Here is a 60,948-nt window from a genome sequence, read left to right as displayed (position 1 = left end):
GGATTAATATGGATTAATCCTATATTTTAGCATAGCATAGCATAAGTATGGCATAGCTTAGAAAACAGGGGCTTCCTTTACACTTTACCTCAATCTTCTCTTAACTCTATTTACTTAATTGGTTATTTACTCTCTGTAATTAAAGCTGTTCTTGGGTAATTACCAGTGTAGAATAAAATCAGTTTCGCTCTATTATTTATTCATTAATTAAGGGATAAGGAAATATAATAAGTAGGTAAACTCTAAAGTTAAATATCAAGAAGTGAGTAATATCTTGTGGTACCTACTTATAAATATTCCGTGTGAAATATACTATTAAATATAACAGGATATTTCACATTATTAATCGAGTACGATTATTTTTGATTCAATTAGTTACTTCAAAGCATTTTATTTTAAGCTCTCGAATATAGTATAGGTCCATAATATGATTTTGTGATTAGTAAATCTTACTCACATAGATCTGTAGACATCAAGGTTACATGTCTTCCTTAATTCGTTATGTAGAAAAGTAAGGAGGCGTCTGTATGCCAACATCCGCTTAAGTAATTAAATTTCCTTACAACCCTCGTGAGTTTGAAATATCATCTCTTAAAAGGAATACACCGTAGTCGCACATTGTTACATTTATAGGATTACAATCTAGCAATATGTAAATAATATATTTACTATATAAAGTAAGTCAAATACCTGCTTTTATATGCCCAAGAAAGACTATCGTGAAAAGAAAATTTATCACTTATCGATTTCAGCGTCAGTCAGAGATCAGTCAATTTCGTCTTTTTTTATAAATTAGGGAATCGAACCTGTGGAAACTACTGTATTCAAGACGATTCACCACAGTAGTACGTCATTCTAACTAGCTGCCATGTTCAAAAACAAACTGGGGACAGATCGAAGTTCGTTTTACATTCAGTTTAACCGAAGTTCGGGAGTTTAGATCGAATTTCGTATCCAGCCTTTTGAACTTAAATCTATTTTGCTGAAGTTTGACAAAATTCGTTACGTTGAATGAATCCACTACCCGCAGACAGGTACATGTCGAATGTTCAGCTGAAGTTTTTATTCACTTACATTCACATTCAGCTCATGCCTACAAATTACTACTCACCGAAACTTAATTAAACAACAAGTAATCAATAAATTACTTTGCTACAGCTGGCCAGAAGATTGCTTCATCAAATAATGCATTTTATAGATCCCTAGAATGCGATCTAGTTGAACTAGAATGGCTGGGAACTAGACTAGTTCCCAGCCATTCTAGCATCCGTTTAAAAGCGTTCAGATGTCTAATTATTTTGATTAGAGGCTGCGAGATGGTCCCGGGGGCGGGCGGCGCGCCCTGCCGGCGCCCGCCGTTGCGACGCCCGCCTTGTCCTTACTTGCCGGGTAGCGGGAGAAGCCTAGAAGAATCGATTACTTACTTATTAATAAGACTTAAATAATTAAATTAATTTATTCAGTACATAGGCCCTTTCTAGAGCACTTATAAATATGGCACCAATTGAAAGATGTTCGTTTACGGTGATATTTCATAGAAAAAAATTGTTGAACTATAACAGTTTCAAATACGAGTTATTCACTTAATATAATTAAAAAGAACTTATGGCTGTGTTGAGCAATGCAAGATTTCCAGCATGAATAAGAACGGAAACATGCTCCGTAGTTGCTGAAGGGATCGTGAGAGTCCGACGATTCTGCCGTTGATCGAAGTAGACTATAAGATTAAATGAAAAAGGACTTTTTAAAATTACCAGTAAAGTACCAGTAAGACCACAGTAAAAGCTCTACTTAATAATTTATAATATGATTGTTTTAATGAATTTAATAATAATATTTGATGATTGGTTCATATGGATCCTGACCTCCAAAAGACCTCCGACATATTGGTTTATATGCAGATACAGATACTTCTATACTTATGGTCGTTTGATTTACTACCCGCCCGTTAACGTAATATCTCCTACTAATGGACAGAAATGTTATTGGAAGCCTGACGCGCCGTTAAGACACCGTCAAACAGTGTGTGAGGGGTTTTGATTACATTTACTTTTTAAGTTGACTTTTCCAGCAGGGAAGAAAATGGGAATCACCTGCTAAGTAGAAACGCCTATCACTTACGCCTTTAAAAGCCCTTGTTTAATGTAAACTTACGTACGATTAACTCTTGCTAAAAATCAATTAAAAAGTTGGATAGCTAATGATACATGAATGACTTTGGGTTATGATGACAAAAGCAGATGTCGCGATTTAAAATAAACATAAGAAACAAAGACAACGCTTCTTCCTTTTCGAATTTTTTATTTTTCGCTCTACAAAATCCTTATCAGTATTCAGTAGAACTTTACTTTCCATGCAAAAGACCGAGTACTGTTTAATATTTATTGCCATATGACTCGATAGTAGTGTGATTTCTATTCTGAACCGTGGAATGGAATTGGCACTGGATGTTTGATATTGCCTTTGGGTGTTAAGAGAAGGTAAGAGGTAGACTTAAAGTAAGTATAGACATTTTCTATTTGTCGATGACTAAGTACGTTTCTAAACTTCAGCCTACACGAGTTCGTATAATACAAAATAATACGCCTGCCGTTCTAATGTACCTAACCTGTACAAGTGTACAGGCAGAGTAATGGTGGCCTTAATTACGACACTTGTTTTACAGGATGTTGATTTTAATGGCTGCATTAATTTCGGAGATGAGTAATCTCATTAAATCGAGCAAATTTATGGGATCGAGATTATAATCGTAATGTCATGGCACCGGCTCCGGTCATTACTGCGAGGTTAGTTACGGCGACGACAAATTGAAATGCAACAACAACATTATAAAGAGTGANCTTCGAAATTCAAATCTCGGTATGCGCTCGACATGCAAAAGTCGGGGGTGTCGCGAATGTGCCACGGTAATAAACGGATGATGTGTTGTTTTGGAAACAGTAAGCGCTCTTTTTTATAAAAATAATTACAACTAACTATTTATACAGGGTGTTAGGTAAATAGGTTTATAAGCTAACACTAGCCCATGTTAACATATTATGCATATAAATGGTATGGTGAAGTCAGTGATATCATTTTAATTTGTTTAATTTTCATAGAAAATAAAATTTATAAAATCAGATTTGTATGCAAATTAAAATTATTAAAATGATGATTTCAATTTTCTGACTTCACTAAGTATACCATTTATATGCACATGTTAACATGGGCTAGTGTCGGCTTATAAACCCATTTACCTAACACCCTGTATAATAATCAAGAATTTAGGCGCATACATTTTACGGTCGCAAATTTATAAGATTTATTACTAAATCTTAACTCAAATATAATTTTTAATTAAATCTACTTACTAATCACAAAACAACATGCATTTTATCCTATTTCATTCAGTAAGTTATTTTGATTGTCAAAATAAAATAAAAAATTACAATCACAAAATACATTCACAAAACTAGATAAACATTCTAAGTAGGAAGATGTAATGAAAATAGGGTCTGCAGGTGGGCAGCCCTATCGCATGTTGTCATAATGGTGACGTACCGCGCGGCTGTTGACATTTATTTAAAAAAATGGCCGAGTTGGAATACTGTATAGATAGTATTACCGTGGTAAAAGCTCTACTTAATAATTTGTATGATAGTTTAATTTTATCATATTTGATGATTGGTTCATATGGATCCTGATCTCCAAAAGACCTCCGACATATTGTGTTATATGCAGATACAGATACTTCTATACTTATGTCGTTTCATTTACTACCCGCCCGTTAACGTAATATCTCCTACTAATGGACAGAAATGTTATTGGAAGCCTGACGCGCCGTTAAGACACCGTCAAACAGCGTGTGAGGGGTTTTGATTACGTTTACTTTTTAAGTCGACTTTCCCAGTTCCCATTTTCAAGAGCAGGGAAAAATGGAAGTCACATGCTAAGTAGAAACGCCTATCACTTACGTACGCCTTTTAATGTGAACTTACGTACGATTAACTCTTGCTAAAAATCAATTAAAAAGTTGGATTGTTAATAAATGAGCTTGGGTTATGATGACAAAAGCAGATGTCGCGATTTAAAATAAACATAAGAAACAAAGACAACGCTTATTCCTTTTCGATTTTCTTATTTTTCGCTCTACAAACTCCTTATCAGTATTCAGCAGAACTTTACTTTCCATGCAAAAGACCGAGTACTGTTTAATATTTATTGCCATATGACTCGATAGTAGTGTGATTTCTATTCTGAACCGTGGAATGGAATTGGCACTGGATGTTTGATATTGCCTTTGGGTGTTAAGAGAAGGTAAGAGGTAGACTTAAGTACGTATAGAAATTTTCTATTTGTCGAAGACTACGTTCCTAAACTTCAGGCTATACGAGTTCGTATAACACAAAATAATACACCTGCCGTTCTAATGTAACCTGTACAAGTGTACAGGCAGAGTGATGGTGGCCTTAATTACAACGCTTGTTTTACAGGATGTTGATTTTAATGGCTGCATTAATTTCGGAGATGAGTAATGACATAAAATCGAGCAAATTTATGGGATCGAGATTATAATCGTAATGTTATGGCACCGGCTCCAGTCATTACTGCGAGGTTAGTTACGGCGACGAAAAATTGAAATGCAACAACAACATTATAAAGAGTAAGATTATGAAATCCCAAGAGACTGTGTTAATCAAGAATAAGAATAACAAAGAGATTAACGCCCGTATTCACACACATTACTATGAGGTCTCTCAGTGCGCGTGGACGCACAGTGTCACATACGAACCAATCACAGAGCTCTATTTAACCAAGATGTAAGTAAAGTTTTAAAAATCCTTAGGGTATATTATAGGACTTTGCATGCATTACATAATACCTAATACCTACATGCTATTTTCAGGCTACTACTTGTCACAAAGCAACAAACTAGAGTTCAATGTTAAATAATTAAGTGCTCAATGCATAACTTTTCACTGAAAGGATTTTTGCGATTCAAATGACGCTCCCCTCATGAAAGTAGTTCATATTAATGAGCACACTCACCTGCATCAAAAACGCTCAGATTGGCATCAGCATCCTGCGTGGACTTTTACTGCACGTGCTACTGTTTTGCTGATGTATCAGATACGAGCAGGGCATAATATTACTAACCCATAAACAAAATATGCATGAGCACGAGTGGTAACATGACCTTAATTATTCGGAGATGAAACAAATATAATTTGGCGATAACATTTTTTATCGATGATGCAAGTCATGATAATCTCTTGTCGTGCATTTCTTGGTAGATAGATCTTGTTTTGAGTTAGAAGGTAGTAAAGTAACAACACTCCAAAATAGTGTACTTTATATTAGTAGGTGGTACTTACTGCTGAATGTGTTTTCAGCAGAATCGAACCAGCAACCAAAGTAAATCACTGTAACATACATGCTTATTTCTACAGATTAGTATTTTGTTATGTAGCAAAATTAACCAATGAATTAATATTTGCAACTTATTTTATTATTTTAGCACTAAATAATAAGCCATCGAAAACTATTGAAAAGGTGTTTTACATTTATTCAACTTGTTATAATTTTAATCTTGTACCTTGTCTTATTTTCTTATTTACTCGCATGTCACAAATAGGTAGACTCCTAAAGGGATGATATTGCCATTCTCGTTTACTTGATCACATACTTTTACGTTTCAAAGAGCTGGAGTGAAGTCTCGTGGAAAATGCCACATAATAGCGCTATTACTAACCCAGTAAAGTCTAAGGCTGAGTTGCACCACCTAACTTTAACGGTAACTATGACGATAACCGGTGCATTTTGTATGGAGTTTGATAGATTTTTGACGTTTGTCAAAGTCAAAGTAAGATCGTGCAACCCACCCTAAGTACTAAAGTAAAACTGGCTCCATCACATGTGTTTGCTTTCAAAAAGTGAGTAGGTACCTAAAGCGTTAAAATCTAGGCTTGAAAGCAAATAAAGTTAATTATATCATACAAACACCAGAGGTGGAATTGTGTAAAGCTATCGTTATCATTTGACAGTTCATAACGTACGATTATTCTGTCAAACACTTTGTTTAACTGACTTTATCGTACGTTATGAACTGTCAAATGATAACGATTGCTTTACACAATTCCACCTCAGATTAGCGTTGTAATAATACGTGGTTTTATGTTCGTAACGCACTACTATCCTGAAATTGTCTCAAATCATGATTTTNCGTTGTGGTAAAAAAAAAAAAAAGTCAAAGTAAGATCGTGCAACCCACCCTAAGTACTAAAGTAAAACTGGCTCCATCACATGTGTTGGAGCTTTAAAAAGTGAGTACTTACAGCGTTAAAATCTAGGCTTGAAAGCAAAGAAAGTAAATTATATCATACAAACACCAGATTACAGTTGTGGTTATGGGTTTGTAACGCACTACTATCCTGAAATTGTCTCAAATCATGATTTTTCAATCAGTAAATCCCATCCCAACCCCGTACTTATATTAACTTTATGGTAATTCTCGAAGTTTATGTTTTTGATATTGGTAGCTACTGAACATTAAAAATGCAGCAAAAATAAAAATTTGACGACAGTTCTCAAGAAGTCTATGAATGTTACAGACAAAATGAGATACGACGCGTCCGAAAGAGAATATTAAACTTTTGCCTTAAAAGTTTTCTGAGGAGTTCACGAGTTGAGTTTATTTTTTTATATTTTAAGTTCATATTGAGAAAATTACGGTAAGTAAGAGCTTTTTTGCTTTACTTTTTAATGTAAACAAAGACAGACTTTTCAATAAAACAATAAAAAGACACTATTTTGTTTCTTATTTTGTGTTAAAACGATAAACACTTCCGTGTTACTGCCTCGTTTTCATAATCCTCTTACCCAACAAGGCGTAAACTATCAACTTCGTATATTTAAATTAATCTGTTACCTAAACTAACAGATCTACTAAAGTTTGACCGTCCTATTAGTTACGCAAATATTTACAGAGATTACGGATGGGTTTGGACCAAATAGGAAATAGAGTACCCAGTTCCACACTTCGTGATTTAGAAGAGAAGTTTTGAATACGCAAAGTATGAGTGGCGATGTAACGTATTCGTAATCGCTATCATTTTCATTCGAAAGTTGAGTTGGAAAGTTCAACTCAGTTGCGGTGGCGATAAGGAAGCGTTTCGCCCGCATGTGTCGTAGTGAAAGCTCGCTAGCGTGGAGTTAGCTGGCGATCGGTCGCTCGACCTAGTTGGTGTTCGCTCGATGCCGCCCGAAGTCGCCGGCCGCGCCGCCCGCCCAGAAATAGACGCAGCACGTGCGTCGCACAGGGCACACGCGTCCACGCCACGGACGCCGCGGCCGCCCCGCACCCCGCGCCGCAACAAAACTCAAAGAAACCGCGTTGTGAACACAAGTGTTGTTAATTTAACTAAAAACTCCCAAACTATTTATAGCTTCTAATAGTGCATTCGCTTCGTAGTGGCCTTCCTATAAAGCTCCGTGTTTACCCAAAATATGTATTAGTAGTGATTTAACGTGGTAGCCTTAAAAGTAACAAAATAAAGTAACGATGTGCCTTAACGCGTAATAATTTCGCGGCACCCGGACGGGTGCGCGTGAGTCATCGAAATGCAATGCATCAGATTGATTCTTCTTCTGGTGTTTTGTGTGATTCCGGAGCCAGTACCGGCCTGGAAAGGTGACATGTAAGTATATAGACTATGTTTTCTATAATAGGTGCATGATTTCAGCTCATTGGCTTTCCGATTAGCAACAAATTCATAACAAACATTCGCCTTTAAAGATTATTCAAGAATGTATTTAAAACTGCTGAAATTTGGCACTTTCGTGGTTGTTTGTGTCTGATTCACCAAAAGCATTGTATGTAATTTAAACACCTCACCAGAGCTATTGGTAGCACATTTTGTTTTTCTAAATATAAACTCTGAATAGTAATTAGGAATTCGGCTCGTTGGATTCCGCAGAAGTTCAGCATAAGTACTTTTAATAATTGATTGCTGAAGGATTAAACATATGTATGATGTAAAACTAATTTCATTAAAACTATAGATCACAATTTTTTGGATATAATGTTTTTGGGCCTAAAACAATTTGCACGAACATAAAAGTTTTAAACTATTGTTTTAGAGCTTCGGAGTTAAGATTATGGTTTCTTAATGACAACTTAATATGTAGATAATCATAGATATATTGAAACAGTATATAATGGGTGATAAAATATATAGGCTGTAGCATCCCATCAAAGAAAAATCCTGCATATTTTTGGTGAAAAAATTATGCATAATGTCCTTGAGTATGGCTTTTATCTTTTATCAACGTAGTGGGTAGGTATTAAAGCGAAAGCACCACGCTATCGCAAGTTCGCAAGCCCACAAATTAGAATTTATGAAGGTCAACATCATTTATCTTTTAGGACCCAACTTTTTCCGGAGTTCTACCTACTTGACTTTACTCACTAATATTATTCTAAAAAACCCGGGAAAACATCTATCTAAAATAACGTTATTGTCAAAGAAAATTGAGGAAATAAAGATTTTGTACGAGTTATGTAGGTATAGATTTGTTATGATTTATTTACGTCGTTTGTTAGCTTACGGACAGCGAATGTCAACCCTTTATAATGTATTTTACCTGCCCGCCTTTGATTCAATCGTGGCTCGATTCGATCCACTTTGACTTTCATTCAATTTCGTTCGACTCTACCTTTGATTTCAAACTCAGTGCTATTACCACTGCATTAATAAATATTTTGATTCGATTTACTTGCTTTAGTCGGTTATGGGTAACGTAGAGTAGGAACATAGGTGGCATTTGGTAGGTAGGTATGAAGAATATTGTCAATTTAATAGATAAGTCTCGTCGAAACTCTCCGATACAAGGATGATGCATGAGCCACCCATCAGTCAATCTATTTTCATGGAGGTGACAGCTTTCGGATATCCTTTTACGTTCTTCCCGAGCTGAAACAGGTAAGTAATTGATAGACATATCTAATAGAACGGAAGTGAAATAGAGAGTGTTGAAGTTCAAAGATACATTTGAGAAGGTCTGCCAACCCGTATCGCTTGTCAACAAACAAAGAAAGGGAAAATTCACGAAAATAATACATGTTATACCTGCTCGTAGTTTCAAGTCAAGAAAATATTTTCCAAATTGGTTCTCCTTTGTAGGATAAACTTTAAGTGGCACTAAGCAGTTACGTTTTGGCAATGCGATATAAATTTAAAGTTAGCTTTTCTACATAATTCCGTTTCTACATTAACACAGGCGTTACTGACGTAACGCTTTTCCCTCGTTCTCAATATTTGATTATAAACTTTCTGCGTAGGCATTTTACGCGTAATTGGTGATTATGATTCCCATTACTGATTAGATTATCTATTAATCAAGATAACTAAGCGTTTATTAATTTCAGGTAGGTGGTACTGTTTGGCCTCATCAATTAAGTTTCGGCCTGATTAAGTACATTCTGTTCAATTAGTACTGAAACTATTGCTTAATTGTACCGATCCAAAATTTCGCTTACTTAATCAAATAAAGGCTATTTACGGTATCTACACACAATATAAAATACTTTTTCCTTCAAAGGGCTTGTTATTCTGTAATAACAGCCAAGTTAACAAAACAAGGAAATTAATTTCGTTGTTCCATTCCATTATAAGAGATATCATTTTACTTTGTAACGTTGTCATTATTTACGGTATACCCACGAACATTTTTACGTGAAACAGGCAACGGTCGTGACCAAATAACAAAGTGAATTCGACAGACGGCGTTTTTCATGGCCGTAGTGAACCGGCAAATATTTGCGGCCGATATTAACNCAAATCCGCATTAGACTCAATTTTGAAACAATTAAACTTAATGAAAACTCTTTGGTTTTATTTGTATTCGATTTTGAACTTGGAAAATTTTCGCTGGACACCCTTTACAACGTAACCTCACTTCAAAACTTCAAACGAGTGTGACAATACCGCATCCGTTCAAGTCTGATTGGAACCATGAGTGCATTAGATTCACTCCCGAAGATATCGGAACGATAAACGTCCCCATCTTATTCACGTATTTCTGATATTCGGTTTGGCCGAAGCTTCGGCTGGTTTTTGGCCGAAAACGAAAATATGGCCGAATGTCCATTTTTTGGCCGAAAATGGCCGAAAACGAAAACGAAAACGAATATTCGGTCGGTCACTAATATTAACGTAGGAATCTGCGGTTCTCCTTTGGGAGTCGTAATCAATATTCGGAAATGGGAACTTATACGGATATTTATAGAACAAATTGCTTATATCAATATGTAACAGTAGTTTGTTCTAATTTACTGAATGTGGTTGGATAGTTGTAGAACAGTTTGGGAGAGGTTTTGATGACTAAGTGCAGTTATTTCTGCTTCATACATCGCGAGTTTTATACCTATACAATTAGGAAGGAAAGTACACCTACTACACTTGTGTCGAAATTCAATTTATGGACCTTCGAACATTACATTTATAAATACATATGCCTAGATAAAATAATAAAAACAGGTGATTCATTTCATGTGCGGCCGCTGTAGTCTGCTCTATCAAGAACATCTGCAACGCAGCGCTCTTCAGCGAGGCGGCGCACATACTCCTGTGTGCTTACCATGAGTTTACGTTACGTGTGCTCGCTAGCGACTGCGTAAAAAAATGACATTAATTGTATGACATATTGTGCAGCGCCCCTAGCGGCTACTTTCAAGAAACAAAATCTCCATAGAGATTTTTGACGTTTTCGCTAGCGAGCACACCTAACGTAAACTCATGGTAGACACACTGCAATGCGTAACTGTCAGTATCGTGAAAATACACTGTTGCTGCTAAATCTACAGAAAAATATAAAATTAAACTACTATATGCATTATTTACGACAAAGCAGTTTCTTTGAAGTATAAGAGTATAAAGAAAGCATGATAAAATTGGATATAATCTAATTTTCAGGACGACGGTTTCGTATGTAATCGATTTTACTAATTCGTTTGATCTCATTAACATCAAAGTAATCATGCAAATGGCAGATTACCAATAAATGAACATTATGCGGTCGTTAGGGTGTTAATATCAATAAATAAATGTTCAATTTCATTAAATTGTATCTGTACTCAACTGTCAAAGTAAAAGCTGATCATAAACCATTCGGAACCTGCAATTTCCTCCAGGGCATCGTAATCGATTCCTGTAATTGGGGAGTATCGACGCCCACGGGACATTTGAACAACGTGTTAAAATCAGTAAAACGATCTTACGCCCATTATAAGTCACAAATCGACATCGCTTTGTTTCATCAAGTTTAGGAGGTTTTAGATGTTTGGAATTCGAAGAAAACATTTTCCACAAAGTTTTGTTCTTTAACTCCAAGGACTTATTGTTTACGTTTAAACTTCTACCTATTTAAGTTATTAAAGTGTTATTACAAATATTTTCTTTGTTGAGAGCTTAATTGGAAATTACGATTAAACTCGTGTTCCAAGACAAGACTAAGTAAAAGGATTAAATTGATATTTAAATCCTCTTTCTAATTACTAATTACTTAAGTCTTCTGGCTTGACAATAATCGTCTACGGTAACGATTTATTAAGGTTGATCCATCAGAAAACTCAAGTAAAACTAAAAAGCGGACAACCAACAGAGTAATTTATTAACGTAAGCATGTTCAACTCGTTCCAACTTCGAAATAAATGTTAGCAGCTAAACTACTCGCCACCGCTCTACGAGTCACACGAGAATGGTTTAAAAATGCACACCAAAAGCTTAAGGCTGGGTTGCACTATCTTATATTAACTGTGACTAATGTCAAAAATCTGTCAAACTCCATACAAAAAGCGCCGGTTATCGTTATAGTTAGGTGGTGCAACTCAGCCTTAACCAAGTTAAACCAACACAAGGTTGTTTCACAATCACAACTCTGAAACAAGTTGTGTGTTGTTTGAATTGAGTATATTTTCTACCATGTAATATGAAACGTTAAAATGCCTGACTAAAATTTTGATACCATTCACATTATCCACACATTTACTTTGATAAGATCACAGCCCCGAGCTATACCTGGAATATTATTAGGGGTACAAAACAAACTTGCTTTATACTGTGTAGTTTTGCCTGCGACTTTTTCGTTACGAAAGTACTAGGTAACTAAACCTTTTATAAATAGCATATTTGCCGAAGTATAACCTTATAAACTTTCATAATTTCGTCCAGTGGGTAGTTTTTGTGTAATGTAGCAACAAACATATTTCTTCTAAACTTTCACGTTCATAATAGTTTAATAGTAACATCAAAGGCTTAGTTTTATTAGTTTTAGAAAATGCACGAGTGAACTTGCAAAGGATGGCCCTTGTGTGTCGAGCATCATTCATAATGAGCTCACAATTTCTATACACGTTTGATGCTACAAAACACGTCACGGTGGGGAGCTCCTTTGTAGGCTTGATTGCTGACTGGCGTTTACGTAGACTTATACAGTGATTACGTAGAGTCGTAGACGTATACATGCTTCGTAGGGGTATTAATCTAGCCCTTTTTAAATCTGGCGAGTCTTGGAAAGTCGCTCTAGCGTGTAAACATCTTTCATGACATCGCGTGCCCTATGAGCATGTTACGCTGTCTAGAGCTGTCGTTTTGAAAGTTTGATTACTTTGGGTTTAGTACTTTAGTATTTATACTAGCTTTAAGCTAGACATACCATGCTATTCGCATATAAATTGAGATAAGTTGCATTCAGTGACGGCAAGTCCCATGACGTTAGCGTGTTTCTTGTCTGTAAAGTTAAATGCAGCTAGATCAAACATAACAGAGTCACGATTAATACAGTTTAACCGTTGCTAAAAATATTCTTCTCCCAGTGTAATATGCATTATGAAATGTAAGTCGCTTTTAAAACCACAATTGTCAAAAGATTATAAAGTATTAGAAGACCTACATTTTTCCAAACTTGTAAGGACTCTTACCTATTTATGTGAAATACATAGGTAGGTAACCAACATTCTGATGTTATTGAAAAGAATATTACCAAGCCATGCCGTTCCTAATGGCGCCAGTGTTCTGTAATATGTATGAAAGGATCGCACGAGGCTCCCTGGGGTGTGAACATCATATATGTTTCACGGCATTGTTCCGAGTACCTCGTCCCAGCTAAGAAATGATGGGACTGCCACAATAGCTATTGTCGACGATATCGTAGATAAAATTATTTATCATGACTATCGGCTCTACCCACGCTTTTTTGGAAGAAACATGCTACAAAAAGCTTTCAATTATATTGGAGTTATACTTAGAATGAAAGCAGGTGCCTAGGCCTACATGTAGGAGTTGTATGAATGTAGGAGTACCTACATCGTTCAAAGGTCGTCGCTAATATCAAACTTGGGGGCCATCCATAAAGTACGTCACACGAATTTCATGATTTTTTGAGCCCCCCTCCGTCCTTGTCACAGGTGGTCACATTTCTGAGATCCCCATCCTCCCTGTGTGACGTCACATGTTTTGCAATTTCACATCGAAAAATTATTAAATCAACAGCAGTTCCGAAATTAGTTTTATTTCCATTTTAACTAAGTACTTTTTTATGAAATCAACATTATATCGAATATTTGAAACAATTGAAATGTGATGTCACGAAACTTAGGACCCCTCCCACCCCTTGTCACACCATGTCACACTTTGTCGACCCCCTCCCCCCCTCTTTACGTGTGACGTACTTTATGGATGACCCCTTGAGTCTATAAAATAAAATTTTAGTGAATAGTAGAGTTAGTAAGTTTCCTACCTTACTTGGCATATTTGAACTTGTAAGTCAAAGGTTAAGGGTAAAATACATTTTTATGGCGATTATCACACTGCGCCGCGCTCCGACGCGGTACGCGGGACGACAGATTTAATCATTGTATGCAAATACCTCAGTTTGTATAGAAAACACGCGCGGCACAACACACTGACAACACGTCTGCGCGCGGGATTTTTTATATGAAATCACGCGGACCGCGGCGGAGCGCGGGGCAGTGTGATAATCGCCTATGTGCTAGGTAAAATAAGTCTTTCCTAGGAAAAGTAACTATACCAACTCTCTTTTTGTTTTAGACCTCGACCAAACAATCTGAAGAGAGACTTCGTAATCTTTATAAGGTCTGAGGTTTGCCCAAGAAAAAAATATTATGATGAAAAAGCCGAATATAATACCTAAATCGTTTTACGGAGTTTGGCCCCAGCTTACGTGACACGGCAAACATGATGAAAATATGAGACGTTTTAATCTTAAATCGGTATTAATACGCAGGGTGGGCTTGATAAAATAATCTTTTTGGCTTTAACAAAATCCCTAAAGCAAATAATAACAATAATATAATGAATCATTTATTTGCCAGAATACGGTTACAAACGGTTATAAAAACACCTATTCTACATACGATGTGCAAATATTACAAATTACACGGAGTGATCAAAAAATAAATAAAACGAAAAAGCAATCATAGGGTAGTGTTCCTATAATTCTATTTGTTCTGACGAGGAAGGAAGACATTTCTATTTGCATTTCTTCTTCGTCTCACTCCTAATATTATTATTGCTGTTCGTAAGAATATTTTGTCATTTCCGATATTTCATGTTCCTTTAGTTGCGAGCATTAGTGCCATTGCAATATAAAGTAGGTAGTTATAAATTCTAAACCACAAACATCGTTACACAATAAAACACAGTTTGTTGGGTAGTAGGCTTAATTTCACTCTATCGTACCGTCCTACGCTTTTGTGATCACCTCAAATAAATATTATTCAGCAAGCGTTACATTCCTCTAAAAGCCTGTCAGGTGTTGTCCCAAAATTACCTACACCAACAGAAATATAAGGGCAGATTTTTCACGTCGTCGCTAATATAGGGACCGTCCTGTGAAACGTACGAGTCAGGTCGCGCGTTCCCGGGCGAGAACTTCGTCCATATTTTATAGATTGCCACAGGTAGATACGCGCCGTAATATGAATGACGCCAAATTGGCGCTATAAACGCAAACGACTCAAATTGAATTGGCGACGAAAATAAATGTGGGTATATTAGATTTTGTAATTTGGTGGAAATCTAAATAAAAATACACACTTTTTTGGGGTAAGCATGGGTAAGTACCTACAGTTAGGTAGGTATACCTAAGTTCGTTCGTTTCAACCGAAAGACGTCCACTGCTGGACAAAGGCCTCACCCAAGGATTTCCACAAAGACTGGTCCTGCGCCGCTCCTGGATGCGAGCGCACCTAAGTAAATTCTATTAAAAACCTGAAGTCTTAAATAACTAAGTACTTTTATTGTGTAAGTAGTACAGCGCTGAAGAAAGAGTTTTGATTCATAATTCTAGGAAAAACAATACCTTAAGTTATTAAAGTTTCCTTGCCACATCTGTCGACATCTTGGCCCCGCAAACAGAAGTCGCAATTTTCTTGATAAGATTATTTGCATTAAAATATAATATTTTTTATTTTTAAGTAGAAAAGATATGAAGTGTGTGTTGGTTGACCACTTTCAACCATAATGCTTTTTACAGAATCGTTTACCATAAGGTAACTTACATGTCCGTTTCTTCTCTTATACAAAATAAAAACTCAATCACATTAGATAGCTTTATTCTATTTAATTTTTTAATCCGATTCAGAGTTTCTGAATTATTTCAAGGCTTTACCTATTATTTCTGAAAGCAGATTCACCAAATGTACCTACTCGTATAAATCACATTTATAGATTTTGTCTCAAAAAATCAATTTATCTATGTTGATCGACATCTAAGTTGATTTCATATTTATTTATAGTCGGTCCACTGAAAACTGAATTCGCATCAGCGATGTAAAATCAGATTGTAATACTCGTATACTTACATATATTATCATGAGTCTAAGATTTCAAAGTGAAGGGTATTAGCAGTAGACCTCTGAACAATAAAATTTGCTGTGAAAAGACAAATTAGAGAGTCGCTCTTGGCGAGTTCGTTGCTTTGTTAAGCAGAACTTGGCAAGCGTCCTATTTTTCCCGACGACAAAGAAAGCCGTTAACCAAACTGTGCCCCTATCGATGGATCTTATCTCTTTCATAAGAACGAAGGAGGATGTTTTTGCATATTATACCATCTTAATGAAAAAAGGGTCTTTATTTGAGCGACAATACCTTCTGTATTTTGAAGCTTACTATTTAAATTAAAAGGATTCCTGTTGATATTTTGAATTAATCTTATGATTACTTATTAATTAATTTACCAGCAAGTGTAGAGACTACCCGCTAAAACTTTTCACACGAACAGTATCGATCCAGGCGACCGTGCAAACTAACCACTACATAATTTTTCGTGCTTCGGAATAAAAGTGTCCAAGTCCATTATCATAAATTAGCGAGGAGCGTCGAAGTTTACCGACTGAGCTTTTGAGCACTGGCTTAAACTGTCCAGTGGAAACGAAAATATTATTTAAGCGTGATGTTAACTTAGCTGTAGCCCGTAGTTCACAGAGTTTAGGGCTTAAGTAAATATGAAGGTTTTTTACGTGACTTTTAATGTAAGCATAACATACTCACTCGTAGTCTTTGATCTGGGGTTAACACTACGGCTCAAGTCTAAAGTTTTCATACCATTCTTCAAAATTGTTTTCGAAACAATTACTGGGAGTGTTCTGTCTACGATATTTTCATTACTATTTTAAATACATTTTGAAAAAGCAATAAATTTTAATTATGTATTTTTCTTTCCAGAGTCAAAGCATGGGCGAGGACCCTGGGTAGAGAACTATGGCAACTCAGCGAAGCTCTAACAAAATCAGACAAAATTAGGAGTGTAAGTATAAACTCCTCTCTCTGCATCTTTTACAAAATACAATAGAAATATTAAGTAAATAAGAAAATTAGAACTGAAAGTTGCGGCGAAGCGACATCAACAAGTTAGATGGAGAAATTCCGCACTCATTTGCATTTGTTGAAATATTATTCGTTGCCAACCTTTGAACCTCTTTGCTTGTTACTTTGAACGTAATAAAAAAGAAAATTACTGGCTGGTTTTTTCCGTTTCTTTTTTATCACTGAAATCATATTTGACGTTCATTTGTTTTTGTGTGGCTGTTGGTCATTATTTACGCTATAGTTGGCAATTGTTTTAATAATGTTGTTAATTAAATATCAAATTAATACTAATGTTAATTTAAGATCGGTTAAGCAATGTTAATTTACTCGTTAAAAGCTTGGGTTCAATTAACTTACCCAAATTATGTTTAGACGATAGCTCTGTTTTAAGGTAAATTGATTTTCCTTGCCGCAATTTCTTCTCTTCTTAAGAAACACTCTTGAAACAACTTTACTCGTTAAAACAAGTAATGCTTTCAACAAACTTCCTAAAATAATGGAGGTGTTTATTTTTCAGAAATACACGTTAATGAACGCGAGCGTGAAGAAGAAAAATGGAAAACTCATATTAGAGTCCTCTCTGCGCTCGGTCAGCACAATGTTGACAAGAAAAATTAAAGCTGTTAAGGTAATTTTTTTTTCTAACTTACCGACTGCCCGGGGACGACAAAATTGCGGCGTTAAAGTAAATAGCAAAATGTTAAAAACTACGTCTACGACTACTTCGTAGTCTTTTATTCGTAGTACATCTGTAGTCGAGTTGCTACGAGTTTCTTAGTAATGGAAGCAATTGAAAAGATTTTTTTTGTGAATTGTTAAGTTACTTTACTTGGGATTTTAGACAGTGTTTGTTTAGGTACAGATTTGTATTCGATAAATTGAAGATGTTGGAAAGTGATCGAACTGAAAACTCGTCACATTATCTAAAATAACTGATCTAGGTAGACGAAAAAATATCATTGTATAATAGTTTTAAATGAGTTTCGTTATTAACTAACTTATCATTACTTTTATGGTTCTTTTGGAATAACTTAAGATATGCCACTGTCCATGAAACTAATATTTACTAAAGTCCTTGGTTCTAAATTATATTATGATTAGGCTAATTTCCCCTGGGAGAGCGTTGACGGAAGGGAAGTCGGGTCTTTAGCACAACTTCGGAAGCGAGTGAAAGTTATTACGGTTGGGATTTCATACATCTTGCTAGGAATATTATTATACAGTTTTTGATTAAAGTTTCAAAGGTTGCGACTAGTTTTTGTTTTGTTTTAGTTATTATATTTTGTACCTACTGAGTCTTTTTTGCATGTTGGAACTTCTATAAGGTGTGCATAGTAGTAGATGTTGTAGGGCTTCTTCAATGAGACTCGGTTTTGGTAAATACAATGCTAGTTTACTTTAGTAGATACTTGGTACAGAATAGACGTTAATTAAAGATACAAAATTAGATTAGGCTACCGGTTACAAGTGGGCGGGAGATAGACTACAATGTGGTAAGGTATACTTATAGACTTGGATCAACCTGATTTCCCGATAAGAAAGACAATTTCGTGCTTCGGTGGCTATGTTAGGCCATCGTCTGATAATCTGATTAAATCATGTCATACTTTTATGGTAGGTGATAAGTGATAATATCTGACTGATAAAGTCTATATAGCATTAATTAATTAAGTACAGACGACGGCACGTCAACGTTACCACTGTGGGTTTTTGTGCAATTGTAATAGGGGCGAGTTTGAAACAAAAATGGGTAGTAGCCTGATGTGCTGTCGTGTGTACATAATACTAATTCGATTTGAGATTCAACATTCGAATTCATTTTCGATTCTATAACCAACTTGGACCAAACAAGGCGATTACATCGAAACGAATCTATGACGATTGCTATATTCTCTAGCTAGAGTCTAGAGGCACAGGGTTGTCACAATCCATTTACCAGACATCTATTTTATTATAATCACGTCAATAACTGAATCATTTTTTCCAGTGCATTCATGCAACAGCGCAGAAGCTGGCCAAGGAGTTCAACTACACAATAACAGAAGACAAGGACTACAATGACTTCGATTACTGCTCTGCCAAGTACTCCCGCTTCCAGTACGAAGACCTCGCTGACGTCGCTGATGAAGATGATGATACCAACATCCCTAAGTTCGCCAAGAACAACTCCAACTACATGGAGGTCCAGCTGGAGAAAGACTCGCACTTTTATGACATAAGTGTTAATACTAATATAAGCTGTGTACATGTACCCACAAATATTTACTATAAAGGTATTTTAGTGTTTCTACTTAAAGTTTAGCAACGACTTTTTGAGAAATAGAGTTATAATTTGAGCTTATTTGTTTCAGAGAGAGACGCTTTAAATGCAATTTTATGGTCAAAAGGCCTCAACGAAATATTTATAAATAATTACAAATCAGACCCGTCCTTAGCTTGGCAGTACTTCGGTAGCTCGCACGGCATACTACGCTTTTATCCCGGCATGCCCTGGAACAACAGGAAGGTTGTGGACACGTACGATTGCAGAGTGCAGTCGTGGTACATTGAAGCAGCTACATGCTCCAAAGACGTTATAATTCTTTTCGATGTATCAGGGTCCATGACCGGATTCAAAAACTACGTGGCGAGAAGAACGCTCCGTTCACTTCTAGACACGTTATCCAATAACGACTACGTAAACGTTTACACTTTCAAAAACAACACAAAAGAAGTAGTCACTTGTTTCGTCGGCCTAGTGCAAGCCACTCCAGAAAACTTAAAGACAATCACGGACACTTTAGAGCCAAAAGACAACGGCAAGGTCCATAAAGTGCCTTTGGAAGGCAACGCCAACCTGACTGCGGCTTACATAAAAGCATTTACCACTCTCAAGGCGGTAAGTTTTCTATAAAAATATTTTTCTTTATTCTCAGTATTAAAAGGCCACAGCAGGAAAATTACTCGAAACGTTACGGTACTAAAGACCGTTTAACTAAGCGATAAAGTTTTCTTGGAAAAACCTTTTGGTCTCTAGGCTTTATGTATCGCGTTTATTCGTTATAAGACCTTCATTTTCGATGTAAAAAACGTAAACGTACCTAACGGAAAAACGTTAAGTAAATACATAGCCTGTTCCTCNCAGTACCTCTAGTAGGAAAAACTTTCGAGTTCGTTTCGTTGCGTATTCAAAGTGTCATCGAAAAATTTTGTATGAAAAATTAAACAGCGCCCCCTAGGGCGGCTATAATATAGGGGGCGCTGTTTAATTTTTCATACAAAATTTTTCGATGACACTTTGAATACGCAACGAAACGAACTCGAAAGTTTTTCCTACCTAGAGGTACTGTTGTTACAAAATATTTTCTTTCGAATTGCCAACGAGGCCTGTCATACGCAGCCAGCCACAATGTTGGCACCACAGCCTAGTCAGCCGCACTCGTTTCTGGATATGACAATCTAATAATTACTTATTTACGAAGTGAATGTTATCAATTTAATTCAGCGGGTCACAAAATATTCCAGTAAAGTTATGTGTATTACAAGTTTCATGGCTGTTAGGTCCCGTGAGATGTAATAAAACAAACTTCGTTAGGAGCTTTTGACCTGATTCCGTTGAGGGTAAAAGCATGCTCGATCTGCTTTAGTGCTTAATTTTAACTTTAGTATACAAATCTGCTGTTATTTTGTGTCGTATTGATAAAGATATTTAAATACACTGGATTTGAGCATGTATCGAATAAAGCAAATGGCGCCTTAACACCTTTTTACATAGGAAAACTTAACGTTTATGTTATCAGTTATGTTAATTATTATTACCAAGTATGTACAGTAAAATTTGTATTCGGCAAAAAAGTTACTCATACATTTATCACTGAAAATGAAATTCCCATTTCAGTGTGAGTACGTATGAGTATGAGTGTGTGTACTGAATGTCAAATACAACCTAAAATATAAAACACAAAAATAGTACAAGTTTACTAAAAGTAAAGCACATAATAATTACACTATTAACACAGCTATTACTTACTAGCTAATTGGTGACAAAAAATTTAGCTTTAACATGAAATCAAGCTGGCTGATTCAATTTCTCTAACACAACTATCTTTCACTAGAGAAGGTCCAACTGCAGCGTGAGCAGCACCCAGGGCTGCAACCAGCTGGTCATGGTCATCACGGACTATGTGCCCGGGAACCTCACGGAGGTGTTCGATGAATACAACCGGGAGAAGGTGGGCAACGTCACCTACATCCCGGTCAGGGTGTTCACGTACCTCATTGGAAAAGAGGTCACTAATGTCCGGGAGATACAGTGGATGGCTTGCTTGAATAGAGGTAAGAATTTAAAAATGTGCCTATCTAAATAATAATACCTAATACATAAGTATGTTTTACAGGGGTAGACAATAAATATATCGCTTACAGAGATAAAAGCCTTCAGTAGCAAAATATGTTTTTTTGTGTGGTAACAATCAAATAAAGAAAAAGTAGATAATGACGGAAAAACGTACCTAACTAGGCAAAAGTCAAGGTTTATTACGAAGCTTAATTATCACGGCAGTATGATNCGGATTGCAATCTCTAAATGTATACCATGATTTATAATTTATGGAGTCGGTGTTGGAAGATTTGAATATTTTATAGTTTCCTTGAGCTGTCACTTGACAGCCTGGCACACTTTTACTATGGTGGATCAAAGTATTTTGGTTTGACTATAGAGCGTGAGAACACGCACACAGTCACAATTATTTTAGTGTGAATAAAAATAGCATCGAAATTACCTAAACTTGACATGCCACGCTAGACGTAAACGCTCTTAAGTATAAGCGGAGGATCCTTGATAAATCCCGCAAACTGCTACATTGATTTTATTCGCTCACAAGTTTAACTGTGAGTGGGTAGGGTGGGTAGTAAGCTTTGAATATTTAGTGGAACAAAATTTACTTTGTCATTTGAATCTATTCACGAAGCAAAAGGGATGGGAATAATACAAAACAATATTATAACAAGGGGTTTCTTGGAATGAAGGTTAAAAGTAATGTTGGTTGTGTTTGTCACAGTCGATAAATCGAAATAGATACGTTTGATCGTATTTAATTAAGTAACTTGGTTTGGTATGAATATTGAATAGTCACCAGCACATCAACCGACTTCAAAATAATCCAATTAATTTTGAACTTTCGACTAAAAACATGTCAATCAATTGGTAATTGGCGGCCGTACTAAATTGAAACATACATGGTTGACGGCACATCAAAGTAAACATTAACGTCTTATAAGTATGTTGTTATAGGAACTATGTTTCAATTTATAGAATGTAGGTATCTGATACCTACCTGATTGATGTAATTTTGTCACCCTATAGGTTACTTCGTCCACATTCATTCTGTAGAAGAGGTGCAGCAGCAAGTATTGAAGTACATCAACGTGATCGCTCGCCCCATGATCCTCGCGAAAGACGAACCGCCGCCCACCTGGACCCACGCCAATATCGATTACACGGTAAAATATACGATGAATACATTATATTATGGTTTTAAAGATTACAATCTCGTTAAGCACATAGTTATCTAACATCAGATCGGAGGCAACTTCTTTGAATTATCTAACATTAACGACATTGTAAATGTAGATTTTTCTTTGTCATAGCCGTCCCTTTTCGCTTCATTTGTATTCTACTTCTTTTCTGTATAGGATGAATTTTTACTAATCCAAAATAGGTGATTCAAGGGTGACAAACTTTGCACAAGAAACTATGTAGGTGCCAAGGTTGCCTACCTCGCTTTAGTTAGTGCAAATTATTTAATACCATGAAAGCGGGCGACGAAGTTATCGGCTGAAGTTAGAAGATAACAACAAGTTTCTTGTCCAAAGTTGTCTGTTATCATGACGACAAATAAATCTTTCAGTGTTTTACATAAACGTAATAAATAATAATTTTAATGTCGTGGCCGAAGATATTAATTAACGTCGCAGCATTTTTAATGAGCGGATGAAATAAGGTCACTGCCTTACCCTCTAGTCAAAATTACAAGACTCTACTCTTTTAAGTTTAATATCTGAAATTCTTGATTAATGGAGAGAGCCCAACTTCGGCCATTAATCGCTCAGAATCCACATTTAAAATGTTCAAAGAAAGTTGAAGTATAACAAGAAATGAGCACCGTCCTTGTTTAGAAGCCTCCCACTTTACCTTTATGTTTTCGCTTTTCTGTCGTAAAAGCAGTCATTAGGCCTTCATTATCATTTGAAAAGTGTTGTTAAAAGATACACTTTGCTATTTGCAAGTTAAATATGATATTACTTTGCAAACTATGGGCTTTAATGTTAAATTATAACTAGGTAGGTATATACAGGGTGTTAGGTAAATGGGTATGTGAGCCGACACTAGCCCATGTTAACATGGTCATATAAATGGTATGGTGAAGTCAGAAAATTGATATCTTCATTTTAATTATTTTATTTTTCATACAAATCGGATTTCATATAATTTATTTTGTATGAAAATTAAAAAATAAAATAAAATGATGATATCAAATTTCTGACTTCACCATACCATTTAATATGCCATTATTAACATGGGCTAGTGTCGGCTCATATACCCATTTACCTAACACCCTGTATAATTTGTAAAACCTTCTAGATGCTAGAGCCTCGTTATTTTAATGGTAGCTTCAGTAGGCCTTACTCGACCTCATTTCCGATATAGAGCTCAGAAATATCTGATAATGGCGTACTATGCCTTTTGAGCTTCATGGATGTTTCCGAAACAAATAGAAAGAAAGAAAGAAAGAAAAGCATTTATTTGGTTCCGACTTAAAAAAATATAACACACAGAATCAGATAACAAAAAACAAGTATAAGTTAGAACCAAAATTGGCCACCGCTCAGCATGTGTCATGCTCTGGTGTGGTAAATAAAACCAGAACACGACGCTGTTATTCTGCGGTGAACTAACTGTGAAATAACTGCATTAAAACACTTATCCGTGAAATAAATTATTAAGTAAGTTTGATGAAGTTATTTTACATGGTGTGTGATCTTTTCAGTCATAATAATGGCATATGATGTACATTTTTAAACTTTTTCTCACGATCTAATATTATATTATTTCTCATTTCACAGAGAACATCACTCTGGGGAGTTAGCAGAGACGTGAAAAAGGTAAAAGAAATGTGTTATTCGGAATCGAATAACATTTCACATTCACCGCTTTCGGGTGAAAAATGATTGTTTCATTCATCTTTCAGCCTGATGAGGACAAGTTGGTGACGTCAGTGGCCATCCCGGCCTTCGATCACAAGTACAATGAGGAGCACAACGACGCGATGCTGCTCGGTGTGGCCGGTACTGACGTGCCTATCGACAGCATAGCCAAGCTAGCACAACCACATCAGGTATGTGGAACATTGTTTTTTGTTGTGGATTAAGTATGTTTTTAATGAAACTGTCATTGACAGTACTAATGTTCAAAAGGGAATAAAATTGGAAACATTTAAAATAAAGTTTGGAGTAAATATTTGTTTTACTTTGCACTTTTCTTGCACAAAATTAAACACTAATAATGCGACGGTTTATCCTATTGTTAGTCTCATTGTCATTAAGTATTAGGTCATTTAGTTTTCACTGCAGAGGGATAACCATTTTTAATTTAGCAGAGGAAAAAAGAGGATTTGGTCTACACGTTCCACTATTAGTATACCGAATTCAAAAATACAACTAAGTGAAACCGACAAAAAGTAACAGATGTTTTTTCCAAGCATTTCCAGACAGCGGATTGCTAAGCAAGAAACCCATGTCCATTAATCTTAACCTAATCTCGTTTCAGCTCGGTGTAAATGGATACTCATTTATCGTGAGCAACAACGGATATCTGCTTCTGCACCCCTTGCTCATAACAACGGTAAGTAAGGAGATAATACCCGACAATATTGACATGGATATCCCATTCTATTCAGTACTAAAAGTATATGATTAGGTACACGATTCGTTCTAATCTTCGTAAGGAAGAATGATACGAGCTCTTTATTTGTACTGTCGTAGCCACTACTAAATTTCCCAATTTTGTGGTTACAGCATTAGTTTCAGATTACCTATTGCTTTTTATGCAAAGGTTGTAAAGTAATAAATGTGGCAATTTACTAGATTATTTACCAAAGATATTGTTAGGTATTAATGGTTGAGGATTACTTTTTAATGGTTGAGGATACTTTTTATGTTAGTTCTATGTTATTAAATGATATCTAATAAATCAATTATTATTCATCAGATCAACAACACCTTGCAAGCTAACTACAACAGCGTGGATTTCGTGGAGGTGGAGCAAGTGGACGACGGAAATGGCCCGCGAGTCCTCGGCGAGGAGATTCAGTCGCTGAGGGAGATGCTGGTCAATGGAGAAGACGGCAACATGAGAGACGTCAAGGTTCTCTACCACTATGATAGCATGAGGTAGGTAACTTTTACAATTCTACTAGAAGTCGAACCTTTACTTCGAACTTCTCTTATGTTCTTCTGAAGTTCTGATTAATTTCGTTGTGGGTCCAATGACAGTAACTTTCCCCCGGGACAAACTTGACCTTTACTGGCTGGGTTTTTATTGGCGGTCAAGCTGTAGCTGTAGCTACCAATCCTGGCTATACAGGAGTTGCAGCGGTGGAAACAAGAGGTGGGAATACTCCCGTAATTCTTCTACCATAGAGGCCTTTTTTTCGCCATTTTGAGGTTCAATAAGAACGCAGCGCGAGTTGCTCTCGCCTACTAACATGATTTGGAATTGTATGTGTAAAAGATTTTAGACTATTTGCTATTCAATGTGGGTGGTAAATGTTTTATGGAGTCTTTGTTTAGTGACTCAAAAAAATCAAGCTACACTGTAAAACAGAACTCTTCATATCACTCTTCTCACTCACTCTTCATATTAACACATTTATTAATTTGACCAGTTTTAATATTATTTACAAAATGACAGATTTAAGGAAAAGGTCCTTTGTCCAGCAGTGGACGTCATTTGGCTGAAACGAACGAACGAACGAAGGAAAAGGTATGAAAATTATTAATACTTATTTGATTAATTATTAAAATTATTATTATTCAAATTCCAGGAGAATAGCGCGAGTCCAGCACGACTATTTCTTCAACAAGTTAGAGGGTACGCCGTTCGCGATGGGCATTTCGCTGCCCAAAGGCTATGGAGACACTGAGCTCTTGCTCAAAGACAACCCTTTGGAGGCCAAACAGGGAAAGGAACTTACTGGCATCAACGTTACTGATTACTTTAGGTTCAGTTACAGGGTCCACCCTGATTGGTAAGTTTCAAAATAATAGTGTTAGTTTTATTTATCATTTTGATTATAGGTCAGTCAGTACCTGAGGTGAGGGGGAGGGGTGACACTAACATAATATTATGACTTGACAGACCATATAAATCTGAAGGAGATCTGAAGTCTCGCTGATGTTTGACGATACAAAAACACCCTCCCATGCCGCTCCCATTATTGAGAGATTTTTAAGCCCTTAAATTGATCGTGTGTTAAAGTATCATACATATTGCAGGGTTTACTGCAAATACCACTACCTCGAGGGTCACGAGTCAGATAATGCGGAGGAGGAGATCTGGTCGTTTTTGGTCCGTCTCTCGAACAACGAAGTCGACATCACTAAGAAGCAATACATTGATGAGGACGACAAACGAAATTTTACTCTAGAGAGTAAGATTCCTTTTATTTACAATGCTTAGTATTCTCATACTTTTATTATAGACTTTCAAATGCATAAAATTATCCATACGTCCAAATCTGGACCACTTTTAAAATGACTTATTGCCGAATAATGACTGAGTTTCTTGCGCTGCTTCTCAGCACTGGCCCATTTATTGTCCCGAAGTTGCGAAGCAGTGGTAGGGTAATTCTGGGACGTGTAAAAGTGCTGTTTCAAAGCCTACTTGTAAAAATGAAATGACTACTTATGAGTTTTTATAATTTGTAGCTCATTGTGGCAACGCTACGACTCAGTTGCAAAAAGACGATTACTATTGTAATGAGGATCTGGTGAAGCAACTGGTGTTTGACGCGAAACTGACCACGCCATTCTTCAAAGAGTGGAACGCTTCTGACGAGGAGGTGGAACTGACGGCCAAGTACAACGTCAGCGTGAGGTTCATAGCAACCTCCAGTGGCTTGACCAGGTGGCATTACATCTTCGACGAAGACAAGAACGAAGTGGTCGACGATGAAGGGAACAGATGGAAGAATTCTAAAGAAGAGTATGTAAACCATAATACAGTAATGTTTATATTATTTCCAGTCAACCTCATTGTTGAACTCAAAATTAAGCTTTTTCTTAGATACTTTAAACTTTAAAGAATTCATGACATGTCTAGTCATTCATGTTGGCAATAATTACTGTTGGAAAGTAAGAGGATAAATATTAAAGAAACAAGTATACTTTAGGGATTGTTAAAGGTTACCTAATTTTCCCATTTCAGAGTTTTCGGTGACAAATATTACAACGCTATCGAAGAGACGTGGTACAAGGCAGCAGTTCTTCAGCACATGATCAACAGAGAGTCCATAGTGATTTCCACACCGCTGCCAATCTTAGACGAAATAGTCCAGAAAGGAATGGAATTTGACAAGAATGGGGACATAGTCATGACTGCCAGCTACGCCATATTTTACAAAGATGGAGATTCTGAAACACCCGCTTCTGTCGTTGGTTTTGAGTTCTCATTTTTGAGTTTCCAAAAGAGATTTTTGGAAATTACTGGAAGAACGTCGGATGAGGTGAGCTAATGAAACATTTTCATAATGCGTTCTAAATTTAATAAGTAATTTAGGTACTTACTTATTTTATACCTACTTATTTTTATCTGCTCCATGTGAAATTCCATTGGAAGTAAAAATATTCAATTTTGACCTTTGTTTCTTTTTTCTTATTTATTTATGCCGTACGTCACATGATATTAGGGGCCCGGCATTTCATATCAAGTTTCATTTATTTATTGGTAGAGTACCTAACTATCTTATGCATGTTCAGATGTTCATGTTAACAAATTAAACTCCAGGAAAAATCATAGTTCCTAGTTAATTCTAGTCAGTAATTAGACAAATTAGTAATCTAAATTGTTGAACATTTCAGCAATTCCACTGTAACAACCCTGACTACGACTGCTACGTGATCGACAGTTCGGGCTATGTAGTCATGTCCCGCGACAAAGAAGACATCGGCACATTCTTCGGCGCCCTTGTACATAAAGAACTGGGGACTTCAAACGCGCATTATGTGCTCGCTTCATTCCTGAAGAAGAATGTATACGACCACGTCGAAGTGTTCAACTACCAAGCCTTGTGTCCGTATAAGGAGCTGCAGGCGCAAGGAAATAGCGCTTGGCAGTTTTTGACGGTTTGTATTTGACGAGATAAGAACCAAGAAATGTTAAATTCTCTCTTTATTATAACTTTGATATCTCAGAGAATTTACACAATCCTCTCTAATCAGAATCTCTGGGTACTAGACAACGGATAAAAACATTTATCTACTTTTTTAAATCTTATAGGTCAGACAGATTTTGTATTTTACGATCATTTACTTTCATATTATCAGAATTTGTTTTGTGAGCATATTAACAGACTATTTTTATTGTATTTTATGTTCCCAGCCTTTCAATATAGCCACCAGTTTCTTCCGTTGGCTCTTCGCAGAGATGGTCATTATCTTAACAGACTTCCCCAATTGGAATTGGAATGTTTATGGGAACGTCCTGTTTGAAGGTTAGTGCTAACAGGAATAGATGACGGTGACACATACTTTCAAAGAAATGGAAAATAATCTAGTCTTAAAACTTTAGTATAGAGCATATACTTAATTATTTAGTCTAAACATTACCTACACTGTATAAAGCTGTAATAATGTCGTTTAAGAAGCAAATAACTAGCTTTTGATATCGCTTTGCAACATCTAATCAAAGCCTAGGTATTATAGATAAAGTAGGTACCTATACGCAGTTGGTTTTACCTCTGTCAAATTTATCTGATATCACAAAATAATCAACCGAAGTGAAACCTGACTGCATAAAACATTTCTAGATACAGTGTGTATGTTTATGGGCGTTTAGTTGTAAATGAGTAATAGATAAATGTTGACTGTTAACTAATACTATGAGATAGAAATAACGTGTAGGTAAAGTGAATGAGCCTGTATTAACATCATGCAGCGCTCTTCGCATGACACGCTCTCAGTCGCAGCAACTGTTCTGTAAACAACTAATATTTCCGCTTACGTAGCAATGCCAACAACCGCATGCTTTCCGCTCGCAGATTATGATCTAAACCTGGGAATCACAGACGAGCCGACCACGACCACCACGCCGCCGCCTCCGCCTGAGGCAGAGAATAAAGACGGGAATGAAGATGAGAGGAAGCCTTTCTCTTGCGACCACCGTATCAGCTTATACATCTTGAACCAGTTGATGTTCTTGGATCCAATGGGGGAGATTAAAATGATATCGGAGGACGAGCCGGGCGACTGCCACCCGCGGTACTGGGCCACGTATATGCCGGAGACGAATCTATTGCTGGTGGTGATCGAGAATTCGTACGTGAAGTTCAAGGACGACTGCAATCTGCCGCCCAACACCACGCCGCAGCCGACCAGCAACTCCACGACCAGCCGCGAGCCCTGCCACAAGCTCGACTTGGCCGGGCTCACGAGAAGGCGCCTTGAGGGTTGCTTCACTTACCATGATGGGGTAATTTTTTATTCTTACTATTTTTTTAAATATTTTATTAATCAGAGAGTTGTCATCATATTATCTGAACAGGTGAAACCAATTTTCTGAGCCATAGGGATAGCCATGAGTGATAGGGAGAATTATACTCTGAATTTTTAGTTTTATACTTTAATCTAAAGTAAGTATATTTAAACGATTGTCATTCTTCTAATGCTAGTCTAACCTGTGGTCTAACTCAAAGTTAAGTCAACTAATACCAATGTAAGTGGAAAGCTCAAGAAAATGGTGGAAAAATATATTATAATCCAATTCACTGACATATGGTTATTAGATACTAAATAGTCTGAAACTACCGCAAATATCGATATTAAATAGTGTTTTATTTCCATAGGAAAGAAACATAACAGCATGCGGCATCGGCAGCATCGCCCGCGCCGACCTGCCAGTGTTCACCGCGTCGGTGCTGATCGCCACGTTCCTGTACCGACTGCTGGCCTAGGTAGACGGCCTACAGAATTTGTACCTTTGTTACTTTCGCAATAAAACTTGTTGCACCTTTCGTCTGTTTATTTATGTGTTTCGTCTATTATTTCCTAACTTATCCTACTTAAAACCTAATCAATTAAAGTTAGAAACACTAGACTTCAAAACTTGGTGACCTTCAAGATATTTGGAAAAGTTAACTTATCTTCGCGTTTAGGACTACTGCACTACCGAATAAAACTTCACTATCAATCGCTGTACTATAGTAGGCATTCAACATGAAAACGCAGCCACTTCTTTTACCTACAAAGAGTACGTGACGTGACACGCTGACCTACTCATAGGGGATACAAATCGATGCGATCTGCAGGTATCGCGGCTCCACAAGTTTAATCTAGTTACCGCACCAATACTCGGAGTAGGGAAAATCAGTCGGTCCGCGCAAGAGGCACAGAGCGCATGCCCGGCCCGCGCTCCCACGCGCCTGCGTACTCCAGACCTTACAATCCACGTAAAACACTCGATGGTAATCCTAAAACTAGGACGGGACATGTGTCGTAGTGCATGAATGCCACTCAAAGCGTTAGGATAGGGGCCAAATTAGATTTAAGTGTTTCTGATGTGCAAGGTCGTATCGTCGGTGTTCCTGCTGCTTCTCGTGTCCCTCGAAAGTCGGGACTGCATCGCCAGTGCACACAATGATCCCAGAATATTGCTTAGCTCGTAAGTATATTGTGACTCCGATAACGCAAATATCGAGTACAATTTATCAGACTATCGCATAGATTTAAGCACAGTATTCAATTAAGAACAATACAATATCCTTTTATGTTATCAATTTCATTGACATAACGAAAATTGGGTACCAGGAGTAACCATTGTGATATCAATACAACTTTGAATAGTAATGTATTTGGACATTTGACTTCTTGTTTGGAAAAATGGAACTAATCAAATTAATACTACTGTTTCTGAAATGCCAATTTGTTTGTAGGTAATGTTTATGAAAGCTTATTATCATAATTCAAAGATTGACATACCTAAACTCAACTAATGAGTGAATTCTATCATTGCACTAAGTTCGTTTTTATTTACTTAGTTGCTGTTATCAAATTAATTACATGTCGTCATCAGAAACTAACAATCTTTCAGAATTACAATTTTTAAGGTGAAAATCTATATACTTAACTACTTACTCGTACCTATTTAAAAAGTTAGAAAGTATCTTACTTATTCAATATTTTTATGGACATTCTGAGTATTGCTTATCACAGCAAAGTTTTGAAAATAATGCTTTTTACAGCGTGCAAGCATGGGCGGTCAAGCTTGGCACAGAATTATACCATTTCGGCGAGTTTATTACAAGAAAAAAGGAAGTGCAAGATGTAAGTTAACATCCAAAACAGTTTTATAATATTTATTGAACTTGCATTATTTTAATGTTGATAATTTTATTTTTATGGCTTTAGAGTTTCAAATCGGCTCAAATTGAGTCTCGAGATGGTGAAAAGCTAGTTCAAAGTATGTCTGATGATATACGCGCGATGATGGAACTCAAGATAAGCGCTGTCAAAAGAATAGTAGAAGCAGCAGAGAATATGGCCTTTGATAAACAAAATGAACCAGTACCTGAAGATTTCCAATTTTTCAACAGCAAAGAAATGGATGATCCATACGACGAACACGCGATCACGACCACACAAGAGCCAGAATTCGTTTTTGAAAATTGGGTCGTGAGGCCACCGACTAAGAACGCTCATATGCATAACAATCCGCACTTTTCCGATATCCCTGTAAATATTAACTTCAGCAGTGTCCATATTCCAACAAATGTTTATGCTTGGGGTAAGAAACATAGAATAAAATTAATTGTTAACTAATTGACATAATAGGCTAATAGGCCTAAAAAGTGTAGACTAATATACAATATTTTGTGTTTTATAGCACCAGAAGTCATAAAAGGAATTCATTGGTCAGAAGGATTAGACACACATTTTATAAACAACTACCAAAGTGATCCGACGCTATCATGGCAATACTTCGGCAGTTCTACTGGGTTTATGCGACACTACCCAGGTAAGAACAGACAAGTGCTCGTAATTTGTTTGCTAATTAGGAGCGTATTTCGTAATTATTTTATCAAATAATTTCAATTTCAGCGTTAAAATGGAGAGCAGATCCTGTCGATATTTATGACTGCCGAACAAGAGCTTGGTATATGGAAGCCGCAGCAAGCCCTAAGGATGTAGTAATTCTAGTAGATAGGAGTGGTTCTATGACTGGCCAACGGCGTGACATAGCTAAACATGTCGTTACTAATATTTTGGATACTCTTGGCAACAATGATTTTGTAAACGTGCTGACGTTTGCTAATACTGTGGAGGAAATAGTACCTTGCTTTGAAGACTCCCTTGTTCAGGTTGGTTAATAATAATTAGCAATATTTATCTTAAAATAAAATTTATCACGGATTTTTAAGTTTTAATGAATAATAAACTTTTAGGCGACCTTGGGAAATCTTCGCGAGTTGAAGTTAGGTCTTGACAACTTCGAAACGACGGAGATAGCAAACTTTTCAGCAGCTTTGACTCGTGCGTTTGAGCTTTTGGAAATGTATAGAAATAATAGCGGCGGAGCCAACTGCAACCAAGTAAGCTAAAATACAGTTAGATATTATCAAATTATTTGTCAAATCATCGGACAATATACCTACAATGGGATGAAATTGTTTTAGGCAATCATGCTGGTTACGGACGGCGTCCCATATAATTACAAGGAACTGTTCGAGAAGTACAACTGGAAGTACGATACTCCTGTGAGGGTGTTCACGTACCTGATAGGGCGTGAGGTAAAGGTAGTACCATTCCAGGTATTACTGTGTGTCGTAGTCATTGTGCGACCTGCATAATGCCTTCCCTTCGAACTTACCTACCAGTACACCTTGAATGTGGTACTCTTCTTGTCTATTGTCTATTTCTCTATTTTTGTCAAAGCCAACGTGCATGTAAGTGGTAAAGTCTCGGATTAAACTCTTTCTTCCATCTTCATAACGCTTCCGCTTATAGTGTTTAGTTTTTTGTAGATAGTTTGGAATGTTTTGATTAGTGTTGGTTGTAGTGGTAGTATTGTGTCGTCCTAATTAATTGTTATGATATATAGATCTGTAAATAGGTTTTTATATTATTTCAATTTATTTTTCAATATCAATTACAAGATATAGTAGGCCACTAATGAAGGCGCTGTAATTGTTATTATTTAGATTTTGATTTCTGAAATAGCCTTTTCTTCACGAGGCAATCGATGAACATCATAGTCACGATTAAGGAATAGGCGTCTCACATCACAAGCACACGTTCACTGGCAGATATTTGTGGGTTTGGAGAAGTAATTTGTGTGAGATGGCTGTAGGTGGCCGACGTGAGAGAAGTGAAGTGGATGGCGTGCGCGAATCGCGGCTACTACGTGCACCTGAGCACGCTAGCTGAGGTGCGGGAGCGCGTGCTAGAGCACGTCAATGTGCTGGCACGCCCGCTCGTGCTGCAGAGAGAGAAGCATCCTGTGGTCTGGACCCCAGTTTATGCTAACGTAACGGTACGTTTTAAGAATCTGGAACCCACGTTAAAGTTTACAAAACAGTAACATACACCTCACTATACTATCTACTTTTTTTCCAGGACCCAAAAGTTGCTGACTATTTATGGGATCAGCGAGAACGAGCTGAACAGAAGGAGCGTTTCATGAGTCAACGGCGGGATAAGAATCTTTTCAACTCAGCACAAGAACAAGATAGGCGATGGAGAATTACCCAGGTTTGAAAGATCTGTGCAATTATTTAGCAGGCATATCTGCTAAGAATTTTGCAGAACTTATTTTCAAATGCTTTTGGAAAATTTGCAGATGAAACAGGGTCAGTATAGCGAACTTGGAAATTCCCAGTATCAATTGATGACCTCAGTTTCGATGCCAGTTTACGATCTTCGTCACAACGAGGTGTGTATTATGCCAGTCACGTAATTTAATAAATGTATATGTGTTGATATACTTATAAGTCCCCCAAATAAATGAAAGATAATTCGGGTTGTTTGAGAAGGAGAATGTTGTGAGAAACCTACTCTTCTAGTTTTGTTTATTGGTGTTCGTCTAAATTTATTGTCCGTTTATATTTCATTTTCCTCTTCTCAGCTAACTCGATTAACTATCTATGTAAAGTCTTTTCTAAATTCTAAATTTCTGATTGTGCATGCCCAAAAACAAACCTATTGTTTATTTCAAGAAGATTATGTTCACAGATTGGTTTTACATTTTCTACTAATTGGACGTAAGCCCTGTCTCTTCTTATTTACTTTGAACTGAATCTATCATCTATTTCTTCTTAAATTTTTAAAATATCTTTTTAATAATACTCCGTTTTGTTTGATGGTTTCCCCTCAGAACATCACAGAGAATGTACTGATAAATGAAGCTTACTGGGTATCAGTTACAAAAGAGGTACTACACTTAGAAAGTTTTGATGATTTAATGTAAAGTTTTGCAAGATACAAGAGAGTTTTTATGATTTAGTTTTTTGGATTTCAGTAACGGTAAAGTCTTATTTGGCCCCGTTAGCGATGCATCTGTCCTCGACAGACGAGGACTGCGCCCGCGCGGCCTCGGTCGCCAGACTGCCATGTGTTGTTCAACCCTTATGGCTTACTGTAGTATTGTAGTTTTCTACTAGATCGTAGGCGTAGACCACTAGGGTGTTATGATAAACTTTTCTATCAATTATCAAATTAATTTTTCTATGCAAGAGTTATGATCTATATTCCACTACACACACTATCTAATAAAATAAATTATTTTGCCTGAATTTAGTGATGTCTTCGTAGAGACATTTTGAATTGACTTGTACAACGAGAAGTAAATGTAAATATTTTTGATGAGTATCGTGCCGCCCGACATATGACTCGTATGGGGCTTTTGTTACTTGAGCATTTGTTCAGTTTAAAGTTTTATCTTCTTCAGAATGACAAAACTTTTGATATTACTAAACATTTTAGTGTAAATAAAGTTTTCTCTTCCGAAGAGAGAACATTATGATTTCTAGTGCAGTTACTACAATGCATTTATCTATATGTTATTACGTTTTATTGCATTCGTACGTCCACAACCAATCGCAGTCCGTAGAGGAGAACGGCCAGAAGGAGGTAGGCCCATGCTCTCATAGATTACTACAACTCGGAGATGGATGTGTGGCGAAGGACGATCTGGGGGCTTTTATTGGCAGAGTGGCACTTCGATCAACACTACATTTGCCGTAACTACTTGATACTAACACAATCAGTACTTTCATACCTCTAACAGCCAATAACAGTCAGCATGATGAATTTGCTTTTGACTCTGAACCAAAGATTTTTTTGCTATCAAATACTTGTTGACAAAATTATATGGGGAAAGTGGGGATACAACTGCATTGTATTATCAGTCATTAAACTTGTTTCTTGTTTGCCCTTGTACTCACTAACTGCAAATGTCGACAGATTCTTGCAAGGATCCAAAGGCTACTAAAGGCCTCTATCTACAACAGTAACGGTAGTGGGTTAATAGAATATAAAGAGTAGAGTTTTAATTTCATATGATTAAATTATGTAATATTTTGAGTAGATTTTGCTAGAACCTGTAATTATGAATACAATAAATTAGAAACCTCTTAAAACGTAGTTCTATATGAAATATAGAACTTCGCCTAACGGGGCGTAGATGCTAAATATAAATTGTTGCTAGAGAACTAAGCAAGAGTTACATAATTATTGTAGCGTTTTAAGATGGCTATTACAGTGCCAAATAACATGATCGAGTAGTTAGAATGATTTTGACTGTTTATGGATAATAAACTTGTATATTAAGTCATGTATTTTAAATTGTCATGAAAAATGTTTGGTACATTTTTTTTAGATTAGCATTAATATCAACGTAGAAAATAGTTTTAATCAAAAATAATAATGCAATAAGGAAGAAATGATTTTATTAACTTAAGTTACATGAATTATGTACGTTTGTAGAGTTTTGGATAAGATGTTTTAATGATTTTTAAATATTTCAGATGCGTATAGCTAGACTATTAGGTGTGGCGGGAACTGATGTCCCATTATCAGAAATACAAGCTCTCATGACTCCTTACAAGGTAACACTACTTTCTGAGGACTTAGTGTGAGTTTTTATCAAACGTGCTCACTAGTGAGCGCGTCAAAAAATGACTTTTAATGTATGCTAGGGGCCTAGCGGGAAACGTTCAAAAACTAAAATAATCACACATTTTTTAAACGCGCTCACTGGTGAGCGCGTTTGATGTAAACTCACACTCAGCCCACTGCACTGGTCTATCTACATAACATTTGATGTAAGTTTTACCCAATTATTATTATTTCCAGATTGGTGTCAACGGTTATGCTTTTATAGTAACGAATAACGGATACATACTGATTCATCCTGATTTACGGCCTGTGGTAAATAAATATTTTATTTCGGACGTAACTAAGTATTTTGTTTGTTTGTTTCTCAATTTTTGATGTAATCTATGTATTCTTTACAGTTTCAACAAATATTGAAACCCAGTTATAACAGCGTTGATATGATCGAAGTAGAACTTTTTGATGACGACAGAGGGCCAAGGAATTTCAGCAAAGAATTGACTGCGGTAACTATTATTATCACACATAATATTAAAAACTGTCTGTTAGTCAACCATATTATGTATTCGGTTTCAGAAGACATTTGTGAATTAAAATTAACCCAAATATTTCAGCTCCGAAAAGAAGTGATCGATCAGAAAACGGGTAAAAAAATGATGAATACAAAGTACCACATGGACGACATGGTAAGTAGAGTGATATAAGAGTAGAAGAAAGTATTCAGAAAATTATGTGAAAATCCGAAAGATAAAGACTTCGACAATACTAAAATGAAACGAGTTTGCATATTATGGCGAGTTCGTGTCCGAGAATCAACTCAAAGATTTAAAATACCTAAATACAAGCCTTGATGTAATTTACAGACGACGACATATTTAAGCATCTTACTCAATATACATAGTTGCAATAGGACTCAATAGGTGCCTATTTACATAAAAAATGTATAACCTAAATGTATCAACCATGGTCGACAGAAAAGGGTGTCCCGTGGTAAGAAGCACTACTACTGGACTGGCATCAGCGACTCACCCTTCACTCTGGTGGTGGCCATCCCAGAGAACTACGGCCGGCACCGCATCACACCGCCGCCTACAGATGACATCCACCGCCTCTCGCTCACATCCAAGAACATTTCGGCGAGGCAGTACTTGTCCGACAAGTGGAGCGTTCACCCTGAATGGTAAGAGAAAAAAACTGAACAGAGCTAACAGTTTATTGAAAAAAAAAAAAAAAAAAAGTTATTAATGTGTTACTGGCTGGATACAAACGCTAGAGTCCGGTAAAAAGTTGCTTAAAGCAAGGTTGATTCTGCTAGAGATCATATCAACGCGGGTGATGATATCGATAACATAAATAGTTACTTACATAAACTCCTGGTATCGTCAACACACTAACATATTGCGCAAAATGAAGCTTATATTGTAAACTTGTCTCTTACAATTTCCAGGCTATACTGCNCACCCTTCACTCTGGTGGTGGCAATCCCAGAGAACTACGGCCGGCACCGCATCACGCCGCCGCCTACTGACGACATCCACCGCCTCTCGCTCACATCCAAGAACATTTCGGCGCGGCAGTACTTGTCCGACAAGTGGAGCGTTCACCCTGAATGGTAAGATGAAAAAACTTAAAAGCTAGCAGAGCGTATTAAAAATAAACTAGTTAAACAACGAATTTAATGTGTTACTGACTGGATAAAAACTTTGGAATCCGATCTAAAGTTGCCATAAGCAGGATTGATTGTGCTACAGATCAAATTCAAATTTAATTATTTATTGCTATCCCACACGTTAAATAGGATGTTCAAAATTATGTAGGACAGTATAGACCCTGTCAATCAACGTGGGTAATGCTACTGACAACCTAAACTCCTGGTATCGTACTATTGGTCAACACACTAACAATAAAATATTTAACAAAATGAAGCTATGTTGTAAACTTGTCTCTTACAATTTCCAGGCTATACTGTCGCCACTACGAGCGTAACTTCGCGACCGCAGAAGATGAGCTGCTGTATTTCCTCGAACGCGTGGCCAAGCCGGGCTGGAGGTGGCCGGCCAAGCCGCGCCCACCGGAGCACCACAAGAACAAACCCGGACACGAGCGACATAACAACGGTAAATAGACTTTATGGGCATGCAAATAAAGTATTAAGTTCGCAACTTCGCCTCTGCGGAAGACGAGCTGCTGTATTTCCTCGAGCGCGTAGCCAAGCCAGCTAAGCCGCGCCTGCCGGAGCACCACAAGAACAAACCCGGATGTGAGCGACATAACAACGGTTTGAGAATTTGTTCATGTGTGCATAGAAAAATATTCTGGTTCCAAATAGAATTGAAGAATGGTTACACTAAACTCTTCAAACAGTCTACGTGCGATAAGGCGTTCTTCGTCACATAGAGAAATATTGGGGGCTTGTAATAACTTATGTATTACTGAACTTCAGATTTAACACTGAAATAAAAACGTTGATGTTAGCTACAAAAAAATTCACCTAATGGACATCAAACCCTTTGATTTTACAGGCACTCCGGACGCCAATGAACGCAATAAGGTATCGAACAGCACACCCAGGAATGAATACTACTGTGAGTGTTATTTTCATGCAAAGGACTATATCCAGTAACATATTATTATAATTTTTCAACAGGCAGATAATATTTTATGATGATTTTATGATTATTTTCTTTTTAATTTTTCCAGGTGACCACGGTTTGATGCAGGCTTTAGTTTACGATGCCAGGAACACGGCCTGGTTCAACAAGACGATAGAGAGCTCTGCGTCTGATGACAAAGCGTAATTTCTTACTTGCTTGCTATCATAAACGATAATTAATACTAATACATAATATGAATTAGATTTTGACATTAGGACATTTGAAGGTAAAAAAGCATTGAGCACACAAGGTTAATAATATCTCCTCCAAGTAACATTAAATTTTGTAAAAGGATAGTGCCAGGGTCTGGACCAAGTGTTGCCCAGAATCAACCCATAGTGCATTTTGTTCCTCAGGCCTATACTAATGTGTAAACCGAAGTGCACTGAAATCTATCCCTGGAGTTAAGAGAAAAAAAGAGTTTTGTTTTGAATTATTTACATACAAAATATCATCGATGTATACGTACTACGCATTAGATTTCGCGATTGTGGCATTAAATAACACTCGCTATGTCGAACTGAAACCATATTGCACCCGTACACGTTGCTTTAGTGCGATTTAGACATTCTTTATAAACGATCTAGCGCTGTTTTAATTGTTTGGTAAGCTGAAAAAATTCATTATTTCCAAAATTAAGCAAGAAGTTTTAGTTTTCTATACTTGTAAAAAATCAATTTATTGGTGTATTACAATCGATTATTGAAGTTATTGTAAGCTAAAACTTCTATGGGAACAATTAATTTTTGTCAAGTAACCAAACTACTGCAACAGCGCTTGATCGCTTATAAAGAATGTTGAAGTCGTACTAAAGTAAGGTGTACGGATGCAGTATGGTTAAGTTCAACATAGCGAGTGTTATTTAATGCCAAAATGGTGAAATCTTATGCGTAGTACGTATACATCGATGATATTTTGTATGTAAATAATTCAAAACAAAACTATTTTTTTCTCTTAACTCCAGGGATAGATTTCAGTGCGCTTCGGTTTACACATTAGTATTGGCCTGAGGAACAAAATGCACTATCGTTTCATTCTGGGCAGCACTTGGTCCAACTTCCTCCATGTATCCATGTATGGATGCCAATTTGGCACTGTCCTTTCAAATATTATTTGCCTTAAATTCATACAATATTTTTACATCTATTTCGAGTTATGATAAAAAGTCGATTGATAGTGAATCGTAATGGATAGGTATTATAATGTTAATTAATGCATGTAAAATATTGGTAACCTTTGCACAAGTCACTTACTTTGCACCGTTTTATGTTACGTTCCACCTGGATAGCCCATTGACTAAAGTGATCGGATTATTGCCGAGGTAAAGTACTACGACGACCACTACGTTGTTGCATGATTGTTATTAACTAATTATTGAAAAAAACTATGTTAAATGTTAAAAATATTTAAAAGAAAAATGTAAGGTACCTATATACCACCGATTAAACGATTGGTACTCGAATTTGGCCATTGAGTTAAATGAGCTTTAAAATCAGAACTTTTATTTCTATCTTCTATTACTACTTATAATAAAACATGAAATCTAGCTACGTTATTACGATTATACGATAGGGTGTTTCTCGACCTAACTAATACTTACAAGCGTCCGGGATGGTATGTATTACAATTATTTAAGAGCTGCTTTTGGATAAGTAAGTATAAACGTAGTGCGATAACATTTTAAATATTAAGAGAGGTGATGTCGTGATTTGTACTAGGAACATTTACAACGTTTAATGTGGCTCTCGCTACCATGATTACCTCCTGAAAACCCACAACGAACTTGACATACGCATTTGTTAACTTTTTTTTTGAAACATTGATGAGATAAATTAAATATTGGGTCTAAGCTCGCGTGAACTATTCTTAATGTTGGTCAGTGGTACTGACCGAAATCCTTTTAGTCTAAGACACCAAAACATTAAACTAATAATGGTAATTGTTGTCTTAGGGCGGAGTTCATTCAGCGGTTCGGACACATCGTCGCGTTCCTGTCGACCCACAGCGGACTGACCCGGTGGCAAACACATCCAGCCAAGGACCAAGATGACAAGTAAGTACCTATTGCACATTCGAACTCCTTATTTGTGAAATCGTAACATTCTGAATATGTAGCTACTGAGGATATAATGTGGTATGTAGGTACTATGTACCTACTTGTAAAAATAATCAGACCAAAACATGTTGTGACAATGTATGGTTAACTTTGACAGGCCTGAATTCGGAAAACAGTTCCCGCGTTCTATCGACGAAGTGTGGTATCGTCGCGCCGTGGAGCAACACTACATAGACCCATTGAGCTACGTGTACAGTGTAGTTATGAACACGGATAAATTCCCCTTGAACGTGAGCCAGGCCATGATCACGGCATCACACGCGGTCTTCCATGGAGACACGCATAGGAAGGCTCCCGCAGCTGTCGTGGGCTTTCAGTTCAAGCATGAGAGACTGAGCGAGTGGTTCGAGAATATTACTTCTTCAGTAAGTACTCTCTTCTTCTGTCAGTAACATAATAACTGTTTTCTTTTAATTTATTGCACAATGATAGACCACGGACTTACGTTTCTTTCAGTGCGAACACAACAAGGAATGTGTAACATGTTTAAGTGAAGGTTGGGACTGCTTCTTAGTGGACAATAACGGTTGGATAGTAGTCAGCGAAGATGCTAAACAAACTGGACAGTTCTTCGGGAAAGTAAGTTTAATTCTCAATAACATTCGTAAACGGAAAGACTAAGAGCTATGGTGATTTGAAGTTTTCCTCAATGGTTTATTGTAACTCCTTGATGTATCAATGTCATCTATCGTTACTTTTATTCCACAGATTCGTCCAGATATCATGTCCAAGTTGATAGAAGAGGAAGTGTACAAGGCCGTGCATATCGTGGACTACCAAGCAGTTTGTTTCAGAGAGAGAAAAACTACTAATTTCGCATCAGTTTTAACAACGGTTATATTTTTAACACGCTATTGTAATTTTTATTCTGTCTAGCCAATTTATTCTGATTGGTAATCAATCCAGAATGATGATGTGAGGCCCCATTTCCGCCGTGGGCGGCATTCTATTTTTTGCATCTTGTTTATTGGCGATCGTAGTTCAATAGTAGCGTTCACATGGCCGTAAAAAAACCAAATCCTGGATCTCACAGTCTAGGAAAAATAGGATTCGTTTGATCATTCATGATTGAATATTTCAATCAGATATTCACTCGAGCGTTACGCAAATTCGGAATGGCGGAGCATGCAGCGGGGCGTTCAACGGCATTAATTAAGCGTTCAATAATTGACCAATCAGAAACGGCTCTCAAAGGAAAGTGTCATTACAGGAATGATCGGTGAATTTAATAATTATAATGTGTAAATTGTGTAAATGCTTTATCGAAGAAACACATAGGTATAATAACCCACAACATACATAGAAACTGGTAACAACGCCTGAAGATCCGAAATGTGTAAATGTAGCTAAGCATACAGTATTTGCTGAATGAATTGAGTTTAAGGCAATAAGGGGTCATCTACATCGCGATATAAACAGGATGCAAACTATTGCGCAGCATTTGTAAAATCTTTGTAGAATTTCTGAGTTTGGGGAATGGTCCCTGATTTGTTTGATTCTTACAGCCACTAGAAAATATGCGGATGGTAATGGCATGGATCCTAGCGAGTGCCATCTGGCTCTACAACTCCATCGCCGTGACCGTCGCCCAAGCTTCAGGTTACCCTGCTCTGGACTACGGTAAGAAATTAAACAAGAGGACATGGAATTGTAGCTTGTGTAGCTAACTACAACTGATGAAAGAAATGAAAGTGTAATTTCTGTTAATACTTAGATAACTTGGCTGAATGTTTTGAATGGAATATAAGCCTTATGCGATGTCAGCATGATTTGTGAAATCGCATGACGACAATCTTCTCTTAAACTTGACTCGAAATTATTATCAAAATTACACATTTTAACACACGTTAAGAAAAATCAACCGATTCGAGCAAACAACAAAATACCAAAAATTGTTTATCACTGAACACTTCAGTAAGCAGTAGATAGAACTAAGGAACCCACAAAGCAATAAATGGAATAATGCAGCTGCTCCACACAGTAAAAAGCACCGAAACGAAATTAGTAGTTCACCAAAATTCAACAATGGAGTCTACAATTGGTCGTAGAATTTAAAACTAGTAGTAATGACTCCATCTTGTTTTCAGAGTATGTTACACCCACTGGTGAGTCATAGAATGAGCACAGTAGTCTCTTTCGTAGACACTTCAGCAATTTTTACACTAAATTTGTAGTTTAGGTATGTGCATGGTTTATTGAGCATTGACTTCTAGGATTAGAACGGGGTACACTATCAATCATCATATGGAAGAAGGGAGATTCATGGATACCATACGACTAGGTATATTAGATTTCGCTTTATACTTACTTTAATAGAAAATGTAAAAAAGGATGAAAGATCTCTTGAGACTTTCTTGAATTGACATGTCAAGAATGCAGTCCAGTTTCTTCTTCCTCTAATTAATATTTGTTTTGTACTTAGTTACGTTAATGTTTAAGTAGATTCAGCTTATGGGACGAAATAAGTAATCAAACTATATTGATGCGAAACTTTAATGCCACGAGGTAATTAATAAATAAGACCTTTTAATTATGCATCGCGGAAAAACTGTAATAAACAACAACCAAATGAAGAAGTACATACTAAATACTGCATGAACCTTTAGTTATCTCTAAAATTACAACAAACATATTTTTATTCAAATTTCATCACATTTATAACATGCCTTTATGCAGGCATGTTATAAATGTGATGAAATGTTTTTCAGCAGTGTAAATGGGCTTTAGATTTTTTCTCTTAATTTTATCTAACCTAACTAAACAATAGCCATATAAACGATAGTTTTGTATAGTCTTTGTAAGTAGCTATTGATTTTGTTATGTACTTAAACGAAGGTTTCAATGCATTCTTTTATTTTTTCTGAAACGCGTCAGTAGGTTATGAAATTCTTAAAATTACTTAGTACTACCACTTTAGGTCCACCGTACATCATCATTAGCCTCCGATTCTCCAGTAGTGGACATTACCATGGAACGGCATTAATGGTTTGTAAGAATATTTATAAATAGAGGTAGGAAGATAGGATGAAGAACGCGTTTCAGATTCAGCTTGGTCTAGTTGCATGTCTTTCCCACTATAGTATAAGGCGCAACATTTTTATAATTCTCAGTCATGCATGAGTTCTCGCGGTTTTTATCTAAACTTTTATTTCCAAAACAGCTTACCAGAGCTACGAAAACGATGAAGAAATGTACGAATACTCTTCGAGGCCGCCTTCAAAAGGGCAAGAGAGGGATTTTGAGAAACTTGTTCTGATAAATAGGACAAGACCTACTCCGTGCGACCGAGAAATGTATCTTTACCAGCTTGAGTACAGCAATTTGGATGACAAACTCAACCAGCCAGTGGCCAACTGTGAGAGGCCTTATTATGTGCAGTTAGTTAATTATACGAATATGCTGATGATAGTGGTGGACTCGGTCTGCCCGAAAAGGAGAGGGGCCGATCATGTCGATCGATCCGACGGAGGTGCAATACAATGAGTCGCTGCCGTGTTTGAAACACATGCACCCTCTGTATAGAAAGCAACCGACATCTTGCATCAGGAATCATACCGAAGTGAGTATGTTTACATCAATCTAAACTAACACAAATTAACATATGTATTTATGTACCTACTGTAGATCAATTAGACACTTTTGAATTAGAGATTTTGGGTTCAATTTCTATGTGGAAAACTAACAATAGGTATAACGTTGTGTATTCGTCCCTAGTTCGATTAAGACATTGTATACGGAAATGTTATTTCTTGATTGAAATCCGTCCGGTATTTTTTGTTTATTTCTGTCTATGAATTTCGAAAAATCAAAACGGTTGTGAAATAATGTTCGTTTATTTTCAGGAAAGTAATATTGATATGTGCGGGCGATGCAGTTTGCTTCAGCGCAATACGGTTTGGCTCTCGCTGATCTTCATGCTTCGTTATTTTTAAATCGTGAATACAGAGAAACATTTTAATTTACCATCATCAAAGAATTTAATATTTTACAGATTTATTAAACTATGAAATGTTGTTTAATTTTTATTGTTGCATAGCTAGTACAGTTTATTAAGCTGTTACATGACATGAAACATCTAGTCTTTATTACTTAGAAATGATAAATATTTTTTAGAATAAACTAGAAATTATACATGTCATTCCTACATATCGTAAAAATAATAAATTACCTTATTAAAACAATGTTATTTTGTTGATAAAATAATTTATTATAGGATGCTCCAAAGGTGCCACAAGTAGAAGGCATTTCATTTTCATATCAGATGTCACATTATTCTAAATTTTAAAGAATTTTATTTGAGCTAAATGTGAGAATGAAGATTTAAAAAAAATATTAAAAAAGTTAAGCATTTTTATAAGAATTGGCTTTTGCATTGTAATTTGAACAATAAAATTATCTCAACTTTGTTAACTTAAATATTTAATTAAAAGGTGTAAAATTGATTTTATTACATTTAATCCGTCCTAGAGTTCTTCAATGTTTAATTTGGAATCAAACTATACAAGCTCAGGGCAAGCAGTAAGATAACTTTAAACAAAGTAATTTAAACAATAAATTGTATCATTTATTTACAGAGTTCTTTATTTATGAATGTGTGTTGAATGGAAATTATCTACTTGTAAATTATATTAGAATTTAGTATTTTGAATCTCTTGTCTTTATGTGGAAACTAGAAGTATCAGATTATATTTGTTTTAAATATTCAAATGTGATTCATTAATTTGGTACAAAATAAACTACATATTGTACATAACATGGTTTTATTAAATAAATATACTAATGAATAATATTTACAAATGAATTATAACAACTTACATTAATTAACCGCTGCCTTCATATTTTTTGGTGAATTCCTGGATCTCTTCAATGAGGGCCTGATACCGCTGCTGCTTGAGCAGACTTTCTTGGAGCTGTTCAAGCTGTTCTCCGCCCTCCATAAAAGTCTTAAGGCTGTGTAGGGTGCTGCCTCCATCTCGGTGTTCTGTTACCCTGTCCTGGGGGTAGTTGTATGTTCTAATTTTTTCATTTCTGTTGCCTGACCCAACCTGAAACAAAAGAAATGAAAATTCATAGTATTGCCTTAAGCACTAATGCACTATCACCAGTAGTGTAATTTTACAAAAATGTGTTAGAGAAATTGTCCTGTATTAATAATGATTATTGTAAGTGAATATTAATGAGTGAATAAAGAATTTTAAAAATCTATCTAAAAAGATAACATACCTGTGACTTCCTCTGTTGCTGAGTTTTTGATGTTTGCTCCTCCACCTGTTTCTGAAGAAGGACAGTTCTTAGTTTCTGCATTGCTATTTCTTTGTTTTTGATTTGTGACCGGCCTTCTTGGCATTCCACCACTGTGCCTGTCGGGACATGTATGAGTCGAACTGCACTGTCTGTAGTGTTCACATGCTGACCACCTGCACCACTTGCTCGTTTCGTTTCTATCGTTATATCTCTCTCCGGAATGTTCAACTCAATTTCAGTAGGCTGAGGAAGAACTGCAACAGATACTGTGCTCGTGTGAATTCGTCCACCCTTTTCAGTAGCTGGGATTCTTTGAACGCGATGCACTCCTGCCTCCATCGACATTAACTCTGGCACCCCATAACCACTTATCAACATCGACGCTTTTCTAATCCCTCCTATATCTGATTTTTCAAAAGACGCGATATCCACTTCCCAATCTTTGTAGTTGGCATAAGATTCATACAGCTCAAAGAGTTCTCGAGCAAATAACATCGCTTCTTGACCGCCGGCACCGGCAGTGACCTCTAATAGGATACCTCCTTCTGAAAGATTAGGCTCTAGCAAAACCGACTGTAATTCGCTGTCTATTTCCTTTATGCGTTTGAGATATATCTGCGCCTCCTCCTTAATCATTTTCCTTACTTCCTCGTCCTCATTTTCCTTTTTATTAAGCTCCTTTAGAGATTCTATGCTGTCATACAAAGTGATTCTTTGATCAAGAACATTGACGATTGGTTTAATCTCATAGAGCCTCTGATTTTCCTCTGCTGACCGTCGAGATTTGGTGTGAAGTTCATCGTGTTCAAGCATTAAATGTTTCAAGTACTTCTGGACAGCAGGATCTGATAAATTCACGGCATTTTGAGAATAACATTTACGAAGTAAAGAAAACTTTTCAACATTACACAATGGTCTATTGAATAAGTATCTCAAAAGCGACATGATGGTTTTTCAATTTTAAGTTCACTGTACTATTATTAACTGTTTAAAACGAAATAATTCCAATTAAATTGATTTCAAAATAACCTGAATCCTTTCGTTTGAGGTTGAGGTTCACAGATATGGATATCTGTGTTGAGGTTACTTTCTGGTAAACGTCAATAAACTGTCATTACTGTCATCTGTCAACACAGTTTTTTATTCTACTAAAAACCGTTTCGCTTATTCATTGCTACTAGACAGAACTTAAAATTATATTTAAATAAAAAAATTAAAGGCATGATAAGAGAAAATAAATGTATTATTGAATTAGATGACAGTATGCTTAAATGTTTTATTTTAAGTTAAAATTGTTAAATATTGTCTGTAACTTTTATTCCAAGTAGCACAAAATAAAGACAATCTTAAAAAGCGCCATCTACATTTTCGATCCAAGTTTAACTAGAGACAAGAAGTTCATAAATAAAACATAGATGTCATTGTAAACCCTTTTGTTTGGTCCAAGTTGTTTGTTACCCTAGCAATCCAGCATGAGATGAGACGATGATGAAATAAAATAAAAACAAAAAACAGTCACCAAAATTAACGAAAATATTAAAACAAATGAATAAAAAAAATATAGGCCCGTCAGCATTTTTTTTCAAAAGTTGATAAAAAGTCATACTTACTTAGGTACTTATTTATTACCTCACCTAACCAGCCTGTATTTACTTAGGATAAAAAAGGGTTAATGAACAACTTAAATTAGACATAGGGAAGAAAAAGAAACGAAAAAGGGGAACAAGCTCTGAATGAAGCAGAGATCTAAAACAGAATAATTATTATTTAGAGTATTATATCGGAACTTGGAACTAATTTTTCTGGTGTTACGAAGTCACGGTAATTTGGGTAGCCCAAGTGATGCTCTACCTCTGGGGTGCGATGGTGAGGGACATCCTCGTGGTGCACCCTGGGCAACGTCCGCGTGGTCTGTTCACGCGGGCGGATAACTTCTCACCTGCGCGGCAGGTCTTGTCAACTCGGCAGGCCTGTCGGGCAACCCGTAACCCACAATTGAGTGGGCCAGGGGCCGTCGAGGCATTTGCCTGGGCCACGATGCAGGGGACATCTTTAAAAACCCCCACAGGTGGGGGTTGGCGGGGCGTTTGCCCGGGCCCCATTCTTTGGAGGGCCGCTCTCGGTACTTCTCTGATCAGCAGAGCTGACTGAGCAGCGGCATGGAGCAGACCGTAACCCGCTACGGCGGGCCGGGGGGGTCCTGTTGTACCAGGGCCGCGAGGAAAAAACCTCTTTAAAAAACTTTCATAGCGCTCGTGAGCGCTATGAAACCGCTGGAAAGGGGTTTCTTTGTTCAACAATCACGTCGAAACTAATAGACGCAGACTAATAAATTTACATTCGTTTTGTAGAATAGCTCAAATACTAAATACAATGCAAAAAAAACATACTTTAATGACCTGGTTTTTCTTGTGTTGGAAAATGACTGAAAAAGAAGTGAAAAAAGTCATGTATTTTTCTAATTAAATCCATTCTTACTCCCTTAAAATGTATAGAAACTTGTACCTGTTTTCTACTTCTACTAATAGATAATTTTATTGGCTATCGCATGATATAAAATATTAGCTTATTAATGTTAAGCTAATCACGCTTTTACTTGTTTTTGAAGGAAGAGGTGAAAACTAAAAATTAAAAACTTAAATCCATGTAATTTTTCGAGAAATGGGTCAGGCCCCAAATTTGAAGTATTTTCATCGATAAAATTGTCCATAGATTACACCCGTAAAGTTTGATCACTTCATGCCCGGACACACTGTATAGATTTACCTATGGAAAGCATTGGTTTTAGGCTTGACTTGTAAGGGTATTATCAAGAGATGAGTGCCATGTGGCTCATCGGTGGTGCTAAATTTTTATGGAAGCTGGAATCATTGAATTTTCGGATAGATCCAGTTTATTCTGTACCTATTATTGATACCGTTTCATAGAGCACGTGAAGCACTTTCAGGACCAGTAACCACTTTTTCGATATCTTGTGTAGTCTACCTAAAGAGTAGCGGAGAGTTGTAGCCGGCTCTACAACCGATACCGACCGAAGTGAACAACGCCTCAACGTGACCACGACCGCTCTACCAAGAGCGAAACGAATAAGAAGAAGAAGAGGTTAGTCTAGAAACAATCGAGTGAGATCACTAATCATTTCCACCCTATATAACATCACCCTACAGCCAATAGGGGCGTAAAAGGTACGTAGGTACATAAAACGTATGTAGGTCTAGGTACTTACTTAGGGTCTTCAATTTGTGAACTAAGAATGAAAGAGCACTAGACTTGAAAATAATAATGACACCTAAATACCCATCTACTTAAAGTTGCCACTTCCTAAAATTCAAGACAACAGGCTTTCGCTAATTACAGGCGCAGCTTCAAACAAAAGCTGCGAATCAATTTGCAGCGCTTAGCGGAATGGCATACCAAACATTTCCTTTAGACGACGTTTACCACATCGACCGCAACGACGCGCCTATTGATAGAATTGTTAGTTCCACAATGAGAGCTTCCTCCTGTAACCACAGGACCGTCACTCGGCTGTTCCACATTCTTGCAGGTATGGAGTTATTAGTGCTAATGACGTCGGACAGACGGACAGGCTATTGTGTCGCCACCGACCGCACCGCTTCCTTTCCTTCTGTGGCGTGTCTACGTCATAGGCGGTAGCGGTTCATATGTAAACGCATGTAAGAACTCCGCAAGTTTCTTTATTGACTTGCAAAACTAAAACTTGAAGAGAGACGTAGAAGCAAATATATGAGCCTACCTAGTGGACTTGATTGGAAAATATTTAAAGCACCAAGTATTTTAAATAAAATATTTTCAGTTTTCACAATTTTATTCGCTTTTAAAATAAGTAGGTACCTAGGTAGGTACTAAGTAGGTAATTTAAAATTTGATGCTAGGGTTTACCTAAGGGAAACCAAAAATTACTTTGCGATCTAGGCATCTATGTCTACTTGTCCCCCTAGTTTATCTGCTTAGGTACCTACTATGACTTCTACACTCGCTAACCGCTTGTATTTTATACACCCCATTCTAGCATTTCGCAGTATATAAAATTAGGATGCATTTCTAGTGTTGACCGCGATTCTATTATACTATTTTGCCAATAATTAGACAGCCGAGTCGGCCGCTTTGTGAGAATGGCAAACGGCGCGCGTAGTCACGAAAAACGGTAATTTGAACAATTCGTGAATAGAAATGCGAAAGGTAGATAAGGGGTCATAGTGAATGGACTGCCCCCTTTGCAAGCTTTTCAGCTCTCGAATATTGTGAATAGCCAAATTAGAAACGTTTGCGGTCGATTTTTTGTTCTATAACTCATTATAAGGAAGCTAATTGGCTAAAACAATTAGTAGGTAGGTAGGTACATAAGTATTCTCCAAGATGTCACTACATGTAGAAAGATGGCGTTCGCGCAGCCCACTAGAGAGTAGAGACATACGGGACTATTCCCACCTCTCGTTCCCACCACTGCAACTCCTGTGTAGCCAGGATCTACAGCTTGACCGCCATAAAAACCCAACCAATGAAGGTCAAGTTTGTCCCGGTGGAAAGTTAAACTGTCATTGGACCCGCAACGAAATTAATCAGAAGAACATAGAGTACGAAATTAAGCTTCGACTTCCCTCCATTGCAAAGCGGATGACAGGTGACAAACAAAGGTTTAAAACCTTTAAGAAAAGATTAGAGTAGAGACATAAAAGAGACATAAAGTAATATTTTAAAACTTGTGTTGTAATGTCGTCAGATAGCATAGGTAGCTATTAAAATGATAAAGGAATCTCCTAAGCCTTCCCTAATCTCGTTTTCACTTAATGAGGAATTAATCGACTTCCGTAGGCAGGTATGTTGTCATCATCAGTCGGTTGATTGATTGGGTTAGAATGAAATTCTAAACCTCTTTATGTTCCAAGTACATAAGGTTTTCAAAAGAGGTAAATACTATCTTAGGACATGACGGTTACGTGCAACTGACAAAGAGACAAACTACGTATGCTAGACTCAAAATGATTTTTTTTTATTCCTAAATTGAACTACCAAGTCAATTAACATTAGAAATACCTATTTTTACGAGTAAGTAACTGCTCGCGACTAGTCAATCCAACCTTAATGATTTCAGAGTTATAAAAATCGAATTTTAGAGGAAATTGAAAATTAAGTAGGTAGCTCTGTTTTCAGGATTAACTAGAATAAATTGGTTTTACAGAATAACCGGTACATGATGTCATCACCCAATTGCGCGCAGTTTCAATGCTACCTTTGTCTAAACCACGAACTACGAACAGCAGATCATTACTTACCATTGGTTTGTCACGTGGGAATCTAAATCAGGATGAATCTGAACGAACATCTGATACCACGCGTTGTTGAATGCTATGTATTAAGGCGGGCTGAGATGTCAGCAGGGCCTAAGGTCGGCCCTCTAATAGATGCCTCTTAGTTCGCGTCCACACAGTAGTCATTCAACCTGTCAAGGGATGGTGGTGTACGTTTAACCGCTTTGCAAAGTGCGAATTAAACAACACTAAAGCAACTTTAATAATCTGTCTGTAGTCTCGGCTCTACAATGATTTTATTTGAATGGAGAGCCGATTACGACGTTATAAAGATGTTATTAAATAGATTGGATGGATTTATATATGTTACGGTCAAAGTGATAAATGTGAAAATTATGAATAATCGCCGGTTATTATGAATAATTACCGCATGATTTGGTTAATGTGATTAATATGAGGTCATTTATGTGTGTTTAAAACTAAATAGGCGGCTTAGGGGTGGCCAAGGCCCCCCCCCGCCGCACCTTAACCTATTTTGCACTTTAAATCAAAACATTATGTTATAGGCATCATGGAAAAGTAATATTATGCAAGAAACATTCCAAACTCATTATGCCAAATTATATTAATATATGATATCAAAACGTTCAAAAGTTTGGCTGTACACGAGCACGTACACAAGATGTTGTTCTCTTTTAAGAAATTTGTTAGTACTAAGGTTGAATTATTAAATAATCACTGTTAAATGTGATTAATTTATCACTTTTACCGCGACTGTCGGTAATTATTCATAATAACCGGTTATTATTAATAATTTTCAATTTATCACATTAACCGTAACATATACAAAAAGCTATTCTGATATTAGGTACTAATGTGAAAAAGTTTCACAGTAGGATATTTTGAACTATATCAAATAGAATTTAAAAACATTTTTTTCATGGAGATGTGTTTTAACAGTATCACACATTTTCAGCACTAAGTAAATGTCTTCTTTCTTTCTTTGAAAGGAGGATTCTGTCTTCCAATAAATCGACTATTTAGCTTGGTGGTTATCTAAACTAGACTACAAGGCCGTTACCGATTCGATTCCCGTTAATGGTAAATGTTTCTATGATGGTCATACGTATTTAAGAGTTACAGACGTTTAAAATGATGTTTCTAATTATAAACCATGTACCTACCCTTTCTACTATCCCGTCTCTTTTTTGTGACTGTTCCACTGTTGAGGTCAATCCTGATGAACAGTCTGTCCATCCTTGTGGGAGTGTGATCATTGGATACATGAACGTGACATAATGCTTGATTCAATCTTTTTCTTGTCGTGTAGAAAACAATCCTACATAGTGTCAACCCAAAACTCCGCCACAAGAGTGGCGGAAGAGGAGTGGTGGAGAGTAGTAGTTAGTAGCCCTCATAAAATTTTCCTGTGTGTAGTTGTTTGGGCACGCAGGGCACGACATCATGTGTTTCGTCGACTGGGGAACAAAACCACACTTGCACTCCAATTTCTGCAATATATCTATTTCTACAATTTATTACACCGATCTTGATCTCGCGACAAGGAAAAATTTCCGTGCTTTTAAGCGATTTGGTGAAAAATATTAAATTGGCAGGTACTTAGCTAATATTATTATAGCTCACAAGATAGGTCCCAATAATTGATATTTACTTACTGTTCGTGGTGCATTATATTTTCTTACCTTTGTATTGTCTCCTGTCATCCGCTTTGCACTGGAACCTTAACTTCGAACTCCTCCTATGTTTTTCTGATTAATTTCGTTGCGGGTCCAATTAAAGTTTAACTTTCCCCCGGGACAAACTTGACTACTGGTTGTTATTGGCGGTCAAGCTGTAGATCCTGGTTACACAGGAGTTGCAGCAGTAGGAACGAGAGGTGGGAACAGTCCCGTTCCTACTATGTAGGAGTAAGTATTTTGATCGATATCTAGTCACTACGTACACTGTCATTCTCACTAAAATGTCTTTGGGGTGGTAGCGTAGTGAGGCAGGTTGAGTGAAGCGATGGCTGGTTCACTCTTCATGTCTGTGAACAGGCGCTGCTTTCGGGGACTGGTCAATCCAAGTTAACCAAATTTAAATAATACAGGATGTTAGGTAAATGGGTATGTGAGCCGACACTAGCCTATGTTAACATGGGCATATAAATGGTATGGTGAAGTCAGAAAATTGATATCTTCATTTTAATTATTTGAATTTTCATATAAATCGGATTTTATAAAATTTATTTTATATGAAAATTAAAAAAAAATAAAATGATAATATCAAATTTCTGACTTCACCATACCATTTATGTGCCCATGTTATATACCCATCGGCTCATATACCCATTTACCAAACACCCTGTATATGTCTCATTTACTATTACTATTGTAGTATCTTATTTGTAAGTTTAGTCTATCGGCTGACAGTGGTGACTGAGTTTGTTCCGGCGCTTCTTCTTGCCAAATGTTGGTCTCGAAGTGCTGGTAGGGTAAATAAAGGCTCCTTAAGAGCATTATATTTGACGATTTGTAAGTAGGTAGGTACTTACTACATATTATTATTTAAATAGTCTATACAAATAAAGAAAATTTTGACTTTGACTATGTTTAGTTTCAGGCTGAGTAAAAACAATAAAATTAACGGTCAGGTTCTCAATTCATACATAATTTTATATTGAATAGCAAAGTAGGTATTATAATTTTGATTAATCAACGACTATTCCTTCATAAATAAGTGAATAATATACTTAGCACGGCATTGCCTATATATTAAGTATTAATTTTGGTATTTTATATTTCCTATTTCATTATATTTTTACAAATGGTAAATTTTTCAACAAAATTATGATTGACAGGCGGAGAGAAAACATTGTTACCTACCTATATAACAATTTATTACCTACACAATGTTCTTATAATAAACTTTTGAAGGGGAAGTGTTTCGACGTCAATTTTAACTTTGCATTTGGCCAGCAAAAGGTACCTAGGCAGTTAATGTACCTACTCAAGAATGTAACAGTATTTAACATAAACAGGGTGGAATTTTGTAATGCCACCTGAAGGGAAAGTACTCAATAACTGTAGATACAAAATTTTACTCAAGGAAAACATTCCAATCATTTCAAAAAGAAAAAGAACCGCATTCTAAGATCAAGTTTCATAGAGAGATTTCATTCTTATAAATAACCCTTTCATTGAATTTCATTCTTAGGTACATTTTTTTTTATTTCATATTAATAGATTTTACTTGGTTCGATTCGGCGTGGCAAGCGAATTTTCAAAAACTGCGAAAGCAGTTTTCTTTCTTTTCAAAAATAAACAAATGTTTTCTTTCAGTAAAATTTTCTATCTACAGTCTTAAGAGCAGGTGCCCTTCATGTGGCATTACAAAATTCCACCCTGTAAATTAACACCTTTGTTAACTTAAAACGCACTTATAAAGTGCTAAGGTTTGGTATACATACTCGTACTTACAATGTATACTTAGCTGGCATTAGTCTTACCTAATCTGTGGGCAAACTATCACACGAAATTCAGCTGTGCGCTCGCGTGCGCGCCATGTTTATTCATTAGTTTAATGAATGAGCCGCGCTACCGATTGCAACTTGTAATAACGCTGCATTAGAACGTATTATCGCATACGAGCTACTATCAATTTAATTCAATGCCGTTCCTACAAACGACCGGGACATTGTATAGGTGCCATTACCCGGTATTAAGCCGTTACATGACTTTGTTGTTTTTATACTTGTAGTTTTTTGTTAGACTTAACTGTGTCCATTACTAGAATTTAATGTTTTTTTTTGTTGACAGACAAGAGTGTGACTGTCTTGTTATTAGGTATTAACAGGTTTTTTTATATTAAACTAGCTGACCCGGCGAACTTTGTTCCGCCTTAATGGCAATAAATAAACAGACTGTTTTTTTTAATTTCGAACGGGATAAAAAGTATCCTATGTCCTTCTCCTGGCTCTAAACTACCTCCCTGATAATTTTCAGCTAAATCGGTTCAGCCGTTCTTGAGTTATAAGTGGTGTAACTAACACGACTTTCTTTTATATACATATATAGATGTCCGCATTCCGTTAATTGCTTTAGATAGTGGCGAAAGGGCACTGTAAAACCTGAAACAATGAATTCAATCAATGTTTGTCTGCAACGTTCATTACACTCAAAAGGTATTATAACATCCTACTGACGTAGCTGAACGGTACATAACCGCACGTTGCACATTGCTTGATCCTACTTATTATATTATAAATGCGAAAGTTTGGATGTCATGATGTCTGGATGTTTGGATGTCTGGATGTCTGGATGTTTGTTACTCTTTCACGCAAAAACTACTGAACGGATTTTGTTGAAACTTTACAGTATTACTGTTTATAACCCAGATTAACATATAGGCTATAATTTATGACAATCTGTGACATACTAAATTTCACGCGGGTGAAACCGCGGGCAAAAGCTAGTATTACTTAAAATTACTCTTTGTATACGTACGTATTACATAAAAATTTAGCTTAAGGATGAAACACGGTACGATTCACTTTTGAAATTCATTAAAGGAAAAATACCAACCTAATTAGTTTTTGCCTTAGAGCTTAAAAGAGACTAACTGTTTGAAACATTCTAAAATTACTAAAGATTTAAATAATTCATAAGAACTAACTTCGTGAACTAAATTACATGATACTCATATATTATGAATTTTAATATTTTATTATGAACTTAATAGTTTAATAGCCGGACGTAGTGCTACAGTTGCAATAAATAAATTATTGGGTTTCGTTTTATTAATTTCAAATGTCACCGTACGTGATAGTTACCGCTGCAGCGAACTAATTTATGTACGTATAAAAATAAGTATATTTTGCTAGATAATCTTGTGAAATAACAACAAATTAAAACAAATGCTTGTGTTAGAAGTTGATTGAATGAGTCTTTTATGTCGAGTATGCAAACCAACGTTTTCTTTTTAATTCTGTTTTTCCCAATAAGTACCTACCATATATATTTTTCTTCATACCATTATACTAGTTTATGATAGTGTTTCCAATAAAGATTTTAAATTTTTACAAACTTTTACTTATCTTGCAGTGATATTATGTTTTTTTAATAGAAAAAGTTTCATGAAACATACTCTTAAAAATATTATTTCTGAGAGAAAATGAATACCTACGTTCCAAAGGTTTTCCACTTGGAACCATGATAATTTCACAATATTAACCTAACACTGTAAAAACTAAATATTGGTTATTCTTATTTTTGTTCGAAAAAATAATAAAATTTATTATCATTGCTAAATAAGTTACCAATTTTATTAGCTATCCAAAAAATAGTTTAACCACAGATAATATAATACTAGTGTTTAACTATTTACTGCTGATGTTTACTTAAATTACAATATAAACAATACAATAACTTCAATTACCAAATGAAGTTGCAGTTTTTGGCTGTCGCGAATTTGGTGTTTATTAACACCAAATTGCTTATTAGTAATAAATAGCCGTTAAGTCATTATGTAGTGGGTGTAGATTTTATTTTAAGTATCTAATTAGATACTCGTATTTAAGTAAGAGGTACTATACCAATTTCAAATTAATTTAAAGGCTAATTAAATAGATAGTCTTTACTAGTTCACCGCACAAAACAGACTTAGGCTGGGTTGCACCATCTCACTTTAACTTGACAAAAGTAAAAAATCTGTCAAACTCCATACAAAAAACAACGGTTATCGTTATTGTTACGGTCAAAGTTAGGTGGTGTAACTCAGCCTTAGAAATACAATCTCTTCAAAATAATTCAGGGATGGATAACGTCCTTGACAGTAACTAGATACTCGTATGTAAAAATCATCGTCATTTATTATGTCTCTGGTTTACTTAATTACGGACCATCTCTACTTTTGCATTGCTGGATTGACGGACACGATTGCAATTATTCGCTATAGGCAATAGGTATTTAATCCTAATGTCCTATGTAAATGACTGAAACTGAGGTTACTCGCTTATTTTTACCCGACTGCGCCAAAAGGAGGGTTATGTTTATTGATAACATGATTCGATAAATTGTAGGTTTAGAAATGCGACGCCTCTTTGCAGATTTGTGGTAGTTTCAGCCATTTGCCCGGCGGCGGGAGTTTCCCAGTAAATATTGGTTCACTCGACATTACAACCTCGTAAAAGTAACTTACAGTCGCACTAACAGCCTGGACGAAAATGGCTTGCCGGTTAAGAAGTACATGTTTACGAATGGTTATTGGAATTTTTGCATTTATAGTACTAAATATTGATTGCTCTACCCACTGAAATCTAGGGAGCATGGGTCCCGGTAGAAAATTTGAAGTGATTTATACTACCTATCTAAGTTAGGTAGTGTTTGAAGTAATAATAAATACTTATGTGAGCGTCGTGCCATTAATGTGTATAGATTGACGAAGTAAGTCAGTCTTCATTTGAGACAAAATTATTTGGGGTTTTAGTATAAAAAACGTGTGATAAAATAATCGTAACAAAAACTCACATAAGAGTTTTCTTACCTTTATTCTATTTTCTCTGAATCTGACTCTCCCTCTTTCTGGTATCTTATTTTGTCTCTTTAATAATATATTCAACATGTTTAAAGAATGAACGTAGAGTTTTTTAATCCTAAATTACCTAAAGAAATATTGTGAAACAACAGTTTAAGGAGTCGAAATAATCCCATTAGAGTTGCACTACTGAAGTAAGTTGAGTCTTGAGGATGAATAAAAAAACCAGCAAGCATTCTGGAGTTCACGGTCCTTGATAAGTAATAGAGAATAGACGGATCAAAAACCTCACATGAAAGCTTTTCACGCTGCTTTGCTAAGTAGATTTTGTCTTCAACCTACTTGATAAGCCCATAAAGGATTTATTGCGGGCAGAGCTACTTAGAGCCGGCGCAAGCACATTAGTCGTGGGCCATTGCTTTCCGAGTGCGGAGTTTGCCCAGGCCTCACTTACGGCCTCTTAAATAAATACGGCACGTTTGGGCAATATTGCCCCGTACAACACTCTACACTTACTCAGCCCTTAGGAGAAATTTATGGTGGTCGTATAAATCTGTTGGATTTATGCCCGATCTATTTTGCGCAATGTTGACAGATATGGTTACAAATTGTATAATGAACTTGTTTTAGGGGAATGGTAGAGTTAGCTGACAGTAGGTAGGTACTTACGCAAATAATTATATTTCATGAAGTTTACTCGTAAAGTTGCAATAATATTGGATTGTTAAATATTTTAGTTATACGAGTATTATAGTAATATGTAAATAATACTGTGTGAGAATTTTAACAAGTTACGAGTCCCTTCCGAGAAAATTGACATCATCTAACCCAACCACTTCACTGGTTTTTTTTATTGACTGTCAAGCTGTAGATCCTGGCTACACAGGAGTTGCAGTGGTGAAAACTAGAGGTGGGAATAGTCCCGTATCTTGTAGGTAACTTACTGAAACCGATCTACCCATCTTTATTGAGTTCGTCTCAGTTTTGAATTACTATTTAAACAACTTATTGCTCAAAATACAATAAATTGAGCTAAGTAATTTAAAAATCGATTCATCTAGAACGAATTATTACTTATTTTATTAATCTTTATGAAACTAGTTTTAAATTAGGTAGAGTTGGTTCAAATCTGTGAATCTTAAAACATCCGCTAATCATCTGTCACGAAAAGTACGTCTATTACAATGTGTTATTGTTTCTAAACATATGAATTAATTCCGAAGGCTTCGCAAATACCGCCTAATAGCTTATTAGTAGGCGCGAGCAAACAGCTGGATTGTTTTATGCCGTGACCCGCTCGCGTGCCAAAAGCTTGCGAGCAAACGTTAGCTTAAACTTCTACCGACCTGGGACTTTCAGAAGCAACTTTAATTGTCCTAGGAAGTCTTTACACTGCATCAAGGCTGGGTTTGAGACTAGGTTTTAAATTATAGTTAGGTGTTTTAGGTACTCAAAAAAGCCTTTTTTCTTAAACTAAGTTTACGAATTTTCAGTAATCTGACGAATAGATATCACCAATCAACTCATATTCTAATAGTCTATAAAAACGGTATAGAATAAATATACATATAGTTCGTAAAATTTTATTTGCAAGGACACTGTTTTAGCCGACTGGCATTTAGATGGCAACTCAATAAGTAGCTAATACTAATTTTCGACTCCAGAAAAATAATATTAATAGAGTCTAAAGTTCATCAAAAAAGAGGAAATGCTTCATATGTTTTGCAGCACAAAGTTGTAACTTAATTAGCTTGGGAATTTTCATGTCAAAGATAAGAAATACAGCTCTCTTAATTAAGAATAATATTAATATCCTAACATGGGAATTGGTCTCTCTAAAAACTTTTAGCCTCCATTTTACTTCCTTACATTGTTTTCTGACATAGGTACGATGCCATATGTTCTCCCAAGACCAATATATATTTTTAATTCATCCAAATAAGCGGTATAGGCGTAAAAAGAAACAGACGAACAAACAACTCTAAAAAGAATTCCTTCGAATCTAATGTTTAGAATCTATACTATCACGATTAAGTACGACTCAAGTTTCCCTGAACAAGCTTAAAGCGCAATTTTAACGTTAATTTGTTACATTTCAGTCTAAAAATTTACAAAAACATAAATAGGTTATGGATACTTATGTCGCATAATACCCAGTGGACTGTTGCCAACTAGCAACTTCCTTTCTTCAATGTTCCTAATAATTTACTTTCCACAGCAGTTTTTACAGCAAAAGCAAATGTTTCTAAGTTATTAGATACGAGAAACTTAATCAAGTCTTAAGGCAATAATTCTTTATAAGTAGTTTAGTTTTCCGTCACAGCCGTCAGTTTTCAATCTTGATTTTGTGTTATAAATGAGCCGGCATCAAATAATGAACAGGCGTCACATTTTATACATAGTAATAAATGTTTTTCATTATCGCATTTATAGTAAGGTAGACAATTTTGATATGTTACTTATTATTGAAACAATTACTTGTACAGAAGCACAGAATGATTTTAAATGCAGTATTATAAAATGTCCGTATGGACTTTAAATTTTTACATTTTTACTGCATTTAATTTGCTTTAATGATACGATTTACAGTTGTTTTTTTATCAATATTTCAGTAGGTCTAAAAATACGATCCAAGAATTTATAAAACTACTTATTATTGTGTCTTTAAAAAACTCATGACTTTACAATGATAAGCCAAAACCTATAAGTACCTATTACAAAAGTAGTTAGACTATTGTCTATATTTTTTGTAAAACTATTCAAACGCTATATTTATATCGATCTAAAATACGAGAAATTCCCTTAATTAACTGTTGCGAAGCGTAACATAAGCAATTGACATAAATCCTAAATCCAAATCAAACGATGGCAATTTTTTAACAATACTTAGCTGCGAC

The 60,948-nt window shown here is 36.2% G+C and overlaps 3 protein-coding genes across 4 annotated transcripts; 2 read left to right on the top strand and 1 right to left on the bottom strand.

The window, feature by feature from the left end:
- Nucleotides 1-7,295: 7,295 nt before the first annotated feature.
- On the top strand, nucleotides 7,296-30,146 carry Ca-Ma2d (Ca[2+] channel Muscle-specific alpha2/delta subunit). Of its 2 annotated transcripts, none has more exons than XM_028303014.1 (19): nucleotides 7,296-7,676; nucleotides 16,725-16,806; nucleotides 17,386-17,496; nucleotides 18,856-19,141; nucleotides 19,220-19,746; nucleotides 20,963-21,182; nucleotides 22,213-22,349; nucleotides 23,973-24,011; nucleotides 24,098-24,244; nucleotides 24,676-24,750; nucleotides 25,117-25,298; nucleotides 25,952-26,155; nucleotides 26,403-26,557; nucleotides 26,835-27,111; nucleotides 27,334-27,631; nucleotides 27,987-28,250; nucleotides 28,507-28,618; nucleotides 29,192-29,595; nucleotides 29,969-30,146. In XM_028303014.1, the coding sequence occupies exons 1-19, from the start codon at nucleotides 7,600-7,602 to the stop codon at nucleotides 30,074-30,076; spliced, it is 3,705 nt and encodes a 1,234-aa protein (XP_028158815.1). In that variant the 5' UTR covers nucleotides 7,296-7,599; the 3' UTR covers nucleotides 30,077-30,146. The 2 variants fall into 2 exon arrangements, with proteins under 2 accessions (XP_028158815.1, XP_028158814.1); XM_028303013.1 differs by having other exon boundaries at nucleotides 29,165-29,595.
- Nucleotides 30,147-30,473: 327 nt separating this feature from the next.
- stj (voltage-dependent calcium channel subunit straightjacket) lies at nucleotides 30,474-45,312 on the top strand. The gene is given in 28 exon segments (XM_028302947.1): nucleotides 30,474-30,783; nucleotides 31,364-31,445; nucleotides 31,530-31,905; nucleotides 32,005-32,136; nucleotides 32,220-32,479; nucleotides 32,564-32,710; nucleotides 32,795-32,908; nucleotides 33,469-33,651; nucleotides 33,735-33,869; nucleotides 33,958-34,050; nucleotides 34,492-34,548; nucleotides 35,220-35,246; nucleotides 36,143-36,223; nucleotides 36,471-36,545; nucleotides 36,632-36,736; nucleotides 36,845-36,916; nucleotides 37,205-37,410; nucleotides 38,190-38,347; nucleotides 38,753-38,815; nucleotides 38,931-39,024; nucleotides 40,836-40,937; nucleotides 41,098-41,365; nucleotides 41,457-41,579; nucleotides 41,709-41,834; nucleotides 42,506-42,620; nucleotides 44,161-44,435; nucleotides 44,437-44,559; nucleotides 44,843-45,312. Coding segments are annotated over 28 exon segments (3,786 nt in total). The 5' UTR covers nucleotides 30,474-30,679; the 3' UTR covers nucleotides 44,933-45,312.
- Nucleotides 45,313-45,574: 262 nt separating this feature from the next.
- On the bottom strand, nucleotides 45,575-47,283 carry mRF1 (mitochondrial translation release factor 1). Its single transcript, XM_028302948.1, has 2 exons — nucleotides 46,224-47,283; nucleotides 45,575-46,045 (listed from the first exon to the last, which is right to left on the bottom strand). Exons 1-2 carry the CDS (start codon nucleotides 47,187-47,189, stop codon nucleotides 45,821-45,823), a joined length of 1,191 nt encoding a protein of 396 aa, XP_028158749.1. The 5' UTR covers nucleotides 47,190-47,283; the 3' UTR covers nucleotides 45,575-45,820.
- Between the last annotated feature and the right edge of the window lie 13,665 nt (nucleotides 47,284-60,948).

This window comes from Ostrinia furnacalis, unplaced genomic scaffold, assembly GCF_004193835.3.
Source record: "Ostrinia furnacalis isolate ACB-3 unplaced genomic scaffold, ASM419383v2 OfSCF1172, whole genome shotgun sequence".
In the NCBI taxonomy this organism is placed as follows: domain Eukaryota; kingdom Metazoa; phylum Arthropoda; class Insecta; order Lepidoptera; family Crambidae; genus Ostrinia; species Ostrinia furnacalis.
Note: the sequence above shows the minus strand (reverse complement) of the source record. Positions and strands in the feature narration are given on the sequence as shown.

Coding starts and splice junctions, on each gene's coding strand:
- mRF1 (XM_028302948.1), bottom strand. CDS start 47,189: ATGTCGCTTTTGAGATACTTATTCAATAGACCATTGTGTAATGTTGAA. Junction 46,046..46,223: donor AGCAACAGAGGAAGTCACAG/GTATGTTATCTT, acceptor CTTTTGTTTCAG/GTTGGGTCAGGCAACAGAAA.
- Ca-Ma2d (XM_028303013.1), top strand. CDS start 7,600: ATGCAATGCATCAGATTGATTCTTCTTCTGGTGTTTTGTGTGATTCCG. Junction 7,677..16,724: donor CCGGCCTGGAAAGGTGACAT/GTAAGTATATAG, acceptor TTTTCTTTCCAG/AGTCAAAGCATGGGCGAGGA. Junction 28,251..28,506: donor GCGCTTGGCAGTTTTTGACG/GTTTGTATTTGA, acceptor TTATGTTCCCAG/CCTTTCAATATAGCCACCAG.